Here is a 64,476-nt window from a genome sequence, read left to right on the forward strand (position 1 = left end):
CTTGCAAGCAGCCTGTTTCTCTGGGGGAACATACTCGTTTCCTCCCCGGGCGTGCCTGCAGTGACTAGAAGCTGGGCCTTCCTAGGGTTTCGCAAACAGCTCCGAGGCTACAAGAATCCGCATTTTCAAAGGGGAAAAGACTGCTTTTCGAAGCAGGGCCACCTATCCTAGTGCACAGCAAACATGAGTCCCTGCCGGAGTGGAGCTGCCGAGGGAGAGCATGACGAAACCCTGGGAACTTCGCTAAGTACCTTTTACTGTGCAGGCTTCAAAGTGTGGCAAGATCCCTGAAGGAGGTATGGCCTGAGCGAGGCCTAGTTGGCACTACCTCTTCCGCGGCCTAGCAGGGTAAAGGAGGAATTGTGCTCTTTGCTCAGCTTGGACCTCACATCGACGTCCTACTAAACCGAGTCAGGCGGTGTGAGCTCCTGGATGGAGAGCTGAGCAGAGTGTTTTTCTGAGTGCAGGTAGGGCCCTTGTCCTCACTGAGTCCACGGTACCCAGTACATGAGACCGGCTCTGACTGTCTTCCTGAGCTGGGAGAAGCTGCGGCAACCTAGGTTGCAAAAGGTAGAGAGAGAGCAGTGTGACGCCTTGGGCTGTGCATGCAAGAAGTGTTCCGAAGGGCCTACACGGCAGCTTGTGGCTCAGCAGACTGAGAGGAGACGTGGGGGGGATCCGTGTGGTAGCATGGGAAACGGTACGGAGGCAAGAGTGCTTGGAGTCCTGAAAGCTATCCTCGCTTTCCATTGAAGCACAACAACGGTGGAGACCTCATGGAAACGGAGGTACGCAGAGCTTACCGGGTGGAAACTTAGGCACTACCCTGAGGCTCAATGTGGCCTTGCGCTATCCCAGGAGGAACGAGGTCTGCGGGATTAACTCTTCTCCAACGTGGCAGGAACCCGGTTTCTCGGGGGAAAGTGCTCGTTTGCTAAGCAAGCGTACCTACGGAGTTTAGAACCTGGGCAACTTCAAGGTTTGGCAAGCAGCCCCTTAGACACTAGAATCCAAGCTTCCAAAGGGAAAAGGCTGCTTTTGTCGGCAGAGCCACCTACTCTTGTTAGCACCCAGCATAAGGACCTGCAGGATGGGAGCTGCGAAGGGAAACAAACGGGACCCACTGGGCACCTGAGAAGCTCCCCTCGACACTTGCAAGCAGCCTGTTTCTCTGGGGGAACATACTCGTTTCCTCCCCGGGCGTGCCTGCAGTGACTAGAAGCTGGGCCTTCCTACGGTTACTCAAACAGCTCCGAGGCTACAAGAATCCACATTTCCAAAGGGGAAAAGAGTGCTTTTCGAAGCAGGGCCACCTATCCTAGTTCACAGCAAACATGAGTCCCTGCAGGAGTGGAGCTGCCGAGGGGGAGCATGGCGAAACCCTGGGAACTTCGCTAAGTACCATTTACTGTGCAGGCTTCAAAGTGTTGCAAGATACCTGAAGGAGGGCGGCCTGAGCGAGGCCTAGTTGGCACTACCTCTTCCGGGGCCTAGCAGGGTAAAGGAGGAATTGTGCTCTTTGCTCAGCTTGGACCTCACATCGACGTCCTGCTAAACCGAGTCAGGCGGTGTGAGCTCCTGGAATGAGTGCTGAGCAGAGTGTTTTTCTGAGTGCAGGTAGGGCCCTTGTCCTCACTGAGTCCACGTTACCCAGCACATGAGACCGGCTCTGACTGTCTTCGTGAGCTGGGAGAAGCTGCGGCAACATAGTTTTCAAAAGGTAGAGAGAACAGTGTGACGCCTTGGGCTGTGCATGCAAGAAGTGTTCTGAAGGGCCTACACGGCTGCTTTTGGCTCTACAGAGAGAGAGGAGACGTGGGGGGGATCCGTGTGGTGGCATGGGGAACGGTGCGGAGGCCAGAGTGCTTGGAGTCCTGAAAGCTATCCTCGCGTTCCATTGAAGCACAACAACGGTGGAGAACTCATGGAAACCGAGGTACGCAGAGCTTGCCCGGTGGAAACTTAGGCACTACCCTGAGTCTCAGTGTGGCCTTGCGCTTTCCCAGGAGGAACGAGGTCTGCAGGATTAACTCTCCTCCAACCTGGCAGGAACCCGGTTACTCGGGGGAAAGTGCTCGTTTGCTACGCAAGCATACATACGGAGGTTACAACCTAGGCAACTTCAAGGTTTGGCAAGCAGCCCCTGAGACACTAGAATCCAAGCTTCCAAAGGGAAAAGGCTGCTTTTGTCGGCAGAGCCACCTACTCTTGTTAGCACCCAGCATAAGTACCTGAGGGGTGGGAGCTGCGAAGGGAAACAAACGGGACCCACTGGGCACCTGAGAAGCTCCCCTCGACACTTGCAAGCAGCCTGTTTCTCTGGGGGAAATTACTCGTTTCCTCCCCGGGCGTGCCTGCAGTGAGTAGAATCTGGGCCTTCCTAGGGTTTCTCAAACAGCTCCGAGGCTACAAGAATCCACATTTCCAAAGGGGAAAAGAGTGCTTTTCGAAGCAGGGCCACCTATCGTAGTTCACAGCAAACATGAGTCCCTGCAGGAGTGGAGCTGCCGAGGGAGAGCATGGCGAAACCCTGAGAACTTCGCTAAGTACCTTTTACTGTGCAGGCTTCAAAGTGTGGCAAGATCCCTGAAGGAGGGCTGGCCTGAGCGAGGCCTAGTTGGTACTAACTCTCCGGGGCCTAGCACGGTAAAGGAGAAATTGTGCTCTTTGCTCAGCTTGGACCTCACATCGACGTCCTGCTAAACCGAGTCAGGCGGTGTGAGCTCCTGGATGGAGAGCTGAGCAGATTGTTTTTCTGAGTGCAGGTAGGGCCCTTGTCCTCACTGAGTCCACGTTAACCAGCACATGAGACCGGCTCTGACTGTCTTCGTGAGCTGGGAGAAGCTGCGGCAACCTAGGTTTCAAAAGGTAGAGAGAGGGCATTGTGACGCCTTGGGCTGTGCATGCAAGAAGTGTTCCAATGGGCCTACACGGCAGCTTGTGGCTCAGCAGACAGAGAGGAGACGTGGGGGGGATCCGTGTGGTAGCATTGGAAACGGTACGGAGGCAAGAGAGCTTGGAGTCCTGAAAGCTATCCTTGCTTTCCATTGAAGCACAACAACGGTGGAGACCTCATGGAAACGGAAGCACGCAGAGCTTACCGGGTGGAAACTTAGGCACTACCCTGAGGCTCAGTGTGGCCTTGCGCTTTCCCAGGAGGAACGAGGTCTGCGGGATTAACTCTTCTCCAACGTGGCAGGAACCCGGTTTCTCGGGGGAAAGTGCTCGTTTGCTACGCAAGCGTACCTACGGAGGTTAGAACCTGGGCAACTTCAAGGTTTGGCAAGCAGCCCCTTAGACACTAGAATCCTAGCTTTCAAGGGAAAAGGCTGCTTTTGTCGGCAGAGCCACCTACTCTTGTTAGCACCCAGCATAAGGACCTGCAGGATGGGAGCTGCGAAGGGAAACAAACGGGACCCACTGGGCACCTGAGAAGCTCCCCTCGACACTTGCAAGCAGCCTGTTTCTCTGGGGGAACATACTCGTTTCCTCCCCGGGCGTGCCTGCAGTGAGTAGAAGCTGGGCCTTCCTAGGGTTTCGCAAGCAGCTCCGAGGCTACAGGAATCCACATTTCCAAAGGGGAGAAGACTGCTTTTCGAAGCAGGGCCACCTATCCTAGTTCACAGCAAACATGAGTCCCTGCAGGAGTGGAGCTGCCGAGGGGGAGCATGGCGAAACCCTGGGAACTTCGCTAAGTACCTTTTACAGTGCAGGCTTCAAAGTGTGGCAAGATCCCTGAAGGAGGGCTGGCCTGAGTGAGGCCTAGTTGGCACTACCTCTTCCGGAGCCTAGCAGGGTAAAGGAGGAATTGTGCTCTTTGCTCAGCTTGGACCTCACATCGACGTCCTGCTAAACCGAGTCAGGCGGTGTGAGCTCCTGGATGGAGAGCTGAGCAGAGTGTTTTTCTGAGTGCAGGTAGGGCCCTTGTCCTCACTGAGTCCACGTTACCCAGCACATGAGACCGGCTCTGACTGTCTTCGTCAGCGGGGAGAAGCTGCGGCAACCTAGGTTTCAAAAGGTAGAGAGAGAGCAGTGTGACGCCTTGGGCTGTGCATGCAAGAAGTGTTCCGAAGGGCCTACTCGGCAGCTTGTGGCTCAGCAGACAGAGAGGAGACGTGGGGGGGATCCGTGTGGTAGCATGGGAAACTGTACGGAGGCAAGAGTGCTTGGAGTCCTGAAAGCTATCCTCCCTTTCCATTGAAGCACAACAACGGTGGAGACCTCATGGAAACCGAGGCACGCAGAGCTTGCCCGGTGGAAACTTAGGCACTACCCTGAGTCTCAGTGTGGCCTTGCGCTTTCCCAGGAGGAACGAGGTCTGCGGGATTAACTCTTCTCCAACGTGGCAGGAACCCGGTTTCTCGGGGGAAAGTGCTCGTTTGCTAAGCAAGCGTACCTACGGAGGTTAGAACCTGGGCAACTTCAAGGTTTGGCAAGCAGCCCCTTAGACACTAGAATCAAAGCTTCCAAAGGGAAAAGGCTGCTTTTGTCGGCAGAGCCACCTACTCTTGTTAGCACCCAGCATAAGTACCTGCAGGATGGGAGGTGCGAAGGGAAACAAACGGGACCCACTGGGCACCTGAGAAGCTCCCCTCGACACTTGCAAGCACCCTGTTTGTCTGGGGGAACATACTCGTTTCCTCCCCGGGCGTGCCTGCAGTGAGTAGAAGCTGGGCCTTCCTAGGGTTTCGCAAACAGCTCCGAGGCTACAAGAATCCACATTTCCAAAGGGGAAAAGATTGCTTTTCGAAGCGGGGCCACCTATCCTAGTTCACAGCAAACATGAGTCCCTGCAGGAGTGGAGCTGCCGAGGGGGAGCATGGCCAAACCCTGGGAACTTCGCTAAGTACCTTTTACTGTGCAGGCTTCAAAGTGTGGCAAGATCCCTGAAGGAGGGCTGGCCTGAGCGAGGCCTAGTTGGCACTACCTCTTCCGGGGCCTTGCAGGGTAAAGGAGGAATTGTGCTCTTTGCTGAGCTTGGACCTCACATCGACGTCCTGCTAAACCGAGTCAGGCGGTGTGACCGCCTGGATGGAGAGCTGAGCAGAGTGTTTTTCTGAGTGCAGGTAGGGCCCTTGTCCTCACTGAGTCCACGTTACCCAGCACATGAGACCGGCTCTGACTGTCTTCGTGAGCTTGGAGAAGCTGCGGCAACCTAGGTTTCAAAAGGTAGAGAGAGAGCAGTGTGACGCCTTGGGCTGTGCATGCAAGAAGTGTTCCGAAGGGCCTACACGGCTGCTTGTGGCTCAGCAGACAGAGATGAGACGTGGGGAGGATCCGTGTGGTAGCATGGGAAACGGTACGGAGGCAAGAGTGCTTGGAGTCCTGAAAGCTATCCTCGCTTTCCATTGAAACACAACAACGGTGGAGACCTCATGGAAACGGAGGCACGCAGAGCTTACCGGGTGGAAACTTAGGCACTACCCTGAGGCTCAGTGTGGCCTTGCGCTTTCTCAGGAGGAACGAGGTCTGCGGGATTAACTCTTCTCCAACGTGGCAGGAACCCGGTTTCTCGGGGGAAAGTGCTCGTTTGCTAAGCAAGCGTACCTACGGAGGTTAGAACCTGGGCAACTTCAAGGTTTGGCAAGCAGCCCCTGAGACACTAGAATACAAGCTTCCAAAGGGAAAAGGCTGCTGTTGTCGACAGAGGCACCTACTCTTGTTAGCACCCAACATAAGTACATGAGTGATGGGAGCGGCGAAGGGAAACAAACGGGACCCACTGGGCACCTGAGAAGCTCCCCTCGACACTTGCAAGCACCCTGTTTGTCTGGGGGAACATACTCGTTTCCTCCCCGAGCGTGCCTGCAGTGAGTAGAAGCTGGGCCTTCCTACGGTTACTCAAACAGCTCCGAGGCTACAAGAATCCACATTTCCAAAGGGGAAAAGAGTGCTTTTCGAAGCAGGGCCACCTATCCTAGTTCACAGCAAACATGAGTCCCTGCAGGAGTGGAGCTGCCGAGGGGGAGCATGGCGAAAGCCTGGGAACTTCGCTAAGTACCTTTTACTGTGCAGGCTTCGAAGTGTGGCAGGATCCCTGAAGGAGGGCTGGTCTGAGCGAGGCCTAGTTGGCACTACCTCTTCCGGGGCCTAGCAGGGTAAAGGAGGAATTGTGCTCTTTGCTCAGCTTGGACCTCACATCGACGTCCTGCTAAACCGAGTCAGGCGGTGTGAGCTCCTGGAATGAGTGCTGAGCAGAGTGTTTTTCTGAGTGCAGGTAGGGCCCTTGTCCTCACTGAGTCCACGTTACCCAGCACATGAGACCGGCCCTGACTGTCTTCGTGAGCTGGGAGAAGCTGCGGCAACCTAGGTTTCAAAAGGTAGAGAGAGAGCAGTGTGACGCCTTGGGCTGTGCATGCAAGAAGTGTTCCGAAGGGCCTACACGGCAGCTTGTGGCTCAGCAGACTGAGAGGAGACGTGGGGGGGATCCGTGTGGTAGCATGGGAAACGGTACGGAGGCAAGAGTGCTTGGAGTCCTGAAAGCTATCCTCGCTTTCCATTGAAGCACAACAATGGTGGAGACCTCATGGAAACGGAGGCACGCAGAGCTTACCGGGTCGAAACTTAGGCAACCCTGAGGCTCAGTGTGGCCTTGCGCTTTCCCAGAAGAAACGAGGTCTGCGGGATTAACTCTCCTCAAACCTGGCAGGAACCCGGTTTCTCGGGGCAAAGTGCTCGTTTGCTACGCAAGCGTACCTACGGAGGTTAGAACCTGGGCAACTTCAAGGTTTGGCAAGCAGCCCGTTAGACACTAGAATCCAAGCTTCCAAAGGGAAAAGGCTGCTTTTGTCGGCAGAGCCACCTACTCTTGTTAGCACCCAGCATAAGGACCTGCAGGATGGGAGCTGCGAAGGGAAACAAACGGGACACACTGGGCACCTGAGAAGCTCCCCTCGACACTTGCAAGCAGCCTGTTTCTCTGGGGGAAATTACTCGTTTCCTCCCCGGGCGTGCCTGCAGTGAGTAGAAGCTGGGCCTTCCTAGGGTTTCGCAAACAGCTCCGAGGCTACAAGAATCCACATTTCCAAAGGGGAAAAGACTGCTTTTCGAAGCAGGGCCACCTATCCTAGTTCACAGCAAACATGAGTCCCTGCAAGAGTGGAGCTGCCGAGGGGGAGCATGGCGAAACCCTGGGAACTTCGCTAAGTAGCTTTTACAGTGCAGGCTTCAAAGTGTGGCAAGATCCCTGAAGGAGGGCTGGCCTGAGTGAGGCCTAGTTGGCACTACCTCTTCCTGGGCCTAGCAGGGTAAAGGAGGAATTGTGCTCTTTGCTCAGCTTGGACCTCACATCGACGTCCTGCTAAACCGAGTCAGGCGGTGTGAGCTCCTGGATGGAGAGCTGAGCAGAGTGTTTTTCTGAGTGCAGGTAGGGCCCTTGTCCTCACTGAGTCCACGTTACCCAGCACATGAGACCGGCTCTGACTGTCTTCGTCAGCGGGGAGAAGCTGCGGCAACCTAGGTTTCAAAAGGTAGGGAGAGAGCAGTGTGACGCCTTGGGCTGTGCATGCAAGAAGTGTTCCGAAGGGCCTACACGGCAGCTTGTGGCTCAGCAGACAGAGAGGAGACGTGGGGGGGATCCGTGTGGTAGCATGGGAAACTGTACGGAGGCAAGAGTGCTTGGAGTCCTGAAAGCTATCCTCCCTTTCCATTGAAGCACAACAACGGTGGAGACCTCATGGAAACCGAGGCACGCAGAGCTTGCCCGGTGGAAACTTAGGCACTACCCTGAGTCTCAGTGTGGCCTTGCGCTTTCCCAGGAGGAACGAGGTCTGCGGGATTAACTCTTCTCCAACGTGGCAGGAACCCGGTTTCTCGGGGGAAAGTGCTCGTTTGCTAAGCAAGCGTACCTACGGAGGTTAGAACCTGGGCAACTTCAAGGTTTGGCAAGCAGCCCCTTAGACACTAGAATCAAAGCTTCCAAAGGGAAAAGGCTGCTTTTGTCGGCAGAGCCACCTACTCTTGTTAGCACCCAGCATAAGTACCTGCAGGATGGGAGGTGCGAAGGGAAACAAACGGGACCCACTGGGCACCTGAGAAGCTCCCCTCGACACTTGCAAGCAGCCTGTTTGTCTGGGGGAACATACTCGTTTCCTCCCCGGGCGTGCCTGCAGTGAGTAGAAGCTGGGCCTTCCTAGGGTTTCGCAAACAGCTCCGAGGCTACAAGAATCCACATTTCCAAAGGGGAAAAGATTGCTTTTCGAAGCGGGGCCACCTATCCTAGTTCACAGCAAACATGAGTCCCTGCAGGAGTGGAGCTGCCGAGGGGGAGCATGGCCAAACCCTGGGAACTTCGCTAAGTACCTTTTACAGTGCAGGCTTCGATGTGTGGCAGGATCTCTGAAGGAGGGCTGGTCTGAGCGAGGCCTAGTTGGCACTACCTCTTCCGGGGCATAGCAGGGTAAAGGAGGAATTGTGCTCTTTGCTCAGCTTGGACCTCACATCGACGTCCTGCTAAACCGAGTCCGGCGGTGTGAGCTCCTGGATGGAGAGCTGAGCAGAGTGTTTTTCTGAGTGCAGGTAGGGCCCTTGTCCTCACTGAGTCCACGTTACTCAGCACATGAGACTGGCTCTGACTGTCTTCTTGAGCTTGGAGAAGCTGCGGCAACCTAGGTTTCAAAAGGTAGAGAGAGAGCAGTGTGACGCCTTGGGCTGTGCATGCAAAAAGTGTTCCGAAGGGCCTACACGGCAGCTTGTGGCTCAGCAGACAGAGAGTCGACGTGGGGGGGATCCGTGTGGTAGCATGGGAAACTGTACGGGGGCAAGAGTGCTTGGAGTCCTGAAAGCTATCCTCGCTTTCCATTGAAGCACAACAACGGTGGAGACCTCATGGAAACCGAGGCACGCAGAGCTTGCCCGGTGGAAACTTAGGCACTACCCTGAGTCTCAGTGTGGCCTTGCGCTTTCCCAGGAGGAACGAGGTCTGCGGGATTAACTCTTCTCCAAAGTGGCAGGAACCCGGTTTCTCGGGGGAAAGTGCTCGTTTGCTACGCAAGCGTACCTACGGAGGTTAGATCCTGGGCAACTTCAAGGTTTGGCAAGCAGCCCCTTAGACACTAGAATCCAAGCTTCCAAAGGGAAAAGGCTGCTTTTGTCGGCAGAGCCACCTACTCTTGTTAGCACCCAGCATAAGGACCTGCAGGATGGGAGCTGCGAAGGGAAACAAACGGGACCCACTGGGCACCTGAGAAGCTCCCCTCGACACTTGCAAGCAGCCTGTTTCTCTGGGGGAAATTACTCGTTTCCTCACCGGGCGTGCCTGCAGTGACTAGAAGCTGGGCCTTCCTAGGGTTTCGCAATCAGCTCCGAGGCTACAAGAATCCGCATTTTCAAAGGGGAAAAGACTGCTTTTCGAAGCAGGGCCACCTATCCTAGTTCACAGCAAACGAGTCCCTGCAGGAGTGGAGCTGCCGAGGGAGAGCATGACGAAACATTGGGAACTTTGCTAAGTACCTTTTACTGTGCAGGCTTCAAAGTGTGGCAAGATCCCTGAAGGAGGGCTGGCCTGAGCGAGGCCTAGTTGGCACTACCTCTTCCGGGGCCTTGCAGGGTAAAGGAGGAATTGTGCTCTTTGCTCAGCTTCGACCTCACATCGACGTCCTGCTAAACCGAGTCAGGCGGTGTGACCGCCTGGATGGAGAGCTGAGCAGAGTGTTTTTCTGAGTGCAGGTAGGGCCCTTGTCCTCACTGAGTCCACGTTACCCAGCACATGAGACCGGCTCTGACTGTCTTCGTGAGCTTGGAGAAGCTGCGGCAACCTAGGTTTCAAAAGGTAGAGAGAGAGCAGTGTGACGCCTTGGGCTGTGCATGCAAGAAGTGTTCCGAAGGGCCTACACGGCTGCTTGTGGCTCAGCAGACAGAGATGAGACGTGGGGGGGATCCGTGTGGTAGCATGGGAAACGGTACGGAGGCAAGAGTGCTTGGAGTCCTGAAAGCTATCCTCGCTTTCCATTGAAACACAACAACGGTGGAGACCTCATGGAAACGGAGGCACGCAGAGCTTACCGGGTGGAAACTTAGGCACTACCCTGAGGCTCAGTGTGGCCTTGCGCTTTAACAGGAGGAACGAGGTCTGCGGGATTAACTCTTCTCCAACGTGGCAGGAACCCGGTTTCTCGGGGGAAAGTGCTCGTTTGCTAAGCAAGCGTACCTACGGAGGTTAGAACCTGGGCAACTTCAAGGTTTGGCAAGCAGCCCCTGAGACACTAGAATACAAGCTTCCAAAGGGAAAAGGCTGCTGTTGTCGACAGAGGCACCTACTCTTGTTAGCACCCAGCATAAGTACATGAGTGATGGGAGCGGCGAAGGGAAACAAACGGGACCCACTGGGCACCTGAGAAGCTCCCCTCGACACTTGCAAGCACCCTGTTTGTCTGGGGGAACATACTCGTTTCCTCCCCGAGCGTGCCTGCAGTGAGTAGAAGCTGGACCTTCCTACGGTTACTCAAACAGCTCCGAGGCTACAAGAATCCACATTTCCAAAGGGGAAAAGAGTGCTTTTCGAAGCAGGGCCACCTATCCTAGTTCACAGCAAACATGAGTCCCTGCAGGAGTGGAGCTGCCGAGGGGGAGCATGGCGAAACCCTGGGAACTTCGCTAAGTACCATTTACTGTGCAGGCTTCAAAGTGTTGCAAGATACCTGAAGGAGGGCGGCCTGAGCGAGGCCTAGTTGGCACTACCTCTTCCGGGGCCTGGCAGGGTAAAGGAGGAATTGTGCTCTTTGCTCAGCTTGGACCTCACATCGACGTCCTGCTAAACCGAGTCAGGCGGTGTGAGCTCCTGGAATGAGTGCTGACCAGAGTGTTTTTCTGAGTGCAGGTACGGCCCTTGTCCTCACTGAGTCCACGTTACCCAGCACATGAGACCGGCTCTGATTGTCTTCGTGAGCTGGGAGAAGCTGCGGCAACATAGTTTTCAAAAGGTGGAGAGAACAGTGTGACGCCTTGGGCTGTGCATGCAAGAAGTGTTCTGAAGGGCCTACACGGCTGCTTTTGGCTCTACAGAGAGAGAGGAGACGTGGGGGGGATCCGTGTGGTGGCATGGGGAACGGTGCGGAGGCCAGAGTGCTTGGAGTCCTGAAAGCTATCCTCGCGTTCCATTGAAGCACAACAACGGTGGAGAACTCATGGAAACCGAGGTACGCAGAGCTTGCCCGGTGGAAACTTAGGCACTACCCTGAGTCTCAGTGTGGCCTTGCGCTTTCCCAGGAGGAACGAGGTCTGCAGGATTAACTCTCCTCCAACCTGGCAGGAACCCGGTTACTCGGGGGAAAGTGCTCGTTTGCTACGCAAGCATACATACGGAGGTTACAACCTAGGCAACTTCAAGGTTTGGCAAGCAGCCCCTGAGACACTAGAATCCAAGCTTCCAAAGGGAAAAGGCTGCTTTTGTCGGCAGAGCCACCTACTCTTGTTAGCACCCAGCATAAGTACCTGAGGGGTGGGAGCTGCGAAGGGAAACAAACGGGACCCACTGGGCACCTGAGAAGCTCCCCTCGACACTTGCAAGCAGCCTGTTTCTCTGGGGGAAATTACTCGTTTCCTCCCCGGGCGTGCCTGCAGTGAGTAGAATCTGGGACTTCCTAGGGTTTCTCAAACAGCTCCGAGGCTACAAGAATCCACATTTCCAAAGGGGAAAAGAGTGCTTTTCGAAGCAGGGCCACCTATCGTAGTTCACAGCAAACATGAGTCCCTGCAGGAGTGGAGCTGCCGAGGGAGAGCATGGCGAAACCCTGAGAACTTCGCTAAGTACCTTTTACTGTGCAGGCTTCAAAGTGTGGCAAGATCCCTGAAGGAGGGCTGGCCTGAGCGAGGCCTAGTTGGCACTACCTCTTCCGGGGCCTAGCAGGGTAAAGGAGGAATTGTGCTCTTTGCTCAGCTTGGACCTCACATCGACGTCCTGCTAAACCGAGTCAGGCGGTGTGAGCTCCTGGATGGAGAGCTGAGCAGAGTGTTTTTCTGAGTGCAGGTAGGGCCCTTGTCCTCACTGAGTCCACGTTACCCAGCACATGAGACCGGCTCTGACTGTCTTCGTGAGTTGGGAGAAGCTGCAGCAACCTAGGTTTCAAAAGGTAGAGAGAGAGCAGTGTGACGCCTTGGGCTGTGCATGCAAGAAGTGTTCTGAAGGGCCTACACGGCTGCCTTTGGCTCTACAGAGAGAGAGGAGACGTGGGGGGGATCCGTGTGGTGGCATGGGGAACGGTGCGGAGGCCAGAGTGCTTGGAGTCCTGAAAGCTATCCTCGCGTTCCATTGAAGCACAACAACGGTGGAGACCTCATGGAAACCGAGGTATGCAGAGCTTGCCCGGTGGAAACTTAGGCACTACCCTGAGTCTCAGTGTGGCCTTGCGCTTTCCCAGGAGGAACGAGGTCTGCAGGATTAACTCTCCTCCAACCTGGCAGGAACCCGGTTTCTCGGGGGAAAGTGCTCGTTTGCTACACAAGCGTACATACGGAGGTTAGAACCTGGGCAACTTCAAGGTTTGGCAAGCAGCCCCTGAGACACTTGAATATAAGCTTCCAAAGGGAAAAGGCTGCTGTTGTCGACAGAGGCACCTACTCTTGTTAGCACCCAGCATAAGTACATGAGTGATGGGAGCGGCGAAGGGAAACAAACGGGACCCACTGGGCACCTGAGAAGCTCCCCTCGACACTTGCAAGCAGCCTGTTTCTCTGGGGGAACATACTCGTTTCCTCCCCGAGCGTGCCTGCAGTGAGTAGAAGCTGGGCCTTGCTACGGTTTCTCAAACAGCTCCGAGGCTACAAGAATCCACATTTCCAAAGGGGAAAAGAGTGCTTTTCGAAGCGGGGCCACCTATCCTAGTTCACAGCAAACATGAGTCCCTGCAGGAGTGGAGCTGCCGAGGGGGAGCATGGCGAAACCCTGGGAACTTCGCTAAGTACCTTTTACTGTGCAGGCTTCGAAGTGTGGCAGGATCCCTGAAGGAGGGCTGGTCTGAGCGAGGCCTAGTTGGCACTACCTCTTCCGGGGCCTAGCAGGGTAAAGGAGGAATTGTGCTCTTTGCTCAGCTTGGACCTCACATCGACGTCCAGCCTAGCCGAGTCAGGCGGTGTGAGCTCCTGGATGGAGAGCTGAGCAGAGTGTTTTTCTGAGTGCAGGTAGGGCCCTTGTCCTCACTGAGTCCACGTTACCCAGCACATGAGACCGGCTCTCACTGTCTTCGTGAGCTGGGAGAAGCTGCGGCAACATAGTTTTCAAAAGGTAGAGAGAACAGTGTGACGCCTTGGGCTGTGCATGCAAGAAGTGTTCTGAAGGGCCTACACGGCTGCTTTTGGCTCTACAGAGAGAGAGGAGACGTGGGGGGGATCCGTGTGGTGGCATGGGGAACGGTGCGGAGGCCAGAGTGCTTGGAGTCCTGAAAGCTATCCTCGCGTTCCATTGAAGCACAACAACGGTGCAGAACTCATGGAAACCGAGGTACGCAGAGCTTGCCCGGTGGAAACTTAGGCACTACCCTGAGTCTCAGTGTGGCCTTGCGCTTTCCCAGGAGGAACGAGGTCTGCGGGATTAACTCTCCTCCAACCTGGCAGGAACCCGGTTTCTCGGGGGAAAGTGCTCGTTTGCTACGCAAGCGTACATACGGAGGTTAGAACCTAGGCAACGTCAAGGTTTGGCAAGCAGCCCCTGAGACACTAGAATCAAAGCTTCCAAAGGGAAAAGGCTGCTTTTGTCGGCAGAGCCACCTACTCTTGTTAGCACCCAGCATAAGTACCTGAGGGATGGGAGCTGCGAAGGGAAACAAACGGGACCCACTGGGCACCTGAGAAGCTCCCCTCGACACTTGCAAGCAGCCTGTTTCTCTGGGGGAAATTACTCGTTTCCTCCCCGGGCGTGCCTGCAGTGAGTAGAATCTGGGCCTTCCTAGGGTTTCTCAAACAGCTCCGAGGCTACAAGAATCCACATTTCCAAAGGGGAAAAGACTGCTTTTCGAAGCAGGGCCACCTATCCTAGTTCACAGCAAACATGAGTCCCTGCAGGAGTGGAGCTGCCGATGGGGAGCATAGCGAAAACCTGGGAACTTCGCTAACTAACTTTTACAGTGCAGGCTTCGAAGTGTGGCAGCATCCCTGAAGGAGGGCTGGTCTGAGCGAGGCCTAGTTGGCACTACCTCTTCCGGGGCCTAGCAGGGTAAAGGAGGAATTGTGCTCTTTGCTCAGCTTGGACCTCACATCGACGTCCTGCCTAGCCGAGTCAGGCGGTGTGAGCTCCTGGATGGAGAGCTGAGCAGAGTGTTTTTCTGAGTGCAGGTAGGGCCCTTGTCCTCACTGAGTCCACGTTACCCAGCACATGAGACCGGCTCTCACTGTCTTCGTGAGCTGGGAGAAGCTGCGGCAACATAGTTTTCAAAAGGTAGAGAGAACAGTGTGACGCCTTGGGCTGTGCATGCAAGAAGTGTTCTGAAGGGCCTACACGGCTGCTTTTGGCTCTACAGAGAGAGAGGAGACGTGGGGGGGATCCGTGTGGTGGCATGGGAAACGGTACGGAGGCAAGAGTGCTTGGAGTCCTGAAAGCTATCCTCGCTTTCCATTGAAACACAACAACGGTGGAGACCTCATGGAAACGGAGGCACGCAGAGCTTACCGGGTGGAAACTTAGGCACTACCCTGAGGCTCAGTGTTGCCTTGCGCTTTCTCAGGAGGAACGAGGTCTGCGGGATTAACTCTTCTCCAACGTGGCAGGAACCCGGTTTCTCGGGGGAAAGTGCTCGTTTGCTAAGCAAGCGTACCTACGGAGGTTAGAACCTGGGCAACTTCAAGGTTTGGCAAGCAGCCCCTGAGACACTAGAATACAAGCTTCCAAAGGGAAAAGGCTGCTGTTGTCGACAGAGGCACCTACTCTTGTTAGCACCCAGCATAAGTACATGAGTGATGGGAGCGGCGAAGGGAAACAAACGGGACCCACTGGGCACCTGAGAAGCTCCCCTCGACACTTGCAAGCACCCTGTTTGTCTGGGGGAACATACTCGTTTCCTCCCCGAGCGTGCCTGCAGTGAGTAGAAGCTGGACCTTCCTACGGTTACTCAAACAGCTCCGAGGCTACAAGAATCCACATTTCCAAAGGGGAAAAGAGTGCTTTTCGAAGCAGGGCCACCTATCCTAGTTCACAGCAAACATGAGTCCCTGCAGGAGTGGAGCTGCCGAGGGGGAGCATGGCGAAACCCTGGGAACTTCGCTAAGTACCATTTACTGTGCAGGCTTCAAAGTGTTGCAAGATACCTGAAGGAGGGCGGCCTGAGCGAGGCCTAGTTGGCACTACCTCTTCCGGGGCCTGGCAGGGTAAAGGAGGAATTGTGCTGTTTGCTCAGCTTGGACCTCACATCGACGTCCTGCTAAACCGAGTCAGGCGGTGTGAGCTCCTGGAATGAGTGCTGAGCAGAGTTTTTTTCTGAGTGCAGGTAGGGCCCTTGTCCTCACTGAGTCCACGTTACCCAGCACATGAGACCGGCTCTGATTGTCTTCGTGAGCTGGGAGAAGCTGCGGCAACATAGTTTTCAAAAGGTGGAGAGAACAGTGTGACGCCTTGGGCTGTGCATGCAAGAAGTGTTCTGAAGGGCCTACACGGCTGCTTTTGGCTCTACAGAGAGAGAGGAGACGTGGGGGGGATCCGTGTGGTGGCATGGGGAACGGTGCGGAGGCCAGAGTGCTTGGAGTCCTGAAAGCTATCCTCGCGTTCCATTGAAGCACAACAACGGTGGAGAACTCATGGAAACCGAGGTACGCAGAGCTTGCCCGGTGGAAACTTAGGCACTACCCTGAGTCTCAGTGTGGCCTTGCGCTTTCCCAGGAGGAACGAGGTCTGCAGGATTAACTCTCCTCCAACCTGGCAGGAACCCGGTTACTCGGGGGAAAGTGGTCGTTTGCTACGCAAGCATACATACGGAGGTTACAACCTAGGCAACTTCAAGGTTTGGCAAGCAGCCCCTGAGACACTAGAATCCAAGCTTCCAAAGGGAAAAGGCTGCTTTTGTCGGCAGAGCCACCTACTCTTGTTAGCACCCAGCATAAGTACCTGAGGGGTGGGAGCTGCGAAGGGAAACAAACGGGACCCACTGGGCACCTGAGAAGCTCCCCTCGACACTTGCAAGCAGCCTGTTTCTCTGGGGGAAATTACTCGTTTCCTCCCCGGGCGTGCCTGCAGTGAGTAGAATCTGGGACTTCCTAGGGTTTCTCAAACAGCTCCGAGGCTACAAGAATCCACATTTCCAAAGGGGAAAAGAGTGCTTTTCGAAGCAGGGCCACCTATCGTAGTTCACAGCAAACATGAGTCCCTGCAGGAGTGGAGCTGCCGAGGGAGAGCATGGCGAAACCCTGAGAACTTCGCTAAGTACCTTTTACTGTGCAGGCTTCAAAGTGTGGCAAGATCCCTGAAGGAGGGCTGGCCTGAGCGAGGCCTAGTTGGTACTACCTCTCCGGGGCCTAGCACGGTAAAGGAGAAATTGTGCTCTTTGCTCAGCTTCGACCTCACATCGACGTCCTGCTAAACCGAGTCAGGCGGTGTGAGCTCCTGGATGGAGAGCTGAGCAGATTGTTTTTCTGAGTGCAGGTAGGGCCCTTGTCCTCACTGAGTCCACGTTAACCAGCACATGAGACCGGCTCTGACTGTCTTCCTGAGCTGGGAGAAGCTGCGGCAACCTAGGTTTCAAAAGGTAGAGAGAGGGCATTGTGACGCCTTGGGCTGTGCATGCAAGAAGTGTTCCAATGGGCCTACACGGCAGCTTGTGGCTCAGCAGACAGAGAGGAGACGTGGGGGGGATCCGTGTGGTAGCATGGGAAAAGGTACGGAGACAAGAGTGCTTGGAGTCCTGAAAGCTATCCTCGCTTTCCATTGAAGCACAACAACGGTGGAGACCTCATGGAAACGGAGGCACGCAGAGCTTACCGGGTGAAAACTTAGGCACTACCCTGAGGCTCAGTGTGGCCTTGCGCTTTCCCAGGAGGAACGAGGTCTGCGGGATTAACTCTTCTCCAACGTGGCAGGAACCCGGTTTCTCGGGGGAAAGTGCTCGTTTGCTAAGCAAGCGTACCTACGGAGGTTAGACCCTGGGCAACTTCAAGGTTTGGCAAGCAGCCCCTTAGACACTAGAATCAAAGCTTCCAAAGGGAAAAGGCTGCTTTTGTCGGCAGAGCCACCTACTCTTGTTAGCACCCAGCATAAGGACCTGCAGGATGGGAGCTGCGAAGAGAAACAAACGGGACCCACTGGGCACCTGAGAAGCTCCCCTCGACACTTGCAAGCAGCCTGTTTCTCTGGGGGAACATACTCGTTTCCTCCCCGGGCGTGCCTGCAGTGACTAGAAGCTGGGCCTTCCTAGGGTTTCGCAAACAGCTCCGAGGCTACAAGAATCCACATTTTCAAAGGGGAAAAGACTGCTTTTCGAAGCAGGGCCACCTATCCTAGTTCACAGCAAACATGAGTCCCTGCAGGAGTGGAGCTGCCGAGGGAGAGCATGGCGAAACCCTGGGAACTTCGCTAAGTACCTTTTACTGTGCAGGCTTCAAAGTGTGGCAAGATCCCTGAAGGAGGGCTGACCTGAGCGAGGCCTAGTTGGCACTACCTCTTCCGGGGCCTAGCAGGGTAAAGGGGGAATTGTGCTCTTTGCTCAGCTTGGACCTCACATCGACGTCCTGCTAAACCGAGTCAGGCGGTGTGAGCTCCTGGATGGAGAGCTGAGCAGAGTGTTTTTCTGAGTGCAGGTAGGGCCCTTGTCCTCACTGAGTCCACGTTACCCAGCACATGAGACCGGCTCTGATTGTCTTCGTGAGCTGGGAGAAGCTGCGGCAACCTAGGTTTCAAAAGGTAGAGAGAGCAGTGTGACGCCTTGGGCTGTGCATGCAAGAAGTGTTCTGAAGGGCCTACACGGCTGCTTTTGGCTCTACAGAGAGAGAGGAGACGTGGGGGGGATCCGTGTGGTGGCATGGGGAACGGTTCGGAGGCCAGAGTGCTTGGAGTCCTGAAAGCTATCCTAGATTTCATTGAAGCACAACAACGGTGGAGACCTCATGGAAACCGAGGCACGCAGAGCTTGCCCGGTGGAAACTTAGGCACTACCCTGAGGCTCAGTGTGGCCTTGGGCTTTCCCAGAATGAACGAGGTCTGCGGGATTAACTCTACTCCAACGTGGCAGGAACCCGGTTTCTCGGGGCAAAGTGCTCGATGCTACGCAAGCGTACCTACGGAGGTTAGAACCTGGGCAACTTCAAGGTTTGGCAAGCAGCCCCTGAGACACTAGAATCCAAGCTTCCAAAGGGAAAAGGCTTCTTTTGTCGGCAGAGCCAACTACTCTTGTTAGCACCCAGCATTAGTACCTGAGGGATGGGAGCTGCGAAGGGAAACGAACGGGACCCACTGGGCACCTGAGAAGCTCCCCTCGACACTTGCAAGCAGCCTGTTTCTCTGTAAAAACATACTCGTTTCCTCCCCGGGCGTGCCTGCAGTGAGTAGAAGCTGGGCCTTCCTAGGGTTTCGCAAACAGCTCCGAGGCTACAAGAATCCACATTTCCAAAGGGGAAAAGACTGCTTTTCGAAGCAGGGCCACCTATCCTAGTTCACAGCAAACATGAGTCCCTGCAGGAGTGGAGCTGCCGAGGGAGAGCATGGCGAAACCCTGGGAACTTCGCTAAGTACTTTTACTGTTCAGGCTTCAAAGTGTGGCAGGATCCTTGAAGGAGGGCTGGCCTGAGCGAGGCCTAGTTGGCACTACCTCTTCCGCGGCATAGCAGGGTAACGGAGGAATTGTGCTCTTTGCTCAGCTTGGACCTCACATCGACGTCCTGCAAAACCAACGAGTCAGGCGGTGTGAGATCCTGGATGGAGAGCTGAGCAGAGTGTTTTTCTGAGTGCAGGTAGGGCCCTTGTCCTCACTGAGTCCACGTTATCCAGCACATGAGACCGGCTCTGACTGTCTTCGTGAGCTGGGAGAAGCTGCGGCAACCTAGGTTTCAAAAGATAGAGAGAGAGCAGTGTGACGCCTTGGGCTGTGCATGCAAGAAGTGTTCTGAAGGGCCTACAGGGCTGCTTGTGGGTCAGCAGACAGAGAGGAGACGTGGGGTGGATCCGTGTGGTAGCATGGGAAACGGTGCGGAGGCCAGAGTGCTTGGAATCCTGAAAGCTATCCTCGCGTTCCTTTGAAGCACAACAACGGTGGAGACCTCAGGGAAACGGAGGCACGCAGAGCTTGCCCGGTGGAAACTTAGGCACTACCCTGAGGCTCAGTGTGGCCTTGCGCTTTCCCAGGAGGAACGAGGTCTGCGGGATTAACTCTCTTCCAACGTGGCAGGAACCCGGTTTCTCGGGGAAAGTACTCGTTTGCTACGCCAGCGTACCTGCGCAGGCTAGGACCTGGGCAACTTCCAGGTTTGGCAAGCAGCCCCTGAAACACTAGATTCCAAGCTTCCAAAGGGAAAAGGCTGCTTTTGTCGGCAGAGCCACCTACTCTTGTTAGCACCCAGCATAAGTACCTGAGGGATGGGAGCTGCGAAGCGAAACAATCGGGACACACTGGGCACCTGAGAAGCTCCCCTCGACACTTGCAAGAAGCCTGTTTCTCTGGGGGAACATACTCGTTTCCTCCCCGAGCGTGCCTGCAGTGAGTAGAAGCTGGGCCTTCCTAGGGTTTCGCAAACAGCTCCGAGGCTACAAGAATCCACATTTCCAAAGGGCAAAAGACTGCTTTTCGAAGCAGGGCCACCTATGCTACTTCACAGCAAACATGAGTCCCTGCGGGAGTGGAGCTGCCAAGGGAGAGCATGGGGAAACCCTGGGAACTTCGCTAAGTACCTTTTACTGTGCAGGCTTCGAAGGGTGGAAAGATCCCTGAAGGAGGGCTGGCCTGAACGAGGCCTAGTTGGCGCTACCTCTGCCGGGGCCTAGCAGGGTAAAGCTGGAATTGTGCTCTTTGCTCAGCTTGGACCTCACATCGACGTCCTGCTAAACCAACGAGTCAGGTGGTGTAAGCTCCTGGATGGAGAGCTGAGCAGAGTGTTTTTCTGATTGAAGGTAGGGACCTTCTCCTCACTGAGCCCACGTTACCCAGCACAGGAGACCTGCTCTGACTGTCTTCGTGAGCTGGGAGAAGCTGCGGCAGCCTACGTTTCAAAAGGTAGAGAGAGAGCAGTGTGACGCCTGGGGCTGTGCATGCAAGAAGTGTTCCGAAGGGCCTACACGGCTGCTTTTGGCTCAGCAGACATAGAGGAGACGAGGGGGGTATCCATGTGTTAGCATGGGAAACGGTGCGGAGGCCAGAGTGCTTGGAGTCCTGAAAGCTATCCTCGCGTTCCATTGAAGCACAACAACGGTGGAGACCTCAGGGAAACGGAGGCACGCAGAGCTTGCCCGGTGGAAACTTAGGCACTACCCTGAGGCTCAGTGTGGCCTTGCGCTTTCCCAGGAGGAACGAGGTCTGCGGGATTAACTCTCTTCCAACGTGGCAGGAACCCGGTTTCTCGGGGAAAGTGCTCGTTTCCTACGCCAGCGTACCTGCGCAGGCTAGGACCTGGGCAACTTCCAGGTTTGGCAAGCAGCCCCTGAAACACTAGAATCCAAGCTTCCAAAGGGAAAAGCCTGCTTTTGTCGGCAGAGCCACCTACTCTTGTTAGCACCCAGCATAAGTAACTGCAGGATGGGAGCTGCGAAGGGAAACAAATGGGACACATTGGGCACCTGAGAAGCTCCCCTCGACACTTGCAAGCAGCCTGTTTCTCTGGGGGAACATACTCGTTTCCTCCCCGAGTGTGCCTGCAGTGAGTAGAAGCTGGGCCTTCCTAGCTTTTCGCAAACAGCTCCGAGGCTACAAGAATCCATATTTCCAAAGGGGAAAAGACTGCTTTTCGAAGCAGGGCCACCTATGCTAGTTCACAGCAAACATGAGTCCCTGCGGGAGTGGAGCTGCCGAGGGAGAGCATGCCGAAACCCTGGGAACTTCGCTAAATACCTTTTACTGTGCAGGCTTCGAAGGGTGGAAAGATCCCTGAAGGAGGGCTGGCCTGAACGAGGCCTAGTTGGCGCTACCTCTGCCGGGGCCTAGCAGGGTAAAGGTGGAATTGTGCTCTTTGCTCAGCTTGGACCTCACATCGACGTCCTGCTAAACCAACGAGTCAGGCGGTGTGAGCTCCTGGATGGAGAGCTGAGCAGAGTGTTTTTCTGAGTGCAGGTAGGGCCCATGTCCTCACTGAGCCCACGTTACCCAGCACATGAGACCGGCTCTGACTGTCTTCTTGAGCTGGGAGAAGCTGCGGAAACGTAGGTTTCAAAAGGAAAAGAGAGGGCCGTGTGACGCCTTTCGCTGTACATGCTACAAGTGTTCCGAAGGGCCTACACGGCTGCTTGTTGCTCAGCAGGCAGAGAGGAGACGTGGGGGGGATCCGTGTGGTAGCATGGGATACGGTGCGGAGGCCAGAGTGCTTGGAATCCTAAAAGCTATCCTCGCGTTCCATTGAAGCACAACAACGGTGCAGACCTCATGGAAACCGAGGCACGCAGAGTTTGCCCGGTGGAAACTTAGGCACTACCCTGAGTCTCAGTTTGGCCTTGCGCTTTCCCAGGAGGAACGAGGTCTGCGGGATTCACTCTTCTCCAACGTGGCAGGAACCCGGTTTCTCGGAGCAAAGTGCTCGTTTGCCACGCCAGCGTAGCTGCGGTGGGTAGAACCTGGGCAACTTCAAGGTTTGGCAAGCAGCTCCTGAGACACTAGAATCCAAGCTTCCAAAGGGAAAAGGCTGCTTTTGTCGGCTGAGCCACCTACTCTTGTTAGCACCCAGCATAAGTACCTGCAAGATGGGAGCTGCGAAGGGAAACAAACGGGGCACACTGGGCACCTGAGAAGCTCCCCTCGACACTTGCAAGCAGCCTGTTTCTCTGGGGGAACATACTCGTTTCCTCCCCGGGCATGCATGCAGTGAGTAGAAGCTGGGCCTTCCTAGGGTTTCGGAAACAGCTCCGAGGCTACAAGAATTCACATTTCCAAAGGGGAAAAGACTGCTTTTCGAAGCAGGGCCACCTATCCTATTTCACAGCAAACATGAGTCCCTGCAGGAGTGGATTTGCCGAGGGAGAGCATGGCGAAACCCTGAGAACTTCGCTAACTACCTTTTACTGTGCAGGCTTCGAAGGGTGGAAAGATCCCTAAAGGAGGGCTGGCCTGAACGAGGCCTAGTTGGCGCTACCTCTGCCGGGGCCTAGCAGGGTAAAGGTGGAATTGTGCTCTTTGCTCAGCTTGGACCTCACATCGACGTCCTGCTAAACCAACGAGTCAGGCGGTGTGAGCTCCTGGATGGAGAGCTGAGCAGAGTGTTTTTCTGAGTGCAGGTAGGGCCCTTGTCCTCACTGAGCCCACGTTACCCAGCACAGGAGACCGGCTCTGACTGTCTTCGTGAGCTGGGAGAAGCTGCGGAACCCTAGGTTTCAAAAGGTAGAGAGAGAGCAGTGTGACGCCTGGGGCTGTGCATGCAAGAAGTGTTCCGAAGGGCCTACACGGCTGCTTTTGGCTCAGCAGACATAGAGGAGACGAGGGGGGGATCCGTGTGTTAGCATGGGAATCGGTGCGGAGGCCAGAGTGCTTGGAGTCCTGAAAGCTATCCTCGCGTTCCATTGAAGCACGACAACGGTGGAGACCTCACGGAAACCGAGGCACGCAGAGCTTGCCCGGTGGAAACTTAGGCACTACCCTGAGGCTCAGTGTGGCCTTGCGCTTTCCCAGGAGGAACGAGGTCTGCGGGATTAACTCTCCTCCAACGTGGCAGGAACCCGGTTTCTCGGGGAAAGTGCTCGTTTGCTACGCCAGCGTACCTGCGCAGGCTAGGACCTGGGCAACTTCCAGGTTTGGCAAGCAGCCCCTGAAACACTAGAATCCAAGCTTCCAAAGGGAAAAGGCTGCTTTTGTCGGCAGAGCCACCTACTCTTGTTAGCACCCAGCATAAGTACCTGCAGGATGGGAGCTGCGAAGGAATCAAACGGGACACACTGGGCACCTGAGAAGCTCCCCTCGACACTGGCAAGCAGCCTGTTTCTCTGGGGGAACATCCTCGTTTCCTCCCCGAGCGTGCCTGCAGTGAGTAGAAGCTGGGCCTTCCTAGGGTTTCATAAACAGCTCCGAGGTTACAAGAATCCACATTTCCAAGGGGAAAAACTGATTTTCGAAGCAGGGCCACCTATCCTAGTTCACAGCAAACATGAGTTCCTGCTGTAGTGGAGCTGCTGAGGGAGAGCATGGCGAAACCCTGAGAACTTCGCTAAGTACCTTTTACTGTGCAGGCCTCGAAGTGTGGAAAGATCCCTGAAGGAGGGCTGGCCTGAGCGAGGCCTAGTTGGGTCTACCTCTTCCAGAGCCTAGCAGGGTAAAGGAGGAATTGTGCTCTTTTCTCAGCTTGGACCTCACATCGACGTCCTGCTAACTCACGAGGCAGTCGGTGTGAGCTCCTGGATGGAGAGCTGAGCAGAGTGTTTTTCTGAGTGCAGGTAGGGCCCTTGTCCTCACTGAGTCCACATTACCCAGCACATTAGACCGGCTCTGACTGTCTTCGTGAACTGGGAGAAGCTGCGGCAACCTAGGTTTGAAAAGGTAGAGAGAGAGCAGTGTGACGCCTGGGGCTGTGCATGCAAGAAGTGTTCCGAAGGGCCTGCACGGCTGCTTGTGGCTCAACAGACAGAGAAGAGACGGGGGGGAGATCCTTGTGTTAGCATGGGAAACGGTGCGGAGGCCAGAGTGCTTGGAGTCCTGAAAGCTATCCTCGCGTTCCATTGAAGCACAACAACGGTGGAGACCTCATACAAACCGAGGCACGCAGAGCTTAACCGGTGGAAACTTAGGCACTACCCTGAGGCTCAGGGTGGCCTTGCGCTTTCCCAGGAGGAACGAGGTCTGCGGGATTAACTCTCCTCCAACGTGGCAGGAACCTGGTTTCTCTGTGGAAAGTGCTCGTTTGCTATGCAAGCCTACCTGCGGAGTTTAGAACCTGGGAAACTTCAAGGTTTGGCAAGCAGCCCCTGAGACACTAGAATCCAAGCTTCCAAAGGGAAAAGTCTGCTTTTGTTGGAAGAGTCACCTACTCTTGTTAGCACCCAGCATAAGTACCTGCAAGATGGGAGCTGCGAAGGGAAACAAACGGGACACACTGGGCACCTGAGAAGCTCCCTTCGACACTTGCAAGCACTCTTTTTCTCTGGGGGAACATACTCATTTCCTCCCCGGGCGTGCCTGCAGTGAGTAGAAGCTGGGCCTTCCTAGGGTTTCGCAAACAGCTCCGAGGCTACAAGAATCCACATTTCCAAAGGGAAAAAGACTGCTTTTCGAAGCAGGTCCACCTATCCTAGTTCACAGAAAACATGAGTCCCTGCAGGAGTGGAGCTGGCGAGGGAGAGCATGGCGAAACCCTGGGAACTTCGCTAAGTACCTTTTACTGTGCAGGCTTCGAAGTGTGGCATGATCCCTGAAGGAGGGCTGGCCTGAGCGAGGCCTAGTTGGCACTACCTCTTCCGGGGCCTAGCAGGGTAAAGGAGGAATTGTGCTCTTTGCTCAGCTTGGACCTCACATCGACGTCCTGCTAAACCAGCGACTCAGGCTTTGTGAGCTCCTGGATGGAGAGCTGAGCAGAGTGTGTTTCTGAGTGCAGGTAGGGCCCTCGTCCTCAATGAGTCCACGTTACCCAGCCCATGAGACCGGCTCTGACTGTTCGTGAGCTGGGAGAAGCTGCGCCAACCTAGGTTTCAAAAGGTAGAGAGAGAGCAGTGTGACGCCTTAGGCTATGCATGCAAGAAGTGTTCCGAAGGGCCTAGACGGCTGCTTGTGGCTCAGCAGACAGAGAGGAGACAGGGAGGGGGGGGGGATCCGTGTGTTAGCATCGGAAACGGTGCGGAAGCCAGAGTGCTTGGAGTCCTTAAAGTTATCCTCGTGTTCCATTGAAGCACAACAACGGTGGAGACCTCATGAAAACCGAGGCACGCAGAGCTTGCCCACTGGATACTTAGGCACTACCCTGAGGCTCAGGGTGGCCTTGCACTTTCCCAGGAGGAACGAGGTATGCGGGATTAACTCCTCCAACGTGGCAGGAAATCAGTTTCTCTGGAGAAAGTGCTCGTTTGCTACGCAAGCGTACCTGCGGAGGCTAGAACCTGGGCAACTTCAAGGTTTGGCAAGCACCCCCTGAGACACTAGAATCCAAGCTTCCAAAGGGAAAAGGCTGCTTTTGTCGGCAGAGCCACCTACTCTTGTTAGCACCCAGCATAAGTACCTGCAGGATGGGAGTTGTGAAGGGAAACAAACGGGACACACTGGGCACCTGAGAAGCTCCCCTCGACACTTGCAAGCAGCCTGTTTCTCTGGGGGAACATACTCGTTTCCTCCCCGGGCGTGCCTGCAGTGAGTAGAAGCTGTTCCTTCCTAGGGTTTCCCAAAGAGCTCCGGGGCTACAAGAATCCACATTTTCAAAGGGGAAAAGACTGCTTTTCGAAGCTGGGCCACCTATCCTAGTTCATAGCAAACATGAGTCCCTGCAGGAGTGGAGCTGCCGAGGGAGAGCATGGCGAAACCCTGGGAACTTCGCTAAGTAACTTTTACTGTGCAGGCTTCAAAGTGTGGCAAGATCCCTGAAGGAGGGCTGGCCTGAGCGAGGCCTAGTTGGCACTACCTCTTCCGGGACCTAGCAGGGTAAAGAAGGAATTGTACTCTTTGCTCAGCTTGGACCTCACATCGACGTTTGCTAAACCAACGAGTCAGGCGGTGTGAGCTCCTGGATGCAGAGCGGAGCGGAGTGTTTTTCTGAGTGCAGGTAGGGCCCTCGTCCTCACTGAGTCCACGTTACCCAGCACATGAGACCGGCTCTGTCTGTGTTCTTGAGCTGGGAGAAGCTGAGGCAACCTAGGTTTCAAAAGGTAGAGAGAGAGCAGTGTGACGCCTTGGGCTGTGCATGCAAGAAGTGTTCCGAAAGGCCTAGACGGCTGATTGTGGCTCAGCAGACAGAGAGGAGACGTAGTGGGGATCCGTGTGGTAGCATGGGAAACGGTGTGGAGGCCAGAGTGCTTGGAGTCCTGAAAGCTATCCTCGCGTTCCATTGAAGCACAACAACGGTGGAGACCTCATGGAAACCGAGGCACGCAGAGCTTGCCCTGTGGAAACTTAGGCACTACCCTGAGGCTCAGTGTGGCCTTGCGCTTTCCCAGGAGGAACGAGGTCTTCGGGATTAACTCTCCTCCAACGTGGCAGGAACCCGTTTTCTCGGGAGAAAGTGCTCGTTTGCTACGCAAGCGTACCTGCAGAGGCTAGAACCTGGGCAACTTCAAGGTTTGGCAAGCAGCCCCTGAAACACTAGAATCCAAGCTTCCAAAGGGAAAAGGCTGCTTTTGTCGGCATGGCCACCTACTCTTGTTAGCACCCAGCATAATTACCTGCAAGATGGGATCTGCGAAGGGAAACAAATGGGACACACTGGGCACCTGAGAAGATCCCCTCGACACTTGCAAGCAGGATGTTTCTCTGTAAAAACATACTCGTTTCCTCCCCGGGCGTGCCTGCAGTGAGTAGAACCTGGGCCTTCCTAGGGTTTCGCAAACATCTCCGAGGCTACAAGAACCCACCTTTCCAAAGGGGAAAAGACTGCTTTTCCAAGCATGGCCACCTATCCTAGTTCGCAGCAAACAAGAGTCCTTGGAGTAGTGGAGCTGCCGAGGGAGAGCATGGCGAAACCCTGGAAACTTCGCTAAGTACCTTTTACTGTGGAGGCTTCGAAGTGTGGCAAGATCCCTGAAGGAGGGCTGGCTGAGCGAGGCGTAGTTGGCACTATCTCTTCCGGGGCCTAGCAGGGTAAAGGAGGAATTGTGCTCTTTGCTCAGCTTGGACCTCACATCGACGTCCTGCTAAACCAACGAGTCAGGCGGTGTGAGCTCCTGGATGGAGAGCTGAGCAGAGTGTTTTTCTGAGTGCAGGTAAGGCCCTTATCCTCACTGAGTCCACGTTACCCAGCACATTAGACCGGCTCTGACTGTCTTCGTGAGCTGGGAGAAGCTGCGGCAACCTAGGTTTCAACACGTATAGAGAGAGCAGTGTGACGCCTTAGGCTGTGCATGCAAGAAGTGTTCCGAAGGGCCTACACGGCTGCTTGTGGCTCAGCAGACAGAGAGGAGACGTGGGGGAGATCCGTGTGGTAGCATGGGAAACGGTGCGGAGGCCAGAGTGCTTGGAGTCCTGAAAGCTATCCTCGCGTTCCATTGAAGCACAACAACGGTGGAGACCTCATGGAAACCGAGGCAGGCAGAGCTTGCCCGGTGGAAACTTAGGCACTACCCTGAGGCTCAGTGTGGCCTTGCGCTTTCCCAGGAGGAACGAAGTCTGCGGGATTAACTCTCCTCCAACGTGGCAGGAACCTGGTTTCTTTGTGGAAAGTGCTCGTTTGCTATGCAAGCGTACCTGCAGAGTTTAGAACCTGGGCAACTACAAGGTTTGGCAAGCATCCCCTGAGACACTAGAATCCAAGATTCCAAAGAGAAAAGTCTGCTTTTGTCGGCAGAGCCACCTACTCTTGTTAGCACCCAGCATAAGTACCTGCAGGCTGGGAGCTACGAAGGGAAACAAACGGGACCCACTGGGCACCTGAGAAGCTCCCCTCGACACTTGCAAGCAGCCTGTTTTATTGGGGGAACATACTCGTTTCCTCCACGGGCGTGCCTGCAGTGAGTAGAAGCTGGGCCTTCCTAGGGTTTCGCAAACAGCTCCGAGGCTACAAGAATCCACATTTCCAAAGGGGAAATGACTGCTTTTCGAAGCAGGGCCACCTATCCTAGTTCACAGCAAACATGAGTCCCTGCAGGAGTGGAGCTGCCGAGGGGGAGCATGGCGAAACCCTGGGAACTTCGCTAAGTAACATTTACTGTGCAGGCTTTGAAGTGTGAAAGATCCCAGAAGGAGGGCTGGCTTGAGCGAGGTCTAGTTGGCACTACCTCTTCCGGGGCCTAGCAGGGTAAAAGAGTAATTGTGCTCTTTGCTCAGCTTGGACCTCACATCGACGTCCTCCTAAACCAAAGAGCCAGGCCGTGTGATCTCCTGGATGGAAGGCTGAGCAGAGTGTTTTTCTGAATGCAGGTAGGGCCCTTGTCCTCACTGAGTCCACGTTACCCAGCACATGAGAGCGGCTCTGACTGTCTTCGTGAGCTGGCCGAATCTGCGGCAACCTACGTTTCCAAAGGAAGAGAGAGAGCAGTGTGCCGCCTTGTGCTGTGCATGCAAGAAGTGTTCCGAAGGGCCTACACGGCTGCTTCTTGATCAGCAGGCAGAGAGGAGACGTGGGGGGGGATCCGTGTGGTAGCATGGGAAACGGTGCGGAGGCCAGAGTGCTTGGAGTCCTGAAAGCTATCCTCGCTTTCCATTGAAGCACAACAACGGTGGAGACCTCAGGGAAACGGAGGCACGCAGAGCTTGCCCGGTGGAAACTTAGGCACTACCCTGAGGCTCAGTGTGGCCTTGCGCTTTCCAAGGAGGAACGAGGTCTGCGGGATTAACTCTCCTCCAACGTGGCAGGAACGCGGTTTCTTGGGGAAAGTGCTCGTTTGCTACGCCAGCGTACCTGCGCAGGCTAGGACCTGGGCAACTTCCAGGTTTGGCAAGCAGCCCCTGAAACACTAGAATCCAAGCTTCCAAAGGGAAAAGGCTGCTTTTCTCGGCAGAGCCACCTACTCTTGTTAGCACCCAGCATAAGTACCTGCAGGCTGGGAGCTGCGAAGGGAAACAAACGGGACACACTGGGCACCTGAGAAGCTCCCCTCGACACTTGCAAGCAGCCTGTTTCTCTAGGGGAACATATTCGTTTCCTCCCCGGGCGTGCCTGCAGTGAGTAGAAGCTGGGCCTTCCTAGGGTTTCGCAAACAGCTCCGAGGCTACAAGAATCCACATTTCCAAAGGGGAAAAGACTGCTTTTCGAAGCAGGGCCACCTATCCTAGTTCACAGCCAACATGAGTCCCTGCAGTAGTGGAGCTGCCGAGGGAGAGCATGGCGAAACCCTGGGAACTTCGCTAAGTACCTTTTACTGTGCAGGCTTCGAAGGGTGGAAAGATCCCTGAAGGAGGGCTGGCCTGAACGAGGCCTAGTTGGCGCTACCTCTGCCGGGGCCTAGCAGGGTAAAGGTGGAATTGTGCTCTTTGCTCAGCTTGGACATCACATCGACGTCCTGCTAAACCAACGAGTCAGGCGGTGTGAGCTCCTGGATGGAGAGCTGAGCAGAGTGTTTTTCTGAGTGCAGGTAGGGCCCTTGTCCTCACTGAGCCCACGTTACCCAGCGCAGGAGACCGGCTCTGACTGTCTTCGTCAGCTGGGAGAGGCTGCGCCACCCTAGGTTTCAAAAGGTAGAGAGAGAGCAGTGTGACGCCTGGGGCTGTGCATGCAAGAAGTGTTCCGAAGGGCCTACACTGCTGCTTTTGGCTCAGCAGACAGAAAGGAGACGAGGGGGGGGATCCGTGTGTTATAATGGGAAACGGTGCGGAGGCCAGAGTGCTTTGAATCCTGAAAGCTATCCTCGCGTTCCATTGAAGCACGACAACGGTGGAGACCTCATGGAAACAGAGGCACGCAGAGCTTGCCCGGTGGAAACTTAGGAACTACCCTGAGGCTCAGTGTGGCCTTGCTATTTCCAAGGAGGAACGAGGTCTGTGGGATTAAGTCTCCTCCAACGTGGCAGGAACCCGGTTTCTTGGGGGAAAGTGCTCATTTGCTACGCAAGCGTACCTGCGGAATCTAGAACCTGGGCAACTTCAAGGTTTGGCAAGCAGCCCCTGAGACACAAGAATCCAAGCTTCAAAAGGAAAAAGGCTGCTTTTGTCGGCAGAGCCACCTACTCTTGTTATCACCCAGCATAAGTACCTGCAGGATGGGAGCTGCGAAGGGAATCAAACGGGACACACTGGGCACCTGAGAAGCTCCCCTCGACACTGGCAAGCAGCCTGTTTCTCTGGGGGAACAACCTCGTTTCCTCCCCGAGCGTGCCTGCTGTGAGTAGAAGCTGGGCCTTCCTAGGGTTTCATAAACAGCTCCGAGGTTACAAGAATCCACATTTCCAAGGGGAAAAACTGATTTTCGAAGCAGGGCCACCTATCCTAGGTCACAGCAAACATGAGTTCCTGCAGGAGTGGAGCTGCCGAGGGGTAGCATGGCGAAACCCTGGGAACTTCACTAAGTACCTTTTACTGTGCAGGCTTTGAAGTGTGAAAGATCCCAGAAGGAGGGCTGGCTTGAGCGAGGCCTAGTTGGCACTACCTCTTCCGGGGCCTAGTAGGGTAAAGGAGGAATTGTGCTCTTTGCTCAGCTTGGACCTCACATCGACGTCCTGCTAAACGAAAGAGCCAGGCCGTGTGATCTCCTGGATGGAAGGCTGAGCAGAGTGTTTTTCTGAATGCAGGTAGGGCCCTTGTCCTCACTGAGTCCACGTTACCCAGCACATGAGAGCGGTTCTGACTGTCTTCGTGAGCTGGCCGAATCTGCGGCAACCTACGTTTCCAAAGGAAGAGAGAGAGCAGTGTGCCGCCTTGTGATGTGCATGCAAGAAGTGTTCCGAAGGGCCTACACGGCTGCTTCTTGATCAGCAGGCAGAGAGGAGACGTGGGGGGGGATCCGTGTGGTAGCATGGGAAACGATGAGGAGGCCAGAGTGCTTGGAGTCCTGAAAGCTATCCTCGCGTTCCATTGAAGCACAACAACGTTGGAGACCTCATGGAACCCGAAGCACGCAGAGCTTGCCAGGTGGAATCTTAAGCACTACCCTGAGGCTCAGGGGGGCGTGCGCTTTCCCGGGCGGAACGAGGTCTGCGTGATTATCTGTCCTCCAGCGTGACAAGAATCCGATGTCTAAGGGGAAAGTGCTCGTTTCCTACAGAAAAGTACCTGCGGAGGCTAGAAGCTGGGCAACTTCAGGGTTTGGCAAGCAGCCCCTGAGACACTAGAATCCAAGCTTCCAAAGGGAAAAGGCTGCTTTTGTCGGCAGAGCCACCTTCCTTTGTTAGCACCCAGCATAAGTACCTGCAGTATGGGAGCTACGAAGTGAGACAAAAGGGACCCACTGGGCACCTGAGAAGCTCCCCTCGACACTTGCAAGCAGCCTGTTTCTCTGGGTGAACATACTCGTTTCCTCCCCGGGCGTGCCTGCAGTGAGTACAAGCTGGGCCTTCCTCGGGTTTCGCAAACAGCTCCGAGGCTACAAGGATCCACATTTCCAAAGGGGAAAAGAATGCTTTTCGAAGCAGGGCCACCTATTCTAGTTCACAGTAAACATGAGTCCCTGCAGGAGTGGAGCTTCCGACGGAGAGCATGGCGAAACCCTGGGAACTTCGCTAAGTACCTTTTACTGTGCAGGCTTCCAAGTGTGGCAAGATCCCTGAAGGAGGGCTGGCCTGAGCGAGGCCTAGTTGGCACTACCTCTTCCGGGGCCTAGCAGGGTAAAGGAGGAACTGTGCTCTTTGTTCAGCTTGCACCTCACATCGACGTCCTGCTAAACCAACGAGTCAGGCGGTGTGAGCTCCTGGAAGGAGAGCTGAGCAGTGTGTTTTTCTGAGTGCTGGTAGGGCCCTTGTCCTCACTGAGTCCACGTTACCCAGCACATGAGACCGGCTCTGACTGTCTTCGTGAGCTGGGAGAAGCTGCGGCAACCTAGGTTTCAAAAGGTAGAGAGAGAGCAGTGTGACACCCTGGGCTGTGCATGCAAGAATTGTTCCGAAGGGCCTACACGGCTGCTTGTGGCTAAGCAGACAGAGAGGAGACGTGAGGGGGATCCGTGTGGTAGCATGGGAAACGGTGCGTAGGCCAGAGTGCTTGGAGTCCTGAAAGCTATCCTCGCGTTCCATTGAAGCACAACAACGGTGGAGACCTCATGGAATCCGAGGCACGCAGAGCTTGCCCGGTGGAAACTTAGTCACTACCCTGAGGCTCAGTGTGGCGTTGCGCTTTCCCAGGAGGAACGAGGTCTGCGGGATTAACTTTCCACCAACGTGGCAGGAACCCGGTTTCTCGGGGCAAAGTGCTCGTTTGCTACGAAGCATACCTACGGAGGTTAGAACCTGGGCAACTTCAAGGTTTGGCAAGCAGCCCCTGAGACTCTAGAATCCAAGCTTCCAAAGGGAAAAGGCTGCTTTTGTCGGCAGACCCACCTACTCTTGTTAGCACCCAGCATAAGTACCTGCAGGATGGGAGCTGCGAAGGGAAACAAACGGGACCCACTGGGCACCTGAGAAGCTCCCCTCGACACTTGCAAGCAGCCTGTTTCTCTGGGGGAACATACTCGTTTCCTCCCCGGGCGTGCCTGCAGTGAGTAGAAGCTGGGCCTTCCTAGGGTTTCGCAAACAGCTCCGAGGCTACAAGAATCCACATTTCCAAAGGGGAAAAGACTGCTTTTCGAAGCAGGGCCACCTATCCTAGTTCACAGCAAACATGAGTCCCTGCAGGAGTGGAGCTGCCGAGGGAGAGCATGGCGAAACCCTGGGAACTTCGCTAAGTTCCTTTCACAGTGGAGGCGTCGAAGTGTCGCAAGATCCCTGATGGAGGGCTGGCCTGAGCGAGGCCTAGTTGGCAGTGCCTCTTCCGGGGTCCTAGCAGTGTAAAGTGAGGAATTGTGCTCTTTGCTCTGCTTGGATCTCACATCGACGTCCTTCTTAACCTAATGAGTCAGAAGTTGTGAGCTCCCGGAAGGAACGCTGAGCAGAGTGTTTGTCTCAGTGCAGGTAGGGCCCTTGTCCTCACTGAGTCCAAGTTGCCCAGCACACGATATTGGCTCGGATGGTCTTCTTCAGCTGGGGCAAGCTGTGGCAACCTAGGTTTCCAAGAAGAGAGAGAGTAGTGTGCCGCCTAGGGCTCTGCATGCCAAGAAGTGTTCCGAAAGGCCTACACGGCTGCTTCTTGCTCAGAAACCAGAGAGGAGACGTGGGGGGCCTCCATGTGGTTGCATGGGAAACATTGTGGAGGCCAGAGTGCTTGGAGTCCTGAAAGCTTGCCTCTCGTTCCACTGAAGCACAACAACGGTGGAGACATCATGGAAACCGAGGCACGCAGAGCTTGCCCGGTGGAAACTTAGACACTACCGTGAGGCTCAGGGTGGCCTTGCGCTTTCCCAGGCGGAACGAGGTCTGCGTGCTTATCTCTCCTCTAGCGTGGCAGGAACCCGGTTTCTCAGGGGAAAGTCCTCGTTTTATACACAAGCGTACCTGCGGAGGCTAGAACCTGGGGAACTTCAGGGTTTGGCAATCAGCCCCTGAAACACTAGAATCCAAGCTTCCAAAGAGAAAAGGCTGCTTTTGTCGGCAAAGCCACATACCCGTGTGAGCACACACCGTAAATGTCTGTAGTATGGGAGCTGCGAAGGGAGACACACGGGACACACTGGGCACCTGAGAAGCTCCCCTTGACACTTGCAACCAGCCTGTTTCTCTGGGGGAACATACACATTTCCTCCCCGGGCGTGCCTGCAGTGAGTAGAAGCTGGGCCTTCCTATGATTTCACAACCAGCTCCGAGGCTACAAGAATCCAGATATCCAAAGGGGAAAAGACTGCTTTTCGAAGCAGGGTCACCTATCCTAGTTCACAGCAAACATGAGTCACTGCAGTAGTGGAGCTGCCGAGGGAGAGCATGGCGAAACCCTGGGAACTTCGCTAAGTACCTTTCACAGTGGAGGCGTCGAAGTGTCGCAAGATCCCTGACGGAGGGCTGGCCTGAGCGAGGCCTAGTTGGCAGTGCCTCTTCTGGGGGCATAGCACTGTAAAGTGAGGAATTGTGCTCTTTGCTCAGCTTGGATCTCACATCGACGTCCTGCTTAACCTAGGGAACCGTAAATGTGAGCTCCCGGAAGGAACGCTGAGCAGAGTGTTTGTCTCAGTGCAGGTAGGGCCCTTGTCCTCACTGAGTCCAAGTTGCCCAGCACATGATACTGGCTCGGACTGTCTTCGTGAGCTGGGGCAAGCTGCGGCAACGTAGGTTTCCAAGAAGAGAGAGAGCAGTGTGCCCCCTTGGGCTCTGAATGCCAAGAAGTGTTCCCAAGGGACTACACGGATGCTTGTTGCTCAGCAGGCAGAGAGGAGACGTGGGGGGCCTCCGTATGGTAGCATGGGAAACGGAGCGGAGGACAGAATGCTAGGAGTCCTAAAAGCTATCCTCGCAGTCCACTGAAGCACAACAACGGTGGAGACCTCATGGAAACCAAGGCACGCAAAGCTTGCCCGGTGGAAACTTACACACTTCCCTGAGCCTCAGGGAGGCCTTGCGCTTTCCCAGGTGGAACAAGGTCTGCGTGATTATCTCTCCTCCAGCGTGTCAGGAACCCGGTTTCTCGGGGGAAAGTGCTCGTTTCCTACACAAAAGTACCTGCGGAGGCTAGAAGCTGGGCAAATTCAGGGTTTGGCAAGCAGCCCCTGAGACACTAGAATCCAAGCTTGCAAAGGGAAAAGGCTGCTTTTGTCGGCAGAGCCACCTACCCGTGTGAGCACCAACCGTAAATATCTGCAGTATGGGATTTGCGAAGGGAGATACACGGGACACACTGGGCACCTGAGAAGCTCCCCTCGACACTTGCAAGCAGCCTGTTTCTCTGGGGGAACATACTCGTTTCCTCCCCGGGCGTGCCTGCAGTGAGAAGAAGCTGGCCTTCCTAGGGTTTCACAAACAGCTCTGAGGCTACAAGAATCCAGGTATCCAAAGGGGAAAAGACTGCTTTTCGAAACAGGGCCACCTATCCTAGTTCACAGCAAACATGAGTCCCTGCAGTAGTGGAGCTGCCGAGGGAGAGCATGGCGAAACCCTGGGAACTTCGCTAAGTTCCTTTCACTGTGCCGGCGTCGAATTGTGGCAAGATCCCTGACGGAGGGCTGGCCTGAGCGAGGCCTAGTTGGCAGTGCCTCTTCCGGGGGCCTAGCAGTGTAAAGTGAGGAATTGTGCTCTTTGCTCTGCTTGGATCTCACATCGACGTCCTGCTTAACCTAATGAGCCAGAAGTTGTGAGCTCCCAGAAGGAACGCTGAGCAGAGTGTTTGTCTCAGTGCAGGTAGGGCCCTTGTCCTCAGGTAGCCCAAGTTGCCCAGCACACGATACCGGCTCGGACGGTCTTCATGAGCTGGGGCAAGCTGTGACAGCCTAGCTTTCCAAGAAGAGAGAGAGTAGTGTGCCGCCTTGGGCTCTGCATGCCAAGAAGTGTTCCGAAGGGCCTACACGGCTGCTAGTTGCTCAGCAGGGTGAGAGGAGACGTGGGGATCTCCGTGTTTTTGCATGTGAAACGGTGCGGGGGCCAGAGTGCTTGGAGTCCTGAAAGTTATCCTCGCCTTCTACTGAAGCACAACAACGGTGGAGACCTCATGGAAACCGATGCATGCAGAGCTTCCCGGTGGTAACTTAGACACTACTCTGAGGCTCAGGGTGGCCTTGCGCTTTCCCAGGCAGAACGAGGTCTGCGGGATTATTTCTCCTCCAGCGTGACAGAAGCCATGTTTCTTGGAGGAAAGTGCTCGTTTCGTACTCAAAAGTATCTGCGGAGGCTAGAAGCTGGGCAACTATGTTTATCTGTCTTCACCCACTGTCTATCTTCCCGTCATGGAAGAGAGATGAGAAGAACGAGTTTCCAGGAAGTACTTTAGTCATGGAGATTGATTCATTGCTGCTCAGTGACACTCAAAAAGGGAGAGCAACGTTGAACTTAAGAATGGGTCAAACTGTCCCCAGGGCTGTTTTAAAGCTGTAGAAAGTGAGCTATACATCCAAAAAGCAATTAATTGCTCTTCCCACTGCATAGAAATAGTTGATCTCAACAGTCGGTCTCGTGTTATTTTTCTTGGAAGATATCCAAGTAACTGACAGGACAAAACTGTCTTCCAAACACATGAATTCATACATGACGGTCTTAAGCCTAGGAAAAGGCATCGAGGAGTTCAAGCAGTCGATCGACTCAGGGTTCATGGAGACTGCTGCACACCAAACTTTGCTTATGGGAACACTGGGGCTTACCTTGATGCTAGGGGTCACGTTCTCTTTGCACTTCATCTAGGGTGGGCAGTGACATGAGCTCTGAGCAAGCAGTGAAAACCTCCCCACTACTTATGAGAAAACGCACTTTTATTCAAAGAGGCATTCCCAGAAGTGAATAAAAGATGGTTAATCTCAGACAGCCTTGAAGTCGCCACTTTCTGTCTTTAAAAGGGAAAAATACTGAGTTTTCTAGTCCTCCCAATTACAAAGTAGATCACACAGCATATTTACTTATCTTTTCTTACTAGCTAAAAGAGACACTTGGAACAAAGATTGCCCTTGCACGATGAAACGTTTGGATGCTACGTGTACTGTGAGCAATTAACTGTAGAATCTTCTAAATGCCCTCAATAGGCCTAGATGTCTTTGGATGATCTAAATGCCGAGCAGCGCTCAAAGTAAATCTCTACATTAGTTTTGGCTGAACCTAATGTCTGGTTTCCTCTTCAGTTAGAGAGACGTCCAACATGAGTTCTCAAAATGAATTGGAGACCCGGTGTTTTTACATTGCAGCTCAGGTTTCCTCATTTTGGCACACCCACATTGAAAGAAAGCCTACCAAGAACTGTCTTCCTGATGTTGTTTGAAAACTGAGGAATGCAATCCATTGAATTAAGCAAGCTGCTCCTAGTCCTTCAAACTGAAAAGAAAGGATGGTGCCCAGAGATGTGTTTCCCAGGATGGTGCTAAGAAGGCTTTTGGGCCACAGTGTACTTCCACGGGAAAAGTAAACATGCGAGAGTCCTGAGTGCTGTGAGGAATACTGGAGCTAAAGCAGTCCATTGACTAAGGTTTCCTGGAAACTGTTGCACCCTATCTTTTGTGATGGGAAAATGTGCACCTTACCTCTAAACTAGAGGTCACATTTGGTTGGCACATTAGTTACAGAATGCTGTGGGATGAGCTCCCAGAAAGGAATCGAAAGTACCTGGTTTCTTTAGGGAAAACTCACTGTTCCTCGCATAAATATTTGTAGAGTGACGAATAGATGGGCAGTGTGTGTTAGAGACACCTTGGACGCCAAAACCATGTCACTTTCCAAAGGGGGAAATGCGGGCTTTCCCGACATTCTCCAGTTACCAACTTGATCCCACAGGTCATTTACAGGCACTCGCTTCCTGACTACTGGAGACGTTTGGGAAACACTGGGCCCTTCCATGATGACACGTTTGAGGCTGGGATTTCTGCGTGTGGTGAGTAGCATTATGCATGTAATGACCTATTCAGGCCTAGGAGACTTTGGACTATCCAAATGCCTTGGAGTGTTACCGGTATTTAGGTACTCTTTTTTTTTTTTTTTTTGAGGTAAACTATCCCAGCAGTTTTTATCGATTAATATTCATAAACACACACAGCAGCTTCATTAGATATTTCAATTTTCCTCTTCAGTTTGAATGTGGAGTATTAGGAGAGCCTTTTGCATGTCAAGGTACAGGAAGCAGAGATCACCCTGCACTGCTACCTATATTTTCAAGCTAGAGGTAAAAATTAGTTAAGTGGAAAGGATTTTCATATAGATTTTCGCTCTTCCTTTTGAATGTACACAATAAAACAAGAGTGACAGACCTGAAATTACAATCACAAATCAAACCCAAGATAGTTGTTGTCCACATTCATTGGGAAATACAGCACAGAGGACATGGTCTGTGAATTGGGGTGTCATCAAAGAGGAGGTGGTGGAGGTTCATTTCCTATATTACTTTCTTTTAAATTTAGGTTTTCTAAAGCAACATCTAAAGGCATAATATCTACACAGCCCATAGCACCAAAATCTGCCAATTCGCCCCGTTCATCCTCGTCTGAAGACGAGCTCTCTTCAGGAACTAAAGTTGATCGAAGGCGCTCTTAAATAAAGAGAGTGCGGTCTGTGCACTCACTTTCCATGGACTGGTGCACTGTTTCAGACAATTTAGGATCGTTCAACCTTGTTAGAAGAAACTGGGAATTATGGATAGTTTGCTGACTGCTTTCTGTGTTAGTTGTGTTGTTTGTTTCTGTGGAATGTGTGATTGTAGTGGTGACACTCGTGTTACTACGCCAGGTTGCATTGCGTGCAGTGTCCAGTTGTGGCCGTGCTGCCAGGGCGTGCTGTCATTCTAGATACAGCTGTATCTGCAGTTGTTGTCACTGAGAAGCGGAAGGGCCAGAGGAATTAAGCTGTCCCCCTGCGGAACGTCTCACTCCTGATAACTGGGATCAAAGCTCAGCTAGAGGATCCATGGCTTCCCTATTGCTTGGAGAATGTGAAGTCCGAGAAGAAGAAAGTCTGCCAGTAGAACTGCTATTGGAATGAATGTTTGATCTACGTACACCAGGGCCTCCCAATCCCCAGCCAGGGTGAAACATTCTATGTATATGTCGAAAACCGCTCGATTCATCTAAATCTCTAGGGGCTCTGTGTTCAACTGTAAGACGAGCTGCAGGGTCATCCGTGACATGATTAGGACTGCCTCCAGGTAATGCTGCAAATATTGGGCACATCACTTCTGTTGATGTTTCTGCATGTTCAGAAGTAACATGTGCTTGAAGAGATGTCTCCGTATAGCCAATTTTTCCACAATAGGGACAAGTAAAAACCTGTGGCTGCTCTACAGAGAAAGCTTAGGAACCATAGTACAAATCAACATCTACACTTGCTTGTTAACATGCAGTGCATTGGATGGTCAGTTGTATGCCTTGTTCTTCTTGCACCACTCTCATAACAAAATGCACAAAAATCGTAACCATTGCATATTAAACACTTATAGCTGTGACCTTGAAAATTTCCCTTGAAACATGCATCACAGCTGACACCGTCATGTCGGGACATCCTATTTCAGAGGGTGGCGACGCGGGCCCTACCGAGCTCAGGCTGCAGTGTCCCCCGCGGTGTCCTGGTCCTGCACTCGTGGGACGGCCTTCTTCCACTGGAATCCAGGGCTCGGCCGCGGGGACGGGGTGGGCAGCAGAGCGCTACCGCGCCGGCGGCACCGCGGCGGCGGCGGCTGGAGGAAGCGCGGGCTGGGAATGAGGCCGGGCCTGGACGGGGCCGAGCTCCTCCAGGAGGCGGTCCGACGCCGCGTTTCCCCTGGCGCATGCCTTGACTCGGTCACTCTCGGGCCCGCCGGTTCCAGGTTGTGGCGCCGCGCTCCGTAAATCCCGCTCCTCCCTACACCCGGCCCACCAAACGCCACTCTCCCCGGGCTCCAACGTCCGCCTTCTCCTCCTCTTCTTCCTCCTCCTCCACCTCACTCCCCCGCCTGCTCTGCAGCCCCGCCTGTCGCTGGCCGTGCCGGGTCCAGACGCCTGGTGCCCTGGGCGGGAGGGAGCTGTGGGAGCAGCGCGGAGGCAGCGGGTCGGGGCACGTCATCTGCGCGCACCCACAGGCAGGCAGCGGTCGGGCGCCGGGCGCCGGAGACCGCCCGAAACCGCCCTCGGCCTGGCGGCCGCCCCCTCACTACCACCTCTGTACTGTTTTTCAGGCTTGGCCTAGAGTCGACCTTCCCGCCATGCTACAGGGATGACTGGTATGAGTTCCCAGGATGTACTTTAGTCACAGGGATTGTTTCGGTGGAGTTTAGAGGTCCTCACAAATGGAGAGCCACGTTCAACACACGACTGGCTAGAACTGTGTTCCCGTGACTGGTTTAAGCTGTAGAAAGGTAGCTATGCAAGCAAGAAAGTAATTAATTGCCGTTCCCTCTGCGTAGAAAGAGTTCATCCTAAAGTCTGTTTCGCCTTATGTTGCTTGGAAGACGCACAAGGGGCCCACAGGACACACGTTCTCCCTCGGAAGTGAATTCATATGCCACTGTCTTAAATCTCCGAAAAGGCATAGAGGATTTAAAACACTCGATCCACTCAAGGATCATGGAGACAGCTGCACACCAAACTTTGCTGATGGGAAACACTGGGGTTTATCTTGAGGCTATGGGTCACGTTTACTTCGCAGTATAGGTAAGGTGCGCTATAGGATGAAGTCCTAGGAAGCAGTGGAGATCTCTGGCTTCTTATGAGAAAACTTATTTTTCTTCACAGACTCATTCCTAGAAGTGCAAAAAAGATAGGCAACATCATGCAGCCTTGTGGCCGCTACTATCTAGTTTTCAAATGAGGAAACCAGTGCGCTTCCTATTCTTCCCAATTACAAAATCATCCCACAACACATTTCCCTATCTTTTCTGAGTAGCTAAAATGACCCTTGGGACACACTTCACCCTTCCACGATGCCACTTTTGGACTTGGCGTGTTCTGCGTCTGCTGCATTGCATAATCGTCTGAATGCCCCCGGTAGGCCTAGGTGACATTGGATGTTCCAAATGCGTAGCAATGCTCAGGGTAAATATCTACTGTATTTCGGGATGGTCTTACAGTCTAATCTCTGCATCAAGATGAGAGACGTCTGGCATGAATCCCCAAAATGAATTGGAGGCCCGGTGGTTTTTTGCAGTGCAGCTCCGCTTTCCTCACTTAGGCAGACCCACATGGAAAGAGAGCCTGCCTAGAACCGTCTTCCTGAGGCTGTTTTTTTGATTGTTTTGTTTTTCAAATAGTCACATTAATTTTAATTTTAATTACTTTTTTTGAAGTTTTGAAGTTTTGAATTTTTTTATTTTTTTTATGCAGCAGGATTATATTAGTTATCCAAATTATACATATGAGTGTATATATGTCAATCTCAATCTCCCAATTCATCACACCACCTTCACCCTCGTGCCCCTTTCCCCCCTTTTTGTCCATACTTTTTTTCTCTACATCTGTGTCACTATTTCTCTCCTGAAAACCAGTTCTTCTGTACCATTTTTCTAAGTTCCACATATATGCGTTAATATACGATAATTGTTTTTCTCTTTCTGACTTACTTCACTCTGTATGACAGTCTCTAGATGCATCCACTTGTCTACAAATGACACCATTTCGTTCTTTTTAAGGCTGAGTAATATCCCATTGTACATATGTACCCCATCTTCTTTAACTATTCGTCTGTTGGTGGGCATTTAGGTTGCTTCCATGACCTGGCTATTGTAAGTAGTGATGCAAGGAATATTGGGGTGCATGTGTCTTTTTGAATTATGGTATTCTCAGGGTATATGCCCACTAGTGGTATTGCTGGGTCATATGGTAATTCTATTTTTAGTCTTTTAAGGAAGCTCCATACTGTTCTCCATAGTGGCTGTATCAATTTACATTCCAACCAACAGTGCAAGCGGGTTCCCTTTTCTCCACACCCTCTCCAGCATTTGTTGTTTGTAGATTTTCTGATGATGCCCATTGTAAGTGGTGTGAGGTGATACCTCATTGTAGTTTTGATTTGCTCTTGTCTAATAATTAGTGATGTTGAGCAGCTTTTCATGTACTTATTGGCCATCTGTATGTCTTCTTTCCAAAAATGTGTATTTAGCTCTTCTGCCCATTTTTTGCTGGGGTTGTTTTCTTTTTTTTTTACTATTGAGCTGCATGAGCTTTTTATATGTTTTGGAGATTAATCATTTTTCCTCTGATTCATTTGAAATATTTTCTCCCATTCTGAGGGTTGTCTTTTCGTCTTATTTACGGTTTCCTTTGCTGTGCAAAAGGTTTTATGTTTCATTCGGTCCCATTTGTTTATTTTTGTTTTATTTCCATTACTCTAGGCAGTGGATCAAAAGAGACCTTGCTGTGATTTATGTCAAAGAGTGTTTCTCCTATGTTTTCCTCTAAGACTTTGATATTGCCCAGTCTTACATTTAGGTCTCCAATCCATTTTGAGTTTATTTTTGAGTATGGTGTTATGGAGTATTCTAATTTCCTTCTTTTACATGTAGCTGTCCAGTTTTCCCAGCACCACTTATTGAAGAGACTGTCTTTTCTCTAGTGTATATCCTTGCCTACTTTGTCATAGATTAGTTGACTACAGGTGCGTTTGTTTATCTCTGGTCTTTCTATCGTGTTCCATTAATCTCTATTTCTGTTTTTCTGCCAGTACCATATTGCCTTGATTACTGTAGCTTTGTAGTATAGTCTGAAGTCAGGGAGTCTGATTTCTCCACCTCCGGTTTTTTCCCACAAGTCTGCTTTCTCTATTTGGGGTCTTTTGTGTCACCATACAAATGTTAAGATTTTTTTGTTCTACTTCTGTATAAAATGTCATTGGTAATTTGATAGGGATTGCATTGAATCTTTAGATTACTGTGGGTAGTATACTCATTTTCACAATATTGATTCTTCCAATCCAAAAATATGGTATATCTCTCCATCTGTTGGTATCATCTTTAATTTCTTTCATCAGTGTCTTATAGTTTTCTGCATAGTTGCCTCCCAATGTAGGTTTCTTCCTAGGTAATTTTTTGTTGTTGTTGCAATGGTAAATGGGAGTGTTTCCTTAATTTCTCTTTCAGATATTTCATCAGTAGTATATAGGAATGCAAGAGATTTCTATGCATTAAATTTGTATCCTTCAACTTTACCAGATTTATTGATTAGCTCTAGTAGTTTTCTGGTGGCATCTTTAGGATTCTCTATGTATAGTATCATGTCGTCTGCAAACAGTGACAGTTTTGCTTCTTCTTTTCCAATTTGTACTCCATATATTTCTTTTTCTTCTCTGATGGACGTGGCTGGGACTCCGAAAATTATGTTGAATAATAGTGGTGAGAGTGCACATCCTTGTCTTGTTCCTGATCTGAGAGGAAATTCTTTCAGTTTTACACCTTTGAGAATGATGTTTGCTTTGGGTTTTTCATATACAGCGTTTATGATGTTGAGGTAGTTTTCCACTATGCCCACTCTCTGGAAAGTTTTTTTCATAAATGGGTGTTGAATAGTCAAAAGCTTTTTCTACATCTACTGAGATGATCATATGATGTTTCTTCTTCAAGTTGCTAATTTGGTGTATGACATTGATTGATTTGCATATGTTGAAGAATCCTTGCATCCGTGGGATAAATCCCACTTGATCATGGTGTATAATCCTATTAATGTGTTGTTGGATTCTGTTTGCCAGTATTTGGTTGAGGATTTTTGCATCTATATTCAGGAGTGATATTGGTCTGTAATTTCCTTTTTTTGTAGTGTCTTTGCCTGGTTTTGGTATCAGGGTGATAGTGGCCTCATAGAATGTGTTTGGGAGTCTTCCTTCCTCTGCAAATTTTTGGAAGAGTTTGAGAAGGATTGGTGTTAGGTTTTCTCTAAATGTTTGATAGAAGTCACCTGTGAAGCCATCTGAACCTGGACTTTTGTTTGTTGGAAGTTTTTAAATCACAGTTTCAATTTCATTACTTGTGACTTCTCTGTTCATGTTTTCCGTTTCTTACTGGTTCAGTCTTGGAAGGTGATAGCTTTCTAAGAATTTGTCCATTTCTTCCAGGTTGTCCATTTTATTTGCATAGATTTGCTTGTCGTAGTCTCTTAGGGTGCTGTGTATTTCTGCATTTTCTGTCATAATTTCTCCTTTTTCTTTTTTATTTTTATTGATCTGAGTCCTCTCTCTCTTTTTCTTGATGAGTCTGGTTAATGATATATCAATTTTGTTTATCTTCGCAAAGAAGCAGCTTTTAGTTTTATTGATCTTTGTTATTGCTTCCTTTGTTTCTATTTCTTTTATTTCTGCTCTGATCTTTATGATTTCTTTCCTTTTACTCACTTTGGAATTTGTTCTTCTTTCTCTAGTTCTTTTAGGTGTAAGGTTAGATTGTTTATTGTGATTTTTCTTGTTTCTTGAGGTAGGCTTTTATTGCTATAAACTTCCTCTTAGAATGGCTTTTGCTGCATCCCATGGTTTTAGGATCGTCTTGTTTTCTTTGTCATGTGTCTCTAGGTATTTTTTGATTTCCTCTTTGATTTCTTCAGTGATCTCTTGGTTATTTAGTAACATAGTGTTTAGCCTCCATGTGTTTGTGTTTCTTACGTTTTTTCCCCTGTAATAGATTTCTAATCTCATAGCACTGTGGTCACAAAAGATAATTGATGAGATTTCAATTTTCTTAAATTTACTGAGGTTTAATTTGTGACCCAAGATGTAATCTATCCTAGAGAATGTTCCATGTGCACTTGAGAAGAAAGTGTAATCTGCTGTTTTGGAATGGAGTGTCCTGTAAATATCAATTAAATCTATCTGGTCTATTGTGTCATTTAATGCTCGAGTTTCCTTATTAATTTTCTGTATGGATGATCTGTCCATTGGTGTAAGTGAAGTGTTAAACTCCCCCACTATTATGTGTTACTGTTGATTTCCTCTTTTATATATGTTAGCAGTTGCCTTATGTATTGAAGTGGTCCTATGTTGGGTGCATATATATTTATGACTGTTATATATATATATATGTGGGTTTCCTGACATTCTGCAATTACAAACTTGACCTCACAGCTCATTTACCATCACTCTCTGCCTGACTACTGGAGCCTTTTGTGACCCACTGTGACCTTTTATGTTTACACTTTCGATGCTGAGAGTCCTGCATACAGTGAATAGCATTACCCATATAATGATCCATGCAAGCCTAGTTGTCTTTTTATCTTCCAAATGCTTTGCAGTGTTACCGGTATTTTGGTATGTTTATCTGGCTTCACCCAAGTTCTACCTTAGCGTTATGGAAGAGAGATGACAGGTATGAGTTTCCAGGATGTACTTTATTCATGGGGATTGATTCATTTCAGTTCAGTGGCCCTCAAAAAGGGAGAGCAACGTTGAACTTAAGAATGGGTATAACTGTGTCCCCAGGTCTGTTTTAAAGCTGTGGAAAACGAGCTATGTAAGCAAGAATGCAATTAATTTCTCTTCCCACTTCATAGAAATAGTTGATCTCAACAGTCTGTCTCGTGTTATTTTTCTTGCAAGATATCTAAGGAACTGACAGGACAAAACTTTCTCCCAAAGACGTGAATTCATATATGACGGTTTTAAGCCTGGAAAAAGGCATTGAGGATTTCAAGCAGTCGATCAACTCAGGGTTGATGAAGACTGCTGCACACCAAACGTTGCTTATGGGCAACACGGGGGCTTACATTCAGACTAGGGGTTAAGTTTACTTTGCACTTTAGCTAAGGCGGGCAGTGGCATGAGCTCTGAGCAAGCAGTGAAGACCTCCCTGTTACTTATGAGAAAATGCACTTTTATTCTCAGAGGCATTCCTAGAAGTGAATAAAAGATGGTCAACATCAGAGAGCCTTGAAGTCGCCACTATCTATCTTTAAAAAGGGAAAAATACTGACTTTCCTAGTCTTCCCAATTACAAAGTGGATCACACAGCACATTTACCTATCTTTTCTGACTAGCTGAAAGAGACCCTTGGAACACATTTTGCACTTCCATGATGAAATTTTACGACACAGCATGTTCTGCATGTGTTGAATTGCATAATCTTCTGAATGCCCTCGGTAGGCCTAAGGGAATTTGATGTTCCATATGACTAGCAATGCTCCAGGTAAATGTCTACTTTATTTCTGGTGGGACCTAAATTCTAGGTTCTGCTTCAATTAGAGAGACGTTGGACATGAGTCCCCCAAAAGAATTGGCGGCCCCGTGGTTTTTGCGGTGCAGCTCTTGTTTCCACACTTTGGCAGACCTGCATTGAAAGGAAGCCTGCCTAGAACCGTCTTCCTGAGGTTGTTTGAAAGCTGTGGAACCCTAGCCATCCAATGAGGAAGCCAGTTCTGGCCCTTCAAATTGCATAGAAACGTTTGTTCCCAGTGCTGTGTTTCCCATGATGGTGCTCAAAAGGCTTTTGCTACACATCATACTTCCATGGAAAGAAGTGCACACGTGAGAGTTATGAGCACTGTGAGGCATACCTGAGGTAAAGCATTCCATTGACTAAGGTTTTTGGGGAAGTGCTGCACCCAATGTTTAGAGATGGGAAAATATACACCTTAACTCAGGACAAGAGGTCACATTTGTTGACACTTGAGCTACAGAATTCTTTGGGATCAACAGCCAGAAAGGAATCGAAAGCACCTGATTTCTATCGGAAAAACTCACTGTTCCTCAAAGAACCATTTGTGGAGTGAAGAGTGGATGGATAGTGTGTTTTACAGGCAGCTTGAAAGCCCAAACCATGTCACTTTCCAAAGGGGAAATGCCGGATTCCCGACATTCTCCAATTACCGTCTTGAACGAACAGCCCATTTACTGTCACACTGTGCCTGATTACTGGAGCCTTTTGGGACACACTGGGCCCTTTCATGAAGACACTTAGGATGTCAGGAGTTTTGTATGTGGTGAATAGCATTACCCATTTAAAGACCTAATCAGGTATAGTTGACTTTGAATCGTCCAAATGATCGCAATGTTAGTGGTATTTCGGTACATTTTTTAGGCTGGGCCAAAAGTCTACCTACCTGTTGTGGTAGCGAGATGACAGGTATGAGTTCCAGGAGGTACGCTAGTCACAGGGAATGTTTCACTTCAGCTTAGTGGCCCACAAAAAAGGAGAACCACGTTGTACATAAGACTGGCTAGTGCTGTGTCACCGGGGTTGTTCAAGATGTAGAAACGTAGCTATGCCAGTAAGAAAGAAATTCATTACCTTTCCCTCTGCATAGAAATAGTTGATCCCAAAAGTCTGTTTCATGTTATGTTGCATGGAAGACACACAAAGGACTCACAGGACACACGTTCTCCCTCAGAATTGAATTCATACCCAACTGTCATAAGCCTATGAAATGGCATAGAAGAGTTAAAGCACTCGATCAAATCAGGGTTCATGGAGGTGGCTGCGTATCAAACTGTGCAGATGGGAAACACTGGGGCTTACCTTGAGGCTAGGGGTCACGTTTACTTTGCACTTTAGGTAGGGTGGGCCGTGGGATAGGCTACCAGCTACCAGTGGAGACCTCCAGGCTTCTTACGAGAAAACTCAACATTTTTCATCTAGGCATTCCTAGAAGTGAATAAAAGATGGGTAACATCAGTGTTTTTCAGGCAGCCTTGAGTCCTCCACTATCTAGCTTTCAAATTGGGATAATACCACTTTTCCGAGTCTTCCCAATTACAAAGTGAGTCACACAGCACATTTACTTATCCTTTCTGACTAGCTAAAATATACCCTTGCAATACACTTCATACTTCCATGATGAAATTTTACGATGCAGGATTTTCTGCGTGTGGTGAATTGCATAATCGGCTGAATGCCCTCGGTGGGCCTAGGTGACTTTGGAGGTTCCATATGCCTACCACTGCTCAAGGTAAATGTCTACCTTATTTTGGGTGGGACCTAAAATCTAGTTTCTGCTTCAATTAGAGAGACGTCAGGCATGAGCCCCCCAAAAGAATTGGAAGCCCGGTGGTTTTCTGCAGTGCAGCTCAGGTTTCCTCACTTTGGCAGACCCGCATTGAAAGAAAGTCTGTCTAGAACCGTCTTCCTGAGGTTGTTCGAAAGCTGGGGAACGCTAGCCATCCAGTGAAAAATGCCAGTCCTGGCCCTTCAAACTGCATAGAAAGTCTTGTTCGTAGAGCTGTGTTTCCCATGATGGTGCTCAGAAGGGTTTTGTTACACAGTGTACTTCCATGGAAAGAAGTGCACACGTGAGAGGCCTGAGCGCTGTGAGGCATACTAGAGCTAGAGAATTCCTTTGACTAAAGCTTCCTGGAAACTGCTGCACTCTATCTTTAGTGATGGGGAAATGTGCACCTTACCTGGAGACTAAAGGTCACATTTAGTTGTCACTTTAGCTATTGAAGACTGTGTAATGAGCACCAAGTAATGAATCGAAAACACCTGGTTTCTATAGGGAACACTCACTGTTCATCACAGAAGTTTTTGTGGAGTGAAGAGTCGATGGGCAGTGTGTTTTACTGGCAGCTTGGAAGCCAAGACCATGTCGCTTTCCAAATGGGGAAATGCGGGATTCCCGACATACTCCAATTACCAACTTGACCCCACCGCACATTGATCTTCATCTCTACCTGACTACTGGAGCCTTTTGAGACACACTGGGCCCTTCCATGATGACACTTTGGACACCGGGAGTATTTTAGACAGTGAATAGCATTACCCATTTAATGACCTAGTCAGGCCTAGGTGACTTTGGATCCTCCAAATGCCTCTCAGTTACCGGTATTTCGGTAAATATTTTCAGGCTTGGCCAAAAGTATACCTTTGTGTCATGGTAGAGAGACAACAGGTTTAACTTCCCAGGATGTACTTTAGTCACAGGGATTGTTTCAGAGAACCTCAGAGGCCCTCACAAAGGGAGAGCCACATTGACTATAAGACTGGCTAGAAATATGTCCCCCAGGCGGTTTTAAAGCTGTAGAAAGAGAGATATGCAGTAAGAAAGCACTTCATTGCCCTACCCTGTGCCTAGAAAGACTTGATGCCAACAGTCTGTTTCACGTTATGTTGCTTGGAAGACACTCAAGAGAATCACAGGACACACGTTCTCCCTTGGAAATGTCTTAAGCGAAGGAAAAGAAATCTAGGATTTAAGCACTCGATCGACTCAGGGTTCATGGAGATGACTGCACACTAAAATTTGCTGATGGGAAACACTAGGGCTTACCTGGATGCTAGGCTTCTCGTTTAATTCTCATATTAGGCAGGATGGGGCCGTGGGATGAGCTCCTAGCAAGCAGTAGAGACCTTCGGCTCCGTACGTGAAAACTTAGTTTGCTTCACTGATGCATTCCAAGAACTGAATAAATGACGGGCAACATCAATGTTTTTTAGGCAGCCTAGAGACCTCGTCTTACTAGCTTTCAAATGGGGAAAATGCTGCCTTTCCGAGTCTTCCCAGTTACAGAGAGGGTCACACAGCACATTTACCTATCTTTTCTGACTAGCTAAAAGATACCCTAAGAACACACCTTGCTCTTCCATGCTGAAACTTTACCACGCAGCACGTTCTGCATGTGGTGAATTGCATAATCGGCTGAATGCCCTCAGTAGGCCTAGGTGACTTTGGATGTTCCACAGGCCTAGCAATGCTCAGAGTAAATGTGTTCTTTATTTCGAGTGGGACCTAAAGTCTAGTTTCTGCTTCAATTAGAGAGATGTCGGGCATGACCCCCCAAAAGAATTGGAGGCCCGGTGGTTTTCTGCAGTGCTGTTCAAGTTTCCTTACTTTGGAAGACCTGCAATTGAAAGACATCCTGTCTAGAACCGTCTTCCTGAGGTTGTTTGAAAGCTGGGGAATGCTAGCCATCCAAAGAAAAATGCCGGTCCTGGCCCTTCAAACTGGATAGAAAAGTTTGTTCGCAGAGCTGTGTTTCCCATGATGGTGCTGAGAAGGATTTTGGTATACAGTGTACTTCCATGGAAAGAAATGCACACGTGAAGGTCCTGGGCACTGTGAGGCATACTAGAGCTAAAGCATTCCATTGACTAAGGCTTCCGAGAAACTGCTGCACCCTATCTTTAGTTATGGGAAAATGTGCACCTTACCTCGAGACCAGAGGTCACATTTAGTTGGCACTTGAGCTACAGAATGCTGTGGGATGAACACCCAGATAGGAATTGAAATCCCCTGGTTTCTATCAGGAAAAGTCACTGTTCATCACAAAACCATTTGTGGTGTGAGGAGTAGATGGGCAGCATGTTTTACAGCCCTCTTGGGAGCCAAGACCATATCACTTTCCAAAGAGGGAAATGTAGAATTCCCGACATTCTCCAATTATCCACTTGACCTCACTGTGCTTTTATCTTCACTTTCTACCTGATTAGTGGAGCCTTTTGAGACACACTGGGCCCTGCCATGATGACAGTTTGGACACAGGGATTATTTCATGCGATGAATATCATTCCACATTTAATGACCTAGTCAGGCCTAAATGACTTTGGATTGTCCAAATGACTCACAAGGTTACCGGTATTTCAGCACATTTTTTCAGGCTTGGCCGAAAGTCTACCTTCCTGTCATAGTAGAGAGACAACAGGTCTAACTTCCCAGGATGTACTTTAGTCACAGCGATTGTTTCTGTGCAGCTCAGAGGCCCTCACAAAGGGAGAGCTACATTGAACATAAGACTGGCTAGAACTTTGTCCTGGGGCTGTTTTAAAGCTCTAGAAAGAGAGTTATGCAAGTCAGAAAGCACTTCCTTGCCCTTCCGTCTGCATAGAAATAGTTGATCCCAACAGTCTGTTTCACATTATGTTGCTTGGAAGACACACAGGGGAATCACTGTACACACGTTCTCCCTTGGAAGTGAATTCATACGTGACTTTCTTAAGCCAAGGTAAAGAAATCGAGGAGTTAAGCACTCGATCGTCTCAGGTTTCATGGAGAGGGCTGCACACCAAACTTTACTGATGGTAAACATTGGGGTTTACCTTAATGCTAGGGGCCACATATACTTCTCACATTAGTTAGGGCGGGCAGTGGGATAAGATCTTAGTAAGCAGTAGAGACCTTTTGGCTTCATAAGAGAAAACTCACCATTCGTCACCTAAGCATTCCTAGAAGTGAATAAACGTCGGGCAACTTAAGTGTTTTTCAGGCAGCCTTGAGGCCTCCACTATCTAGCTTTGAAATTGGGATACTACCACCTATCCGAGTCCTCCCAAATACAAAGTGGATCACACAGCACATTTCCTATCTTTTCTGACTAGCTAAAAGAGACCCTTGGAACACACTTCACACTTCTATGATGAAATTTTACAATACAGCATGTTCTGTGTGTGGTGAATTGCATAATCGCCTGAATGCTCTCAGTAGGCCTAGGTGACTATGGAAGTTCCATATGCCTAGCAATGCTCAGGTTGAAAATCATCTTTATTTCAGGCAGGACTTAAAGTCTAGCTTCTGCTTCAATTAGAGCGATGTTGGGCATGAGTCACAAAAATGAATTGGAGACCTGGTGGTTTTCTGCAGAGCAGCTTAGATGTCCTCACATTGGCAGACCTGTATTGAAATAAAGCCTGCATAGAACCGCCTTCCTGAGTTTTTTTTGAAGGCTGTGGAATGCTAGCCATCCAATGAAGAAAGCTGGTCCTGGCCCATCTACCTGCATAGAAAAGTTCGTTTACAGTGCTGTGTTTCCCATGATGGTGCTCAGAAGGCTATTGGTACAGTGAATTTTCACGGAAAGAAGTGCACATGTGAGAGTCTTGAGTGCTGTGAGACATACAAGATCTAAATATTCCATTGACTAAGGCTTCTGGGAAACTGCTGCACCCTATCTTTAATGATGGGAAAATATGCACCTTAACTGGAGACTAGCGGTCACATTTAGTTGGCACTTGACTACAGAATTCTGTGGGAAGAACATCCAGAAAGGAATCGAAAGCACCTGGTTTCTTTTGGGAGAACTCACTGTTCCTCACAGAGCCATTTGTGGAGTGAATAGTAGATGGGCAGTGTGTTTTACAGGCAGCTGGGAAGCCAAAACCATGTCGCTTTCCAAATAGGGAAAAGCGGGATTCCCGACATTCTCCAATTACCAACTGGAACCCACAGCGCATTTACCATCACACACTGCCTGACTACTGGAGCCTTTGGGGACACACTGGACCCTTTCATGAAGACACTTAGGACGCCAGAAGTTCTGCATGTGGTGAATAGCATTACCCATTTAATGACCTAGTCAGGCCTAGTTGACTTTGTATCGACCAAATTATTCCCAGTGTTACCCGTATTTCTGTACATTTTTTCAGGCTGGGTCAAAAGACTACCTTCCCTTCATGGTAGAGAGGTGACCGGTATGAGTTCCCAGGATGTTCGTTAGTCACAGGGACTGTTTCAGTTCAGCTTAGAGACCCTCACAAAGGCAGCGCAAGTTGAACATAAAACTGGCTAGTACTGTGTCCCCAGGGTTGTTTTAAGATGGAGAAAGGTAGATGTGCAAGCAAGTAAGAACTTCATTGCCCATCTCTCTGCATAGAAGAAGTTGATCCCAAAAGTGTGTTACACGATATGTTGATTGGAGGACACACAAGGGACTCATAGGACACATGTTCTACCTCAGAAGTGAATTCATACCCAAGTGTCTTAAGCCAACGAAAAGGCACAGAGGAGCTAAAGCACTCGATTGACTCAAGGTTCATGGAGATTGCTGTACACCAAACTTTGCATATGGGAAACACTGGGGCTTACCTTGAGGCTAGGGGTCACCTTTACTTCTCATATTACCTACGGAGGGCCGTGGGATGAGCTCCTAGCAGCAGTGGACACCTCCCGGTTTCTTACAAGAAAACTCACTTTCTTCACCTAGGCATTCTGAGAAGTGAATAAAAGATGGGAAACTTCAGTGTTTTTCAGTCAGCCTTGGGGACTCCTATATCTAGCTTTCAAATTGGGATAATACCACCTTTCTGAGTCTTCCCAAATACCACGTGGATCACACAGCACTTTTGCTATATTTTCTGACTAGCTAAAAGGGACCCTGGGAACACACTACGCACTTCCATGATGAAATTTTATGATGCAGCATGTTCTGCGTGTGGTGAGTTGCATAATTGGCTGAATGCCCTCAGTAGACCTAGGTGACTATGGATGTTCCATATGCCTAGCAATGAAACACTACTTATTTCAGGTGGGACCTAAAATCTAGTTTCTGCTTCAGTTAGAGAGATGTCGTGCATAAGTACCCAAAATGAATTGGAGACGTGATGGTTTTCTACAATGCAGCTCAGGTGTCCTCTCTTTGGCAGACCTGCATTGAAATAAAGCTTGCCTAGAGCCATCTTCCTGAGATTGTTTGAAAGCTGTGGAACACTAGCCATCTAATGAAGAAAGCCAGTCCTGGCTCTTTAAACTGCATAGAGAAATTTGTTCCCAGAGCTGTGTGTTCCATGATGGTGCTCAGAAGGCTTTTGGAACACAGTGTACTTCCAGGGAAAGAAGTGCACATGCGAGATTCCTTAGTGCTGTGAGGCATAAAAGAGCTAAGGCATTCCATTGACTAAGGCTTCTGGGAAAATATGCACCTTACCTGGAGAGTAGAGGTCACATTTAGTTGGCACTTGAGCTACAAAATTCTGTGGGATGAACATCCAGAAAAGAATGGATAGCACCTGGTTTCTATCGGGAAAACTCACTGTTCCTCACAGAGCCATTTGTGGAGTGAATAGTAGGTGGACAGTGTGTTTTATAGGCAGCTTGGAAGCCAAGACCATGTCGCTTTCCAAAAGGAGAAATGCTGGATTCCTGACATTCTCCAATAACCAACTTGATCACAACGCGCATTTACATTCACTCTCTACCTGACTACTGCAGCCTTTTGAGACACATTCCATGATGACAACTTGGATGCCGGGAGTATTTCATGCGGTGAATAGCATTACCCATTTAATGACCTATTCAGGCTTAGGTGACTTTCATTCGTCCAAATGACTCGCAGTGTTACCGGTATTTTGGTACATTTTTTCAGGCTTGGCCAAAAGAATACCTTCATGTCATGGTAGAGAGAAAACAGGTATACTTTCCAAGATGTTCTTCAGTCACAGGGATTGTTTCAGTGTAGCTCAGAGGCCCTCACAAAGGGAGAGCCACATTGAACATAAGACTGGCTAGAACTTTGTCACGGGGCTGTTTTAAGCTGTAGAAAGACAGCTATGTAAGAACGCACTTCATTAGCCTTCCCGCTGCATAGAAAGAGTTGATCCCCACAGTCTATTTCACGATGCTTCTTGGAAGACACAGAAGGGAATCACAGGACACACGTTCTCCCTGGGAATTGTATTCATACTCGAATGTCTTAAGCCAAGGAAAAGAAATAGAGGAGTTAAGCACTCGATTGTCTCAGGGTTCATGAAGAGGGCTGCACACCAAACTATTCTGATGAGAAACACTGGTGCTTATCTTGATGCTAGGGGTCATGTTTATTTCTCACATTAGATAGGGCGGGCTGTGGGATGAGCTCCTATCAGGCACTGGAGACCTTCCAGCTTCGTACGAGAAAACTCACTTTTCTTCACAGATGCATTCCTATAAGTGAATAAAAGATGGGCAACATCAATGGTTATCAGGCAGCCTTGAGGCCTCCTTTATCTAGCTTTCAAATGGGGAAAATACCATCTTTCTGAGTGTTCCCAATTACAAAGAGGGTCACACACATTTACTTATCTTTTCTGACTAGCTAAAAGAGAACCTAGGAACACACCTTGCCCTTCCACGATGAAACTTTATGACACGGCGTGTTCTGCGTATGGTGAAATGCATAATCAGCTGAATGCCCTTGGTAGGCCTAGGTGACTTTTGATGTTCTATAGGCCTAGCAATTCTCATTGTAAATGTCTACTTTATTTTGGGTGAGACCTAAAGTTTAGTTCCTGTTTCAATTAGAGAGATGTCAGGCATGAGTCACCAAAATGAATTGGAGGCCCGGTGGCTTTCTGCAGTGCAGCTCAGCTTTCCTTACTTTGGCAGACCTGCATTGAAAGAAAGCCTGACTAGAACCATCTTCCTGAGGTTCTTTGAAAGCTGTGGAATGCTAGCCATACAATGAAGAAAGCCGGTTGTGGCCCTTCAAACTGCATAGAAAGTGTTGTTCCCAGAGTTGTGTTTCCCATGATGATGCTCAGAACGTTTTTGGTACACAGTGTACTTCTATGGAAAGAAGTGTATACACGAGAGACCTGAGTGCTGTGAGGCATACTAGAGCTAAAGCAGTCCATTGAGTAAACTTCCTGGAAACTGCTAAACCCTATCTTTGGTGATGGGAAAATATGCACCCTACCTGGAGACTAGAGGTCACATTTATTTGGCACTTTAGCTACAAAATACTATGGGATGAGCACACAGAAAGGAATAGAAAACACCTGATTTCTATCAGGAAAAGTCACTGTTCCTCACAGAACCATTTGTGGAGTGAAGAGGAGATGGGCAGTGTGTTTTACAGGCACCTTGGAAGCCAAGACCATGTCGTTTTCCAAAGGGGGAAATGCGGGATTACCGACATTCTCCAATTACCAACTTGAACCAACAGCGCAAATAGCGTCGCACTCTGCCTGACTACTGGAGTGATGTGGGACACACTGGGCCCTTTCATGAAGACACGTAAGACTCCGGGAGTATTTCATGTGGTTAATAGCATTACAAATTTAATGACCTAGTCAGGCATAGATGACTTTTCATTGTCCAAATGCCTTGCAATATTACGGTATTTTTGGTACATTTTTTCAGGCTTGGCCAAAATTCTACCTTCGTGTCATGGTAGAGAGACAACAGGTATAACTACGCAGGATGTACTTTAGTCACAGGGATTGTTTCATTGCATCTCAGAAGCCATCACAAATGGAGAGCCACATTGAACATAAGACTGGCTAGAACTTTGTCCCCAGGGTTATTTTATTTTTTTATTTTTTTTAAACCCCACGTTTGTTTATTTATTTATTTTTGGCTGTGTTGGGTCTTCATTTCTGTGCGAGGGCTTTCTCTAGTTGTGGCAAGTGGGGGCCACTCTTCAACACGGTGCACAGGCCTCTCACTATCGCGGCCTCTCTTGTTGCAGAGCACAGGCTCCAGACACGCAGGCTCAGTAGTTGTGGCTCACGGGCCTAGTTGCTCCGCGGCATGTGGGATCTTCCCAGACCAGGGCTCGAACCCATGTCTCCTGCATTAGCAGGCAGACTCTCAACCACTGAGCCGCCAGGGAAGCCCTCCCAGGGCCATTTTAAAGCTGTACGGAGCGACCTATGCAAGCAAGAATTCACTTCATTGCCCTTCCATCTGCATACAAACTGTTGATCTCAACAGTCTTTTTCACGTTATGTTCCTTGGAAAACAAAGAAGGGACTCACAGGGCACACATTCTCCATTGGAAATAAATTCATACATGACTGCCTTAAGCCTATGAAAGGCCTAGAGGAGTTAAAGCATTCCATCAACTCAGGGTTCATGGAGATGGTGGCACACCAAACTTTGCTGATGGGAAACACTGGGGCACACCTTGAGGCTAGGGGTCATGCTTACTACACACTTTAGGTAAGGTGGGACTTGGTATGAGCTCCTACCAAGCAGTGAAGACCTCCAGGCGTCTTACAAGAAAACTCATTTCTCTTCAGAGAGCCTTTCCTAGAAGTGAATAAAAGACTGGCAACATCAGGAAGCCTTGAGGCTGCCACTATCTACCTTTCAAATGGGGAAAACTCTGCCTTTCCCAGTCTTCCCAATTACAAAGTGGATCACACAGCACATTTACGTATCTTTTCTGACTAGCTAAAAGAGACCCTTGGAACACACTTCGTCCTTCCACTAGGAAACTTTCCAAAGCAGCGTGTTCTAAGTGTGATGAATTGCATAACGGTCTGAATCACCTCCATAGGCCTAGGTGACTTCAGATGTTCCAAATGCTTAGCAATGCTCAGGGTAAATCTCTACTTTATTTTGGGTGGGACCTACAGTCTAGTTTCTGCTTCGATTAGGGTGACGTCAGGCATGACCCCCAAAAAGAATTGGAGGCCTGTTTTTTTTTTCTGCACTGCAGCTCAGGTTTCCTCTCTTTGACAAACCTGCATTGAAAGAAAGCCTGCCTAGAACCAACTTCTTGAGGTTGTTTGAAAGCTGCGGAATGATAGCCATCAAAAGAAGAAAGCCATTCTTTCCGTTCAAACTGCATAGAAATGGCTGTTCCCAGAGCTGTGTTTCCCTTGATAGTGCTCAGAAGGCTTTTGTTAGACACTGCACTTCCACAGAAAGAAGTGCCCACGCGAGAGTCCTGATGGCTGTGAGGCATACTAGAGCTAATGCAGTCCACTGAGTAAGGCTTCCTGGAAACTGCTGCACCTGATCTTTAGTGATGGGAAAACGTGCACCTTACTGCGAGACTAGAGGTCACATTTAGTAGGCAATTTAGCCAAAAAATCCTGTGGATGAGCTTCCAGAAGGAAATTGCAAGCACCTGGTTTCTTTCGTGAAAACTCACTGTTCTTCCCAGAAGCATTTATGGAGTGAAGAGTAGATGGGCAGTGTGTTTTACAGGCAGCTTGTCAGACGCAACCAAGTCACTTTCCAAAGGGGGAAATCCAGGCTGCCCGACATCCTCCAATTACCAACTTGACTCCACAGCGCATTTACAGGCACTCTCTGACTGACTAATGTAGACTTCTGCAACACACTTGTCCCTTCCATGATGACAGTTTGGATGACGGAATTTCGGCATGTGGTGAATAACAGTACCCATTTAATGACCTAATCAGGCCTAGGTGACTTTGGATCATGCAAATACCTCGCTATGTTACCGGTAGTTTTGTTATTTTTTTCAGACTTGGCTGAAAGTCCACCTTCATGTAGTGGTAGAGACATGACAGATTTGATTTCCAAGGAAGTACTTTAGTCACAGGGATTGTTTCAGTACAGCTCAGTAACCCTCACAAAGGGAGAGCCACGTTGAACTGGCCAGAACTGTGTCCCCGAGGCTGATATAAAGCTGTAGAGAGTGAGCTAGGCAAGCAAGAAAGCCCTTCATTGCCCCACCCTCTGCTTAGAAAGAGTTGATCTCAACAATCTGTTATGCATTATGTTGCTTGGAAGACAAACAAGGGACTCACAAGATACACATACTCCCTTGGAAGTGAATTCATAAATGACTGTCTTAAGCCTATGAAAAGGCATAGATGTGTGAAAGCACTTGATCGACTCAGGGTTCATGGAGACAGCTGTACACCAAACTTTGCTGATGGGAAACACTGTGGCTTACATTGAATCTAGGGGTCACGTTTACTTCTCACTTTAGGTAGGGCAGGCCGTGAGATGAGCTCTTGCAAGTATTGGAGACCTGCTGGCTTTGTACGAGAAAACTCACTTTTCTTCACAGAAGTATTACTATAATTGAATAAAAGATGGGCAACCTCACCGATTTTTAGGCAAGCTTGAAGCCGCCACTATCTAGCTTTCAAATGGGGAAAATACTGCCTTTCCCATTAATCACAATTACAGAGTGGTTAACCCAGCACGTTGACCTATCTTTTCTGATTAGCTAAAAGTGACCCTTGCAACACGCTTTGGCTTTCATGATGAAACTTTCCAATGCAGCATGTTCTGCGTGTTGTGAATCGGATAATCGTCTGAATGCCATTGGTAGGCCAAGTGACTTTGGATGTTCCAAATGCCTACCAATGCTCAGGGTAAATGTCTACTTTATGTTGGGTGGGACCTAAAGTCTAGTTTCCACTTCAATTAGAGGGACATCGGGCATGACTCCCCAAAAAGAATTGGAAGCCCAGTTTTTTTCTGCAGTGCAGCTCAGGTTTCCTCCCTTTGGCAGACCTGCATCACAGAAAGCCTGCATAGAACCATCTACCTGAGGTTGTTTGAAATCTGTGCACTGATAGCCATGTAAAGAAGAAAGCCAGTCTTTCCATTCCAAATGTATAGAAATGGTTGTTACCAGAGCTGTGTTTCACTTGATAGTGTTCTGAAGGCTTTTGGTACACACTGCACTTCCACAGAAAAAGGTGCCCACATGAGAGTCCTGAGCACTATGAGGCATACTACAGCTAATGCAACCCACTGAATAAGGCTTCCTTGAAACTGCAGCACTTGATCTTTAGTGATGGGAAAATGTGCACCTTACCTGGAGAATAGAGGTCACATTTCGTTGGCACCTTAACTACAGAATGCTGTGGTTGAGCTGCAAGAAAGAGATGGCAAGCACCTGGTTTCTTTCGGGAAAACTCTGTTCCTCACAGAGGCATTTGTGGAGTGAAGAGTAGATGGGTAGTTTGTCTTATAGGTCGCATGGAAGCCAAAACCATGTCATTTCCCAAAGGGGGAAATGCGGCATTCTCGACATTCTCCAATTACAAAATTGATGCCACAGAGCAGTTACCGTCACTCTCTTCCTAACTACTGGAGCCTTTTGGGACACACTGGGCCCTTCCATAATGAGGTTTTGGACACCGGGGTTTCTGCCTATGGTGAATAGTATAACCCACTTAATAACCTAGTGAGGCCTAGGTGACACTGGATCATCCATATGCCTCGCAATGTTACTGGTGTTTCGGTACCTTTTTTCAGGCTGGTCTGAAAGTCTACCTTCCCTTCATGGTAGAGAGAAAATAGGTATGAGTTCCCAGGATGTACTTTAGTCACAGGGATTGTTTCAGTGTAGCTCAGAGGCCCAGACAAAGGGACAGCCACGATGGACGTAAGACTGGCTAGAACTGTGTCCTCGGGATTGTTTGAAAGCTGGAGGAACTGAGCTATGCAAGTAGAAGTCACTTCATTGCCCTTCCTTTTTCAGAGAAATATTTGATACCAAGAGTCTGTTATGCTTTATATTGCTTGGAAGACACACAAGGGTATCACAAGATACACATCCTCCCTTGGAGGTGAATTCATAAATGACTATCTTAATCCTAAGAAAAGGCATAGAGGAGTTATAGCACTCAATCGACTCAGGTTCCATGGAGATGGCTGCACACCCAACTTTGCTGATGGGAAACAATGGGGCTTACCTTGATGCTCGGAGTCACGTTTACTTCACACTTTAGGTAGGGCGAGCCGTAGGATGAGCTCCTAGCAAACATTGGAGACCTCCCGGCTTGTTATGAGAAAACTCATTTTTCTTCACAGAGCCATTCCTATAAGTGAATAAAAAACGGGCAACATCAGTGATATTTAGGCAGCCTTGTGCTGTCGCTATCTAGCTTTCAAATGGGTAAATACTGCCTTCCCCAGTATCCAAAGTACAAAGTTTGTCACACAGCACATTTATCTTTCTTTGCTGACTAGCTAATAGAGACCCATGGAACACACTTCACCCATCCATGATGAAAATATTGGATGCAGCATGTTCTGCAGGTGATAAACTGCATAATGATATGAGGGCCCCCAGGAGGCCTAAGTGACTTCGGAGGTTCCAAATGCCTAAAAATTCTCTGGGTAAATGTCTACATTATTTCGGAGTGGACCTAAAGTCTAGTTTCCACTTCAATTAGAGAGACGTTGGGCATGATTCCCCACAATGATTTGGAGACCCTGTGGTGTTTTGCAGTGCAGCTCAGGTTTCCTCATTTTGGCAGACCCACATTGAAAGCCTCCCTAGAACTATCTTCCTGAGGTTGTTTGAAAGTTGTGGAATGCTAACCATCCAAAGAAGAAAGGTGGTCCTGGTCCTTTAAACTACATAGAAAGGGTGGTTCCCAGAGCTCTGTTTCACTTGATGGTGCTCAGAAGGCTTTTGGTACACACTGTATGTTCGTGGAAAGAAGTGCACACGTGAGAGGCCTGAGCGCTGTGAGGTATACCAGAGCTAAATCAGTCCATTGACTAATGTTTTCTGGAAACTGCCGCACCCTATCTTTGGTGATGGGAAAAAGTGCACCTTACTTCGAGACTAAAGGTCACATTTAGTTGGCACTTTAGCCAAAGAATCCTGTCGGATGACCTGCCTGAAAGGAATCAAAAGCACCTAGCTTCTTTTGGGAAGACTCACTGTTCCTCACAGAGGCGTTTGTGGAGCGAAGAGTAGATGGGCAACTTGTTTTATAGGCAGCTTGTCAGATGCAACCATGTCATTTTCCAAATGCGGAAATGTGGAACCCTCGACATTCTCCAATTACAAAATTGACGCCACAGCGTATTTACCGTCACTCTCTGCCTAACTACTGGAGCCTTTCAGACACACTGGGCCCTTTCATGATGACGCTTTGGACACCAGGGTTTCTGCATGTGGTGAATAGTATTACCCACTTAATGACCTAGTCAAGCCTACGTGACTTTGGTTCGTCCAAGTGCCTCACAATGTTACCTGTGTTTCTGTACATTTTTTCAGGCTGATCTGAAACTCTATCGTCCCGTCGTGGGAGAGAGATGACAAGTATGGGTTCCCAGGATGTACTTTAGTCACAGGGATTGTTTCAGTGCTGCTCAGAGGCCCTGACAAAGGGAGAGCCACATTGGAAGTAAGACTGGCTAGAAATGTGTCCCCGGTTCTGTTTTAAAGCTCTAGGAAGTGAGCGATGCAAGCAAGAAAGCTCTTCATTGACCTTCCTCTGAATAGAAACAGTTGATCCCAACAATATTTTTCATGTTCTGTTGCTTGGAAGACACACAAGTGACTCACAGGACACACGTTCTCCATCCGAAGTGCATTCATACGTGAGTGCCTAAAACCTGCAAAAAGGCATACAGCAGTTAAAGCACTCAATCAACTCAGGGTTCATGGAGACAGTGGCTCACCAAACGTTGCTGATGGAAAACACTGGGGCTTACCTTGGGGCTTGGGGTCACGTTTACTTCTCACTTTAAGTAGGGCAGGCCGTGGGATGAGCTCCTAGCAAGCATTGGAGACCTCCCAGCTTCTTACGAGAAAACTAACTTTTCTTCACAGAGGCATTCCTATAACTGAATAAAAGATGGGCAACATCGGTGATTTTTTGGCAGCCTTGAACCCGCAACTATCTAGCTTTAAAATGGTAAATACTGCTTTTCCCAGTCTCCAAATTACAAAGTGGATCACACAGCACATTTACCTTTCATTTCTGACTGGCTAAAAGAGACCCTTGGAACACACTTCTCCCATCCATGATGAATCTATTGGACGCAGCGTGTTCTGCGAGTGATGAACTGCATAATCATCTGAATGTCCCTGGGGGGTCTAGGTGACTTGGAAGTTCCAAATGCCTAAAAATGCTCAGGGTAAATTTATACTTTATTTTTAAGTCGATCTAAAGTCTAGTTTCCCTTCAATTAGAGAGACGTCGGGCATGAGTCCACAAAATGAACTGGAGGCCCTGTGGTTTTTTGCAGTGAAACTCAAGTTTCCTCACTTTGGCAGACCCTTATTGAAAGAAAGCCTGCTTAGAATCATCTCCTGAGGTTCTTTGAAAGCTGTGGAATGCTAGCCATCCAAAGAATAAAGCCGATCTTGGCCCTTCAAACTGTGTAGAAAGGGTTGTTCCCAGAGCTGTGTTTCACCAGATGGTGCTCAGAAGGCTTTTGGTACACACTGTACATCCATGGAAAGAAGTGCACACTCAAGAGTCCTGAGCAATGTGAGGTATACTAGAGCTAAAGCAGTCCATTGAGTAAAGTTACCTGGAAAGTGCTGCACTCTGTCTTTGGTGATGGGAAAAAGTGCACCTTACTTCAAGACTAGAGGTCACATTATTTGGCACTTTAGCCAAAGAATCCTGTCGGATGAGCTGCCAGAAAGGAATCAAAAGCACCTGGTTTCTTTCAGGAAAACTCACTGTTCCTCAGAAAAGCATTTGAGGAGTGAAGTACAGATGGGCAGTTTGTTTTACAGGCAGCTTGGCAGATGCAACCATGTCGTTTTCCAAAGGAAGTAATGCGGAATTCTCGACATTCTCCAATAACAAAATTGACCCCACATCGCATTTACCATCACTCTCTGCCTAACTACTGGAGCCTTTTGGGACACACTGGGCCCTTCCATAATGAGGTTTTGGACGCCGTGGTGAATAGTATAACCCACTTAATGACCTAGTCAGGCCTAGGTGACATTGGATCCTCCAAATGTCTCGCAATGTTACTGGTGTTTCGGTGCTATTTTTCAGGCTGGTCTGAAAGTCTACCTTCCCTTCGTGGTAGAGAGATGACAGGTATAAGTTCCCAGGACGTACTTTAGTCACAGGGATTGTTTCAGTGCAGCTCAGAGGCCCTAACAAAGGGACAGCCATGATGGACATAAGACCGGCTAGAACTGTGCCCTCAAGGCTGTTTTAAAGCTGGACAAACCAAGCTATGAAAGTAGAAGGCACTTCAGTGCCCTTCCCTCTGCAGAGAAATATTTGATCCCAACAGTCTGTTACGCTTTATGCTGCTTGGAAGACACACAAGGGCTCACAAGATACATATGCTCCCTTGGAAGTGAATTCATAAAAGACTGTCTTAATCCTATGAAAAGGCAGAGAGGAGTTAAAACACTCGATCAACTCAGGTTTCACAGAGACAGCTGCACACCCAACTTTACTGATGAGAAACAATGGGGCTTACCTTGATGCTCGAGGTCATGTTTACTTCACACTTTAGGTAGGGCGAGCCATAGGATGAGTTCCTAGCAAGCATTGGAGACCTCCCGGCTTGTTACGAGAAAACTCATTTTTCTTCAGAGAGCCATTCCTATAAGTGAATAAAAAACAGGCAACATCAGTGATACTTCGGCAGCCTTGTGGCCGTCGCCATCTAGCTTTCAAATGGGTAAATACTGCCTTCCCCAGTATCCAAAGTACAAAGTTTATCACACAGAACATTTACCTTTCTTTGCTGACTAGCTAAAAGAGACCCATAGAACACACTTCACCCATCCACGATGAAACTATTGGACACAGAGTGTTCTGCAAGTAATGAACTGCATAATCATCTGAATGCCCGTTGGAGGCCTAGGTGACTTTGGATATTCCAAATGCCTAAAAATGCTCAGGGTAAATCTCTACTTTTCTTGGGAGTAGACCTAAAGTCTAGTATCCGCTTCAATTAGAGAGACGTCAGGCATGAGTCCACAAAATGAATTGGAGGCCCTGTGGTTTTTTGCAGTGGAGCTCAGGTTTCCTTACTTTGGCAGACCCGCATTGAAAGAAAGCCTGCCTAGAACCATCTTCCTGAATTTGTTTGAAAGCTGTGGAATGCTAGCCATCCGAAGATGAAAGCTGGTCCTGGCCCTTCAAACCGCATAGAATTGGTTGTTCCCAGTGCTGTGTTTCACTTGATGGTGTTCAGAAGGATTTTGGTACACACTGTACGTCCATGTAAAGAAGTACACACATGAGAGTCCTGAGTGCTGTGAGGCACATTAGAGCTAAACAAGTCCATTGTGTAAAGTTTCCTGGAAACTGCTGTACCCTATCTTTGGTAATGGGAAAAGTGCACCTCACTTCGAGACTAGAGGTCATATTTAGTTGGCACTTTAGCCCAAGAATCCTGTTGGGTGAGCTGCCAGAAAGGAATCAAAATCACCTGGTTTCTTTCAGGAAAACTCACTCTTCCTCACAGAGGCATTTGGGGAGTGAAGAGTAGATGGGCAGTTTGTTTTACAGGCAGCTTGTCAGACGCAATCATGTCATTTTCCAAAGGGGGAAATGTGGGATTCTCGACAGTCTCCAATTACAAAATTGACTCCACATCGCATTTACCATTACTCTCTGCCTAACTACTGGAGCCTCTTGGGGCACACTGGGCCCTTCTGTAATGACGTTTTGGATGCCAGGGTTTCTGCCTATGGTGAATAGTATAACCCACTTAATGACCTAGTCAGGCCTAGGTGACACTGGATGCTCGAAATGCCTCTCAATGTTACTGGTGTTTCAGTACATTTTTTCAGGCTGGTCTGAAAGTCTACCTTCCCTTAGTGGTAGAGAGATGACAGGTATGAGTTCCCAGGATGTACCTTAGTTATAGGAATTTTTTTCAGTGCAGCTCAGAAGCCCTGACAAAGGGCTTACGCTGGACATAAGACTGGCTAGAACTGTGTCTTCAGGTCTGTTTTAAAGCTGGAGAAATCATGGTATGCAAGTAGAACGAACTTCATTGCCCTTCCCTCTGCAGAGAAATAGTTGTTCCCAACAGTCTGCCATGCTTTATGTTGCTTGGAAGACACACAAAGGTATCACAAGATACACATCCTCCCTTGGAAGTTAATTCATAAATGACTCTCTTAATCCTATGACAAGGCGTAGAGGAGTCAAAGCACTCAAT

General features: G+C 50.1%; 1 pseudogene across 1 annotated transcript; it reads right to left on the minus strand.

Moving 5' to 3' along the window:
• Positions 1 to 37,255: 37,255 nt before the first annotated feature.
• On the minus strand, positions 37,256 to 39,111 carry LOC309641173 (E3 ubiquitin-protein ligase KCMF1-like; annotated as a pseudogene). The gene has a single exon. The product of its transcript is annotated as an E3 ubiquitin-protein ligase KCMF1-like (transcript).
• Between the last annotated feature and the right edge of the window lie 25,365 nt (positions 39,112 to 64,476).

Source organism: Balaenoptera physalus, assembly GCF_965194825.1.
Source record: "Balaenoptera physalus genome assembly, chromosome: 13".
Lineage (NCBI taxonomy): Eukaryota > Metazoa > Chordata > Mammalia > Artiodactyla > Balaenopteridae > Balaenoptera > Balaenoptera physalus.